This window comes from Amborella trichopoda, chromosome 5 (assembly GCF_054954075.1).
Source record: "Amborella trichopoda isolate Santa Cruz 75 chromosome 5, AtrichopodaSantaCruz75HAP2 v2.0, whole genome shotgun sequence".
NCBI classification, from domain to species: Eukaryota; Viridiplantae; Streptophyta; class Magnoliopsida; order Amborellales; family Amborellaceae; genus Amborella; species Amborella trichopoda.
Window position 1 is genome coordinate 14,885,399 of NC_142340.1, and position 72,089 is coordinate 14,957,487.

The window sequence follows — 72,089 nt, forward strand, 5'->3', positions numbered from 1 at the left end:
AGATTTGGCATCAACCATCCTATTGTTGATAGACTTCTTATTGTTGATATTCTTCTTATTATGGCATAATGATTTGACATCAACCATCATATCCTCTTAATTGATATGATGTGCCAATGTAAAACGCTGATAATATAAATAGATTTAACGATGCAAGAACTGGAATTGTCAAGAGGAACAAGGGACCCATCCACTTCGTTCGATCTAATGAAAAAGGTACGATAGTTTATTTACTATACTTCATCATTTACATTTATTTATTAGATAACTCTTATATTGTTTATAATTAATGTATGTCGTTTCTTATTGAACCTCATTTCAGATGAAAAACAATATCCGTAATGAATCAACTAAGACCCTAGGAAAATGGGAGCTAGATCCACTACAGGTACCTTTGGTCAAGAAGATCAAATTGAGCTGTTGATTAACATTGGGGTCTCCAATATCGATTGTAGTTTATTGAGGGCCTTCATGGGGAAATGGTGCAAGGTGACAAATACTGCACGTTTGACTGTTGGTGATATGACTCTAACCTTGTATGACATGTGGCACATATTGAGGATACCTGTGACAGGAGAGCTTGTAACCGGTATTAGACCTACATACTATAAGGCTTTCCTCATGGAGTATTTGGGAGCTTGCCCTAAAGGTGATAGCTTATTATGTCTGAAACATACTTGGTTGATGACAAACTTTGGTCAATTGCCTAAACAGCCTACCAAATTAAAACTCCTTCAACACACTCGAGCATATCTCTTATATTTAAGTCGGCACAACGATATTTGCCAACATATCCACGCTTACAAGTTACCTACAACTGTTCTGAGATCTCGATGAGGCTGAAAAATATGTATGGGGTGCAACAGCACTTGCTTTCCTCTAACGTTCATTGTCTAAGGTCGTGGACGGGGATACGCATTTTAGTGGGTCAGAAACACTATTACAGGTAATACTTCTACTTTTTTTTTACATATTTACATATTTGCAGTCTTTTTGGCTTGAAAAAAAAATACTTCCACTTTTTTTTTGTGCAGTGTTAGATCTATGAGCATTTCCCAGCTATAGGCACCAAACCTAAAACTATTACCATAAAAATGCCTAGAGCTTGCAAGTGGAAGAAACATCCACGTTGCAAAGACCTATTAACAGCATTTGAGGACATCTCAATTGATATGGTTAGCGTTATGTTTTTGTTGTAAGTAACATGGTTAGTGTTAAAACATCTCAATTGATAGTATTTAATGCAAAGACCCATTAACGGTGTTGTGTTATATTATTGTTGTAGGTGAATTGGCAACCATATGAGGAGTACACCCCACTAGATATGCTCAGTAAAGAGAATGCATTATACCGATTATATCTGATAAATTTTCACCCTACTAGTTGGGTTGATGAGTTGGCTAGCGAGATAAGCGACTGGCGGCAACGAGAATGCAATGTTGTCAAGGCAACCACAGATAAATGTGGTGGAATGTCTACAAAGGATTATATAGCCTGATACAACATATCCACTCATAGATATGGAAATACTTCCTTGTGCCCCCCCTCACAGTCGCAATCAAATGTGCTCCCCCTCACAGGCCATGATGACGAGAGGATATTGGTATATTATTTCATTAAAAAACGGGCGGTTCGTGCAGATCCCGCCGGTTTTGGGCTGGCAAATTTTTGGGGTGTTACATATGCCTGTTAGAACACCAAAACCAAGACTAAACGGAACAGTGAAGATCCCGATTCCGTTCTAACTAACCAGTTCCGGTTTGAACCGGCCGTTTTTTCCAACACTTAAATAGACACCTAGAGCTCTAGGATCATGAAACCGAGAGACCCAAAATTCAGCCTTTTACTATTAGATAGGAAACCTAGCAATCTCACTTTAACCATATCTACCGTTTGGTCACTTCTAATAACTTCTAAGGACAAAAAGGAGGATGAACAACGTAAACTTAGGCCACGGTCCTTTACGGTTGAAGCTTCAAGTTTCGAGTGTCTTGGGCCAACTAGCCCGATCAAGTAAGTCTCTCTGTCTTTCCCATTTCTTTTAATCATTTTCATTAGATCTTAGTTAATTGCTTTTCTTTTTTCTTTTTTCTTTTAGTATTTTAATGCAAGGATCATGCCGGCGTTGCCGATGATCTTAGGGAGGATCTCTTTATTTGGATAGATCAACTTCAATCATAATTCGATTAACCCCACAACTCTATCAATTTAATTAACTAGTTTGTAGTGTCAGATTGGGGGGACTTTTCACTTAAAAATCTCTAAGATTTACACTGTAAACAGTACCATGTACAGGCCACTAGGGGTAGCAATCGGGTCAAGTCAACCCGATCTGGATCTAGGCCCGGCTCCAAGTTTTGGACTCAATCTGGGTTGACCTGGACCTGACCCAAACATATGTATACACATGTACACACATATATCTATACGTAGATACATATTTACATACATACATCCATATATATAATATTTTTTCAAAATGTTTTTGTTAGGCTCTAGACTGTCCGAGTTTTGTACCCGATGGTCGAGTCCAAGTCCAAAACCCTAGACCTGAATTGGGCCTGGGTCTACTAGTCTATCCGACCTGAACCACTGCCACCCCTAAAAGACGACCCGACCCATTGCCACCCCTAGAAGCCTTCGATATTCCTTGACCAACCAAGGCTATTGGGATGTGTGCACCAAAACAAGTGGGAGTATTTTGAAAGGACATTTTTAAAGTTCGGGGATTTCTCATGGACCGTCAACTTTAAGTTCACCTAACGATTTTAACCGAGAAAACTTTATTAAAAATATTAGGGGTTGTATACTACAAGATCAATTACAAGGAGGTCACAAACTCTCCTAGCCATTAGATATCAAATTGAATGGCTTGCGGTGTACCACAAAGTTTGAGAATTTATCTTGAGCTTTAATCTAGTCAATTACACACAATAAACCAATTTAATATCTAACGGACAAGAGTGATTGTGACCTCATTCTTTAAAAAGTAAATAATCTATTTGTTTACTTTTCCAAAAAATTAGCCATTCTGTTTTATATTAAGTATATGCTTGGAAGAAATGGACCCTTTGCCTGGGTGGTGAGGGTGGTGGACCCACAGTGCGGTATCAAAAACTCGATTATTATTCGTTAACATGTCAAAAATTTAATAGCATATTTGTTTTGTAGGAAATTGATTTTGAGGAGAGACTTTTTATGGAAAACGGGTTAGGATCGTGATAGTAAGACCCCACACTTTAGTTACCAGGCTGTGATTTTCGTTCCCACCAATAATATCAATGCACTAATACCTTCAAATAAGTTGACTCTTAATCTACTTGAAAAAACGGGTAAGAGCCTGTCTTCCTCATTGAATTATCCAAAAAAACAAAAGAAAACGAGAGACTTTTTCATTGGTCCACAACCATTTTATCCATTAAAAAATTAATATCATATTTATTTGAAAGGGTATACAATTAGACAATTCGCATTTGATACAAGGAGATTACAAATCATTATTGACCGTTAAATGTAAACTCAGGTACATGGGATGTATCATTGATTGGCCAATGAGCCCAAAACAAAATTTCTCAAATATTCTAACAGACTTCAATCTGGAGGATTTCGGATAAGAATAATTGTAAACTCCTTGTATGAAAAAGAGAACAGCTTTATAAGATACAATCATTTGCTATGTTGGAACCAATGTTTCGAAAAACGGATTGATGATCTTCCATATTAGCGGATCGGCCAGATTCAACCTTAAAACATTTTTAAAAAATCACAAAATATCCTTTAAAATTTAGCTTTTTAGGTTTTTTTTTAAAAAAGGTTATTGTATTGATTATTTTACTTTAATACAATAACCTTTTTTTAGAAAGAATCCTAAAAATATGTATATAACGAAAATGTTTCTCAACCCTAAGTTTTTGTTGTCCATTACATTCATTTTATGGTCAAATAATGAATTTACCAGAGGAGCATCATCTTCTTCTTCTTCGGCAAATGCACTCTTAACAGGTAAGACCAAGTCTGTATCATCCCAGCTTTTGGCATCCCATTCGTCATTCTCTTCTTCTTCATCTACTTCCACTTCTTGTCCCTCTTCTTCCATGTTATTCTCTTCAACCACATGCTCAACTTCCATTTTCTCGCCATTATCCTCTGCCACTGAATCCAACTCAACCTTCTCTATTTCCTGAACATCTGGCTGATCATCTACTACTGTTGTCTCTCCTGTTTCCACAGGGACCTGAGTGCTGGGTCCAGGCTTCTTCTTCTTGGACTCATACTTTGGCCTTTTTGTCACACCAGCACTAGTATCAGTGGGCATCCCACTTTGAGAAAGGAACTGCTCTCTCATCAATGCCAATCGGCGTGCCTCCTCCTTCTGCTTACCAGTCAATAGCTTTCCTTCTTGCTTCTTCTTTTGAAGCTTCTCCTTTTCTTTTTCCTTCTTCCTCCGTTTTGCCTCTTCCTTCTGCCTCTCAAGCTCTTCAAGCCTGAGCCTCTCTTCCTCCTCTTTCCTTAACCTCTCTTCCTCCTCTTTCTTCTTCTTCTCCTCCACTTCTTTGAGCCTTGCCAATCTCTCTTGCATTTCTCTCACATGCTTTGGCACCTTCTTATCAGCAGCAGCCTTGCTCTTGGCCTCCTCCTCTTTCGCCTTCTCCTCAACAGCGGCAGCTTTCTTCTCCTTCTCTTTCTCTTTCTTCTTTTTCTTCTTCTTTGCAGCTGCTGATTCCACACCCTCAGCATCACCATCCCCTTCTGCCAATTTGGGCTCCTCTATGATAATGCTTGTCTCTACAGAAGCAACATCTTTTGTTTGAACACTCTCTTCAGCTGGAGCAGTAGATTTAGTAGGAGGTGGTGGGGGTGCTGGTGCTGGTGCTGGTGCTGGTGCTGGTGGGCCTGCACCTAGCTCTGCAAGTATTTTGTCAAGGTCATCCTCCTCTTGTGCAGTCCTTCCACTCTTGTTCTTCTTCTTCTTTTGCGGTTTCTTAGAACCAAGGGAGGTATCTAACGGAGTAACACCATCCCCATCTGGTGTATCTTCATTTTCTTGTTTATTTGCCTCAGTAATTGGCTCCAAAGCCTCGCTTGTTGCAGGCTCTTGATCTTCCTCTGTTAAAGCAGCAGCAAAAGAGGAGTTGCTCTTTTTGGACTTCGACTTCTTTTTACCAGAGAACACAGGCATATCAGCTGCATCGTCTTTATCCTCTTCTGCAGGCTTTTCCTGGTCCAATTCAGTTGATGGAGAATATGGGTCATCCTCAAGAAAAGAGAGGCATGCCTTGATTCCCTTCTTTGATTTCTTCTTCCCTGTAAATTGCACAACTTCTTCTTCTACATCATTTTCTGTCTTTTTGGAAAGCCCCACATCATCAGAAGGTTCAACTGATATATCCAAGCCTAGATCCAAGGTTCTCCCTTTAGATCCCTTCTTCTTCTTCTTTCCAGTAAACTGTATCTCTTCTGATTCATCCAAATCCAAGTTATCTGTTACCGTGGATTCTTGCTCATCATCCATTGAAGCCAAGAGAGAGAATGCATCAGTTAATCCTAGTTTTTTCCCTGATTTCTTCTTCGAGTTCTTTGGTTGCTCGAAAACTACATCAGTTGCAGTAGTATCATCATCTCTCTCCGCAAAATCATCGGCCTCGTATTGCTTGTTGGACTTCTTTCCCTTCTTCTTGCCACCTTCCAACTGTTTTAAAGTCTCTTGTGGTGGAGCTTCATTAACAATACCTTCAATATTGTACTCATCATCATCAACCTTAAGATCCCTCTTCCCTTTTTTGTCTCTCTTAGATGGCTTCGAGTTCTTCTTAGAATCCATGGATTCTTGACTCATCGTATCCATCTCCTCTGCAACTTTTGCATCACTCGAGTGCTTACCATTGCCTAAGCCTTGCTGTTGATCTATCTGATCCTCAACAGAAACAGCTCCAATGGAGTATTCGTCATCATCAATTAAGCGGCCCTTCTTCTTATTTTTCTTAGTAGCCATGGAGACCCCTTGAACAGAGGGAAGGGCGCACTCTTCATCAAGTACAGAAGGCTTCTTCTGACCCATCGAATCAAAAAGTACTTGGTTTCCTCTAACTACGTAAATCTAAGACACTATTCAACCTGAAATTACAAACCATAAAACAATGGAATTGATTCCAGAGAGAAATCAAAATCCAGGAAAAGCAAGAGGTGAAAAAACCAACAACTCAGAAAGAGAGGACGCCCAAAGACCAAACCCCTCCAAATGAAATAAACACACAACCCACATAGAGAAAGATTCAGAAAAAAATACATGTTAGCACTGTGATATGAATCTGCTAAAATTCATAGTAGAAGGTAAAACCAACGAACCAAATCACAATAGAAAAAGAAGAAAAGGAAAAATAAAACAGATTTCAGCAGACAAATAAAAGAGAAGGTCCAAATAGAAGAAAAAAATGACAGATTTCAGCAGAGAACTAGCAAAACGTTTACCTTCATGAAAGGTACCCTCAGAAACAAATAGAAACAATCAATCAAAGAGAAAACCGAAAAAGCTTTCAATCAGAAAACAAGCATAGACCCAATTACAATAAATAGTGGGTATCGCATAAACCAAAAGAAGAGTATCAATTAAACAAAAAAAGACAGCAATTTTCAATCAAAACACAACTACAGATCGAACTCACAACAAGAGAAAGCGAACATCAATCAACAAAAAAAAGCCAAATGTTTTCAACAAAATAAGTTACATACCAGAAAGAGCCAGGCTTTCAGACAGGAAAGAAGTTGGGCACTCAAACCTAACAGCAGAACTCTCTTGATAAACGAATCGAATAGAGAGAGAGAGACAGAGAGAGAGGAGGCAATGGGCAACAGTGAGCAGGTCTATGCGGTTACCTCCTTCAAGAGAGAGAAAGGAATAGGCGAAGAACCTAGAGAGAGAAACACTGCGAAGAACCTAGAGAGAGAAACACTGCGAAGAACTAGGGGGCGTATTTATAAGGAAGATAGGAAGGAGAGGTCTCTTTGTCCAGGTTTCCAATTAATCTATACGGTAGAGAGAGATTACGATGAAGATAATTAGATATTATAATTACTAATTTTTCAATTTTAAAAGTTTAAATAGAGTCGATGCCCTAAACAATCAAATTAGAACCCACTTGTAAAAATTTCACTAGAAGAAGTTGTTTTTGATGTTCAAATATCTTCAAAATTTCACTAGAAGAAGTTGTTTTTGATGTTCAAATATCTTCAAATTGATCATCTCGACGTCAAGTTCCATCCACGTAAAAAAGAATGAATTTTAAGTTTTAAAAATAATACCTATTATAAAACATTTTTTAACCATCAATTTTCAATTCAAGTTTTTATAAATGTACTTACCTACACTATTTTTTAAGCTTTAAATTTTATAATTAAAAATAAAAATATATTTTAATGCGATCACAAAGTCTTCCAATATGGAAACCACATTTCTCGACTCTACTTGAAGGTGTATTTTACTTGATTGTTTAGAACCTTGGCTCTTTCATTATACTATGTTTTTTTTTATTTTTTTTATATTATCCTCACTTATTGAAAATTAACAATTACTAATTTTTTGTTTTTTCTTCAAAGTGATTTTCATTTGGACATATTTTGAATATTTGAAATTATATAAAAATTTTAATCGGAGTGCAACTTTAGATACTAGAAATCTGAAGCCTAGACTTTTCGATTTTCAAAATCCAAAGTGATTTTGATTGTTTCTCTAGGGTCTATTAGGGTACATGGATTTTAAAGCATAGATTTTTAATATCTTGGATATTGTTAGGATACATGGATTTTAAAGCATAGATTTCTAATATCTTGGATATTGTTAGGGTACATGGATTTTAAAGCATGGATTTATAATATCTTGGTTATTGTCAAAATCGACTGATTGGATGGTTTAATGATTGGGATACTTAAAAGGAAAATTGTAAAACCCCCTCCAAAGTGACTTTTTACTCATTTTACCCCACCCAACTATTCTTAGCAACTACCCAAACAAAAGTTCATTTTTTTGGGATGAAAATATCCTTCCCTCACATAACAAATTTTTTTGGGACGAAAATGTCTTTCCCTCACATAACAAATTATTTGGTTGGAGAGGGTGGCGGTTGGGCTATTATTTTTGCCAAAATGGCAATAATAGCCCGAAATGGCGGGTCAAGAGTTTCATGATGCCATTTCATGGTAGCAGTTCGGTAATTATTTGTTGCTGGAATGGGCAGTTCGGTGTTTTTGAAATTGCGTTCTGGTATCTTAAAAGGGTAGTCCGGCATTTTGATATGGCGGTCCGGCATTTTGATGTGGCGGTCGGGCATTTGAAATTGCGTTCTGGCATTTTGAAAGGGTAGTCCGGCATTTTGATATAGCGGTCCGGCAGGCAGGCATTTTGATATGGTGGTCCGGCATTTTGAAGGGGCGTTTTGAAGTAGCAGCCCGACGTTTTGAAGTAGCGGTTCGGCGTTTTGAAGTGAGCAGTCCGTCATTGTACAAGTGCGGTCCCTCGTTTCCTTTTATTGAGATATGAAAATGATTTGTTACACAAGGGAAGGGTATTTTTGTAAAAAAAAATTAACTTTTTGTATAGGGGATATTTGCTAGGAAGCGATTTTTTGTGGGAAGTTGTTCGTAAAGTTGGGTGAGAGGTAAAGTGCGTACAAAGTCCATTTTGGGGGGATTTGCAATTTTCCCTACTTAAAGTAAGGAAAATCACAATAATATAAATAAGACTTACTTTTTCATGATTTCATTTCCACACCAAAACCTGTTTTTTTGCATTTCCAATGGCCATAGATTTCACTTATTGGCTCCCTTGGCCAAGGAACATTTAGTAGGTCTGAAAATTTTAGAGAGAAAAAATACTTAAATTTTTTTAAAGAGATAAACTATCTCAAAATTTTTATAAATAAAAACTATCTCAAATTTTAACTTTTACATAGAGAAAGTATGTTAAAATTTTAGAGAGAGAAAGTACCAATTTTTTAGAGAGATGGACTATCTCAAAATTTTAGAGAGAGGAATTATCTCAAATTTTAACTTTTAGAGAGAAATTATCTCAAATTTTAACTTTTAGAGAGAAATTATCTCAAATTTTAACTTTTAGAGAGAGAAAATATGTTAAAATTTTAGAGAGAGAAGGTATGTAAAAATTTTAGAGAGAGAAAATACCAAAATGTTTTAGAGAAATAAACTATCTCAAAATTTCAGATAGAGAAACTATCTCAAATTTTAAGTTTTAGAGAGAAACTATCATATTTTAAAGAGAGGAAGTACATGCAAATTTTTAGAGAGATAAACCATCTCAATTTTTACAGAGAAAAAGTATTTCAAAATTTTTAAAGATAGAAAAAATCTCATATTTTAATTTTTAGAGAGAGAAACTATATCAAATTTTGGAGAGTACCTAAAAAATTTTAGAAATAGAAACTATCTCAAAAAAATTAGAGAGATAAACAATATCAAATCTTAAGTTTTAGATAGAGAAAGTATTCTTAAAATTGTAGCGAGAGAAAGTATTTTTTGAAAGAAAGACCTACAAATTTTTTTTTTAATAATAATCACCCATTATAATTTTGACAACAAGATCACTAACATATGGTCTTATTACAAACAATAGAAATTCCAAAAATAAATAACACATCAATAAAATAAATCTCAACTACTTGATACCATTCATACAACCTAATACTGTGTTTGAGAATATAAAATAAAAGAACAAACAAATAATAGAAAAGATGCCAGAGATTACCTTAACTGGGCTTTTTACACCCAACATCGAGTCACCACATCCAATGGCGTGGGATCTACGGTCTAGTTTCAATCTCAAATCAGGATAACTGATTTCGACCAAACTAGGTAACCACCCCTAACTTTAAAATAATTAGGCTCAAACCCTAATTTTCCTAACCCTTAGATTAGATCATGAGAGAAAGAGAGTATTTATGTTGAGGCGTGTCCCCTAGGGTCTTTTTAGGAGAGAGAGAGAGAGTAGAGAGAGAAATCATAGAGTAGAGAGAGAGGGGTGTGGCCCCTAAGGAGGAGAGAGAGAACTTATGGGAGAGAGAGATGTGTAGAGATTGGGATCCTATGTATAGTGGACATTTAGGTTTAGGGTTTCTTAAGATATTCCCATAGTTTGCCTCTTTCATGGAATTGAATCTAGATCGTTGATCAAAGTAACTTGTGGGGTGAGAGATCTGAGCCATCCATTCCATAGATAGGCCATCAACATTATAAAATGTGCTTGAACCATTATCCCCCTTTCTTTAAACCATTTTCCTATGAATATATTTAAATAAAATAAATATTATGCATTCCATAAAATTGCATGATCCATGTCACATATTCCATAAAGATATATCAAATAAATAAATACTACCAAAAAAAATGAGGTCAATATTCCCCTATCAAGATTTGACCACATGCCACAAATCAAAGTTACTATATTTAACAAACTTGAACACAAAGTAACAAGAGAATCCAAAGGGTTGGGCGTGCCACCCATTTGTGGCACATGTGGGCCCCCACTCCTATGCCACATGGTGGGCCCATGTACAGTTTGAGCCCCTATAGAATTTTATAAAAAAATTTAAAATTAAATAAAACGAATTAATATATATTTGAATTTTTACAACTTTGTAAAATCAATAACTTTATTTTTATAAGTCCAAAAATCATAATTAAAATATTGAAAGATTCATAAAAATTCAAATAATGAAACTAAAATTATTTCAATAATAAAATGAACACAATTAAATTAATATGATGGGAAAATGATCCATATGGTTTTAAAAATTCAATCTGTAATAAAGGGGTACTTCACTTTCAACTGTCGACTACAGACCACACTAGCTTTATCGAACCAACACAGTGTTTCCCATGACCGACAGTCCAAGTAGGGGTTCATTAGCGGGTCACCAAAGTTAAGTCGATAAATCAAGGGGTCGCAATCTCAGTCAGTGGATTACAGGTCCTCCCCTAGAGACGAGTCAAGGTCACAGTGACCTGATGCGACCATAGCTCTATGACGCATAGGGGTATCCCTCGCACATGCATACGCTTCACCCAAAGGTGGATATCTGGTTTTCCTGAATGATCTATCAATATGCATACTGTGTGATGAAACATGGATGAGAGGTTTTGGCCACTGACTCAGTAGGCCACTGTCACACTCCAAGAATTTACAGTACTGTTATTCTTGAGATGTGACAGACAAAACATATATACATATATTGATAGGACAAATTTACAGTGGCGAGGTCTTACAAAGTAAATAAAGAAAGCTAGCACAACAACAGTATCTTCCACAGTTGATCTTGACTAGCACTCAAAATGAATCCGCAGTTATCTTGAAAAAATGTTTACCATAGTTTGATAAGTTTGGCTACTCAGTAAGTGATCATCATAATCCTAAAAATAATCATAATTGAAAGATATCAATATTTTTCAAAATGAGATCTATTAACAGAAATGCATCAACAATTTCACTTTCAATAAATGCATAATTAAGTATAATCCGAGTAATTGAAATGCTTATAACACTTTTAACGGCAGTACATAATTCAAAGGATTTCACAAAATACCCTACTGGCATCCCAAGTAGGTCACCTATATACCCCATCAGCGTCCTGATGGGTCCACTTAATCCCTATCGGCGTTTCAGATAGGTCCACTTAATCCCTGCAGGTCCACTTATACCTCACCGGCGTACCGGGTGAGTCCACTTAATCCCTACCGGCGTCCTAAATAGGTCCACTTATACCTCACCGGCGAACCGGATGAGTCCACTTGCATACTTAAACTATTTCTAAATCTCTTTAAACATTCGAAAGCAGCAACATCATGTACTCAACATATCACTGAAATCATTAATATGAATTTCACTTAAACCATTAATAACAGTCACTCTCTATAACATTTCAAAAATAATCAATCAAATATTTTGGGCTCAAATTTAGAAAGGTAGTAGTTTGTAAAGGCATTCTAGCATAATTGCCAATTTAATATGTATAGAAAAATTCTTATAAAAATTCAAGAATACGGAATTATCACAATTTATGGGATATCAATCCACAAATAAGCATTTCACAACAATACTATAATCAATTGCAAAAATGTCAATTTTTTTAAATAATAAGGCAGTCATTTGCACATGAATTTTGCAATGTCCAAATATTCAAAACAATAGAAAGAAATATCACAATTTTACTAAAAGCAGAAATATCACATTTATTTCTAACAATAAACAAGAAAAATAAATAAATTTATTTTTCTAATTTACAGCAATCAAAATTTCTAACATAGATAAAATATCACAATTTTTATTAGAAAGATTATTTTTCAAGATAATGAGGTCACATGCGCATAAAATTTATCGCGCCTAAAATTCATGATAATAAGCAGAAATAATTATTTCATTTCATTTTTAAAAAGAATGGATTATTTTTCGAGACAATGGGGTCAATTACACACAAAACTTATAAAATAAAGATCCTGGACGGAAATATCACTATTTATTAAAAACAGACTATTTTTCAGGAAGACGATGTCACTTACTCACAAATATTTGAGAGGGAGCTTCCGATAAAAATTCGGTTCGAGAGAGGAGTTCACTGTGTTTCGACCAGAGAGAGAGAGATCTCGAAATTTTTTTAGGGTGGGAGTGCTCACCTCCCCTATTTAAATTCTTATAACGTATTATTATATTATTTTATTACGCTCTACCTCATACCTGAGGTGTCGCGTTAAGAGTCTGCTTTTAACATACGAAAACCACGTCCACTAAAGGACGTGGCAAGCAGCAAGCAGCAAGCAGCAAGCAGCATCAGGCAAAAGCAAAAGTTTAAACCGAAGTAAAAACTTTTGAAAATAGTAATGGTCCCCAAGGACCATCATACTCAAACAGACCATCACCTATTTAAAAGCATCTTTTCTCCTTCTTTTTTTTTTGAAATTTTAAGATTGTTACATTCTTCCCCCCTTAAAGAAATTTAGTCCTCTAAATTTGTGTACCTGATTACTGAAAAAGATAGGGGTATTTTTCTCTGATTTCGTCTTCTCGTTCCTAAGTCAACTCTTCTCTTGAATGGTACTGCCATAATACACGGACCAAAGGTATCTCCTTGTTACTCAACACTTGCACCCTTCTATCCAGTATCAAAATTGGCTGCTCAATGAAGGATAGGTCCTTCTTGATCGGTAAAGGTTCATATTTTAAGATATGGGATGGGTCGGGCTGATATTTTCGTAGTGAAGATACATGAAAGACATTATGGACATTTGCCAATTCGGGTGGTAAGGCAAGTCTATAAGCCACACCTCCGATTCTTTCTAGGATTTCAAATGGTCCGATGTAACGTGGGCTCAACTTCCCTTTCTTGTCGAATCTCATAATGCCCTTTATTGGTGAGATTTTTAGGAAAACTCGATCACTTTCCTCAAATTCAAGATCTCTCCTTCGGTTATCGGCATAACTCTTTTACCGACACTGAGCTGTCCTGAGCCTTTCACGAATTAATGCTATTTTATCCGTGGTTATCTGGACAATTTCTGGCCCCAAAAGCTTTCTTTCACCAACCTCGTCCCAACATATGGGTGACCTGCATTTCCTTCCATACATGGCTTCATGTGGGGCCATCTGAATACTGGCATGGAAGCTATTATTATAAGCAAACTCAATCAGGGGTAAATGGTCATCCCAGCTTCCTGTAAGGTCAATAACACAGGCGCTCAGCATATCTTCTAAGGTTTGGATGGTCCTCTCCGATTGTCCATCAGTTTGGGGGTGAAAGGCAGTACTAAAGGTGAGTCTCGTATCCATGGCTGACTGTAGTCTAGCCCAAAATTTAGAAGTAAATCGAGTATCCCTGTCTGATACAATACTGATAGGAACTCCATGCAATCGCACTATTTCCTTAATGTACAACTGAGCCAATCGATCCAAAGTGTACGTCGTGCGAATCGGTAGAAAGTGGGCAGCTTTGGTCAACCGGTCCACAATGACCCAAATGCTATCATGTCCTGAATTTGTTCTAGGCAAGCCAGAGACAAAATCCATAGAGATGTGCTCCCACTTCCATTCTGGCACGGGTAAAGGCTGCAACAACCCAGCGGGCCTTTGATGTTCAGCTTTTACTTGCTGGCATGTTAGGCATTTAGACACAAATAGTGCTACCTCTTTTTTCATATTATTCCACCAAAAGGTTTTCTTCAAGTCCTGATACATTTTAATACTTCCGGGATGTATCGTATAACGAGAATGATGTGCTTCTTCTAAGATAGCTTTCTTTACACTCTTATCATTCGGGACACAAACCCGACCTTTGAATCTTAGCAAATCCTCACTACATATAGAGAATTCATCTCTCTTTTTTTGCTTCACCTCTCTATAATTGTTATAAGCTGAGGGTCTTTCTTTTGTGCCAATCGAATCTGTTGGATTAATTGGGGTTTCGCCTTAATATTGGCAATCATACTTACCACACCATTAATGGACGGAGTTGGATGCCAATCCACTATTTCCTCTAACAATCGCATTTCTTGGATCATTAGATGAGCTAAGACTCCCGTAGATTTTCTACTTAGAGCGTCGGCCACAACGTTAGCTTTTCCTGAATGATAATGGATTGTACAATCATAATCTTTTAAGAAATCCATTCATCTTATCTGCCGCATATTTAAATCCTTCTGAGAGAAAAGGTATTTCAAACTCTTAGGATCCGTGTATATTACGAATTGCTCACCATATAGATAATGCCTCTATATTTTCAAAGCGAATACTATTGCAGCTAGCTCCAAATCATGAATTGGATATTTTTTCTCATATTCTTTCAACTGTTTGGATGCATATGCCACTACTTTCCCATATTGCATTAATACACAGCCCAAACCTTTATGTGAAGCATCACTATAAATCACAAATCCCCCACTCCCCTCAGAAATAGTTAAAATAGGTGTTGAAGTTAATCGAACTTTTAGTTCTTGAAAACTCTCCTCACATTCACTTGTCCACTCAAATTTGACATTTTTCTGTGTCAATCGAGTCAATGGGATTGCGATTCGAGAAAATCCTTCTACAAATTTTCTGTAATATCCTGCCAATCCCAAAAAGCTTCGAACTTCAGTCACATTACTTGGTTGTTTCCAATTAACAACGGCTTCAACCTTTGAAGGATCAACTGATAGACCTTCCTTTGATATGACATGTCCTAAAAATGTCACTTGTTCAAGCCAAAATTCACATTTACTAAGTTTAGCATACAATTTCTTTTCTCTTAATATTTGCAATACCATTCTTACATGCTGCTCATGTTCCTTCTGATTCTTGGAATAAATTAAAATATCATCGATGAATACCACAATAAATTTATCCAAAAAGGGCTTAAAGATCCGATTCATCAAATCCATAAATGCTGCTGGTGCATTGGTTAATCCAAAAGGTATGACTAGAAATTCATAATGGCCATACCTTGTTCTGAAAGCTGTCTTGAGTACATCTTCACTTTTAATCTTAAGCTGATGGTATCCAGATCTAAGATCAATTTTTGAAAACACTTGTGATCCTTGTAATTGATCAAATAAATCATCAATTCTAGGTAATGGATACTTATTTTTCACTGTCACTTGGTTCAACTGTCTATAATCAATACACAATCTCATAGTCCCATCTCTTTTTTTGACAAATAGTACTGGAGCACCTCAAGGTGACACACTGGGCCTGATAAAACCTTTATTTAATAATTCTTCCGATTGTTGTTTCAGTTCTTTAAGTTCTGCAGGAGCCATTCTGTAAGGTGCCTTAGAAATTGGTGCTACCCCTGGCAATAATTCAATGGAGAATTCAATTTCCCTGTCAGGCGGTAATCTTGGCAATTCTTCAGGAAAAACGTCGGGAAATTCTCGGATAACCGGAGTGGAATCCAAATGAATTTCTTCGTTCCTATCTTATTTGATATAGGCAAGAAAGCCTTGACACCCTTTTCGAAGGAGGCGATTAGCTCAAATACAAGAGATTAAATATGATGGGGAGTCTTCTTTGACACCATTGAAGTAAAATACTGGTTGATTCGGAATACTAAAGGTAACAATTTTCTTATAACAATCAATACTTGCATGGTATGCAGAAAGCCAATCCATGCCTAAGATTACATCAAAATCTTGAATTTCCAGGAGTATTAAATCAACCAACAGTTCCTTTTCTTCTATCTTTATTACACATGATTTGTACATTATATTAGTGTTAATTGAATCTCCCATCGGTGTGGCTACCTCTAGAATGTATTCCAATTGTTCTGGTTCTACCTTTAAGTGGCATGCAAAGTGTTGTGACACAAATGAATGAGTAGATCCAGGATCAATCAAAACATGAGCTACTTTTTGGAAGATAGTAAGAGTACCTTGGATCACTGATTTTGAGGCCTGAGCGTCTTGCACGGTAATCGCAAATACTCTTCCCTTCATCTGAGGCTTTGGAGCTATCTCTCCCTGCTTTGGAAGCTGTTGTGTCTGTAAGCTAGGACATTGTTTAATCTGGTGTCCCAATTTTCCACATTTAAAACAGGCTCCGGTATTCCTATAACAAGGGCTTGATCCATGGATTTTCCCACATTTTCTACATGGTTCTATTGGGTTTTGAAATGGCGAGGGCCTTGGCTTCTTGTTTGGCCTTTCAAACTGTTGTCGATTAGATGATGTAGGTCTAACATGACTGTTCTGATTTTTAGTCTTTTGGTAATCTTCAAAATCTTTTTCGACAATTTGGGCACGATCCACTATTTCAGCATAAGTTCTTAATTTCAAGACTGATATTCTGCTTCTAATAGCTGGCTTGAGACCCCTTTCAAATTTCTTCACCTTTCTTGCCTCATTGTTAATCATATGTGGTGCAAACCTGGCCAATTCAGTAAACTTGACCTCGTACTGTGCTACTGTCCTATTTCCTTGGATTAATTCTAGAAATTCCATTTCTTTTTGGTTTCGAATAAAATCTGGGAAATATTTTTCATTAAATGTCTCTAGAAATACTTCCCAAGTCAATGTTTTATTTTCTTTGACCAATACTCCTTTTGCCATTCGCCACCAGTGTTGTGCCTCACCTTCTAACATAAAAACTGCCAAGGCCACCTTCCTATCATCAGGACATTCCATAACCTCGAATATTTTTTTCAATTGTATAATCCATCCCTCGGCTTCCAGTGGGTTTACAACACCCTTAAAGAATGTGGGTTTAATTTCTTAAATTGTTCGATATTGCTCCCACCATTTCTTGTAACTGACTGCCTGGGTGGATTGTTGTTTTCCATCTGATGTTGCATTAGAGCAACCATATTTTCCGAGGCTTTGTGAAAATATGGATCTTGACTTTATCCCGGTCCGTACACACAATAAATGTAATTTTAAATACATTCTTTTTAAATTTCCTAAGGATCTTAAACCTATTGCTCTGATACCATAATTGTCACACTCCAAGAATTTACAGTACTGTTATGCTTGAGATGTGACAGACAAAACATATATACATCTATTGATCGAACAAATTTACAGTGGCGAGATCTTACAAAGTAAATAATGAAAGCTAGCACAACAACAGTATCTTCCAAGGTTGATCTTGACTAGCACTCAAAATGAATCCGCAGTTATCCTGAAAAAATGTTTACCATAGTTTGATGAGTTTGGCTACTCAGTAAGTGATCATCATAATCCTAAAAATAATCATGATTGAAAGATATCAATATTTTTCAAAATGAGATCTATTAACAGAAATGCATCAACAGTTTCACTTTCAATAAATGCATAATTAAGTATAATCCGAGTAATTGAAATGCTTATAACACTTTTAACGGCAGTACATAATTCAAAGGATTTCACAAAATACCCTACTGGCGTCCCAAGTAGGTCACCTATGTACCCCATCAGCGTCCTGATGGGTCCACTTAATCCCTATCGGCGTCCCAAATAGGTCTACTTAATCCCTGCAGGTCCACTTATACCTCACCGGCGTACCGGATGAGTCCACTTAATCCCTACCGGCGTCCCAGATAGGTCCACTTATACCTCATCGGCGAACCGGATGAGTCCACTTGCATACTTAAATTATTTCTAAATCTCTTTAAACATTCGAAAGCAACAATATCATGTACTCAACATATCACTGAAATCATTAATATGAATTTCACTTAAACCATTAATAACAGTCACTCTCTATAACATTTCAAAAATAATCAATCAAATATTTTGGGCTCAAATTTAGAAAGGTAGCAGTTTGTAAAGGCATTCTAGCATAATTGCCAATTTAATATGTATAGAAAAATTCTTATAAAAATTCAAAAATACGGAATTATCACAATTTATGGGATATCAATCCACAAATAAGCATTTCACAACAATACTATAATCAATTGCAAAAATGTCAATTTTTTTAAATAATAAGGCAGTCATTTGCACATAAATTTTACAATGTCCAAATATTCAGAACAATAGAAAGAAATATCACAATTTTACTAAAAGCAGAAATATCACATTTATTTCTAACAATAAACAAGAAAAATAAATAAATTTATTTTTCTAATTTACAGCATTCAAAATTTCTAACATAGATAAAATATCACAATTTTTATTAGAAAGATTATTTTTCAAGATAATGAGGTCACATGCGCATAAAATTTATCGCGCCTAAAATTCATGATAATAAGCAGAAATAATTATTTCATTTCATTTTTAAAAAGAATGGATTATTTTTCGAGACAATGGGGTCAATTACACACAAAACTTATAAAATAAAGATCCTGGACGGAAATATCACTATTTATTAAAAACAGACTATTTTTTAGGAAGACGATGTCACTTACTCACAAATATTTGAGAGGGAGCTTCCGATAAAAATTCGGTTCGAGAGAGGAGTTCACTGTGTTTCGACCAGAGAGAGAGAGATCTCGAAATTTTTTTAGGGCGGGAGTGCTCACCTGCCCTATTTAAATTCTTATAATGTATTATTATATTATTTTATTACGCTCTACCTCATACCTGAGGTGTCGCGTTAAGAGTCTGCTTTTAACATACGAAAACCACGTCCACTAAAGGACGTGGCGAGCAGCAAGCAGCAAGCAGCATAAGGCAAAAGCAGGTGAAAGCAAAAGTTTAAACCGAAGTAAAAAGTTTTAAAAATAGTGATGGTCCCCAAGGACCATCATACTCAAACAGACCATCACCTATTTAAAAGCATATTTTCTCCTTTTTTTTTCTTTGAAATTTTAGGATTGTTACAGCCACCATCACACACAACGGTCACGAAGTCCCTTGGCTCTCTCCTCTAAGCCTAAGCTCCGACCTCATCAAGGGTTAACTTAAAACCCTCCTCGATTAATTCTTTATGCCCAGGTACCTTGGGTTTTCCAACTGACTGGCCAAGATCGATAAGCACAGTCTGGTATAAAGCAAACATTATTCGTTTAGTATAGTCCTCGAGGGACCATACTCACACTGAATTTATGTTTTACTATAATAAAAGGATTTCAATATGCACTCATAAGGCCTTTAAAGGCCACATAAACCTAACATTCTTAAACTTTTAAAGAGAAACTATCATAAATTTTAGAAAGAGAAACATCCACAAAAAAATTTAGAGATAGAAATATCTCTTTTTTTAGAGAGAGAAACTGTCATAGAAGATCTATGCCCCCTACCATTCAGCCGCCCAATTTTGATCAATAGAGCCACTCACCGTTTGCTCTTAGATCTGACGTATCAAAGTATTTTATTTTTAGTTTTTTTATACAAATTGTATGAATATGAAATTTGATACGTGCCATTTTCTCATTGGGGTGCACTTATAAAAATAAATTTTCGATAAAATATGATGGCCAAAATACCATTTGAAACTTTCAAGGGTATTTCGGTCATTTTATTTTACTATTACTACTATTGTTATCATCATGTAATTATTATTATTATTTACGATGAAAACGAATTACAAAAAAAAAAAAATACCTCCAAAATGTTCAAATCTATATTTTCGATATCGAATATTCTTGTCATGGATTCCTCAAATCTCTTGTTTGAATAAACTATATAAAATTCATGGATTATTTACAATCATTTTCATGTCCATTGCTCGGTCCAAATTTGATACAGTTTTTCTTTCTAAATTTTTAATACTCTCTTTAAAACTCAAAATTTGGGATAGTTTATCATTAAAATAGTTTCTCTCTCTCTAAAACTTGATATGGTTTGTCTCTCTAATATTTTAATAGATTTTCTCTCCAAAACTTAAAATTTGAAATTGTTTCTCCAAAATTTTTGAGATAGTTTCTCCATCTAAAATTTTCAAATGCTTTTTCTCTAAAGTTTAATATAATTTCTCACTCCAAAATTTTAATATACTCTCTTTCTCTAAAACTTAAAATTTGAGATAGTTTTCCTCGCTCACATTTTTTGATACAGTTTTTCTCTCTAAAAATTTTAGGTATTTTCTTTCTCTTAAATATGATATAGTTTTTATCTCTAAAATTTTAAGGTACTTTCACTCTCTAAAACTTAAAATTTGAGATAATTTCTCTCTAAAAGTTGTGAGAATAGTTTCTCTCTCTAAAATTTGATATAGTTACTATGTCTTAAGTTTTAAGATGCTTTCTATCTCTAAAATTAAAAATTTGAGATAGTTTCTCTCTCTAAAATTTTGAGATAGTTTCTCTATTTAAAATTTGATATAGATTCCCTCTCTAAAATTTGAATATACTCTCTCTCTCAAAACTTGACATTTGAGACAGTTTCTCTCTCTAACTTTTTTGATATAGTTTCTCTATCTAAAATCTTCATGTACTATCTCTATATAAAATTTGATATAGTATCTCTCTAAAATTTTAATATAGTTTCTCTCTCTAAAATATAAAATTTACAATAGTTTATCCCTATAAATTTGTTGAAATACTTTATCTTTTTAAAAGAATTTAGATAGTTTCTCTCTCTAAAATTTGATATAATTTGTATATCTAAATTCAAATATATTTTCTCACTCAAAAATTTGATACAATTTTCATCTCTAAAATTTAAATATACATTCTCTCTCTAAAACTTAAAATTTGAGATGGGACCTCTCTCTAAAGAATTTGAGATATTTCTCTCTAAAAAATTTCACCATTTTTTTCTAAATTTATTATAGTTTATCTCTCAGAAATTTTAAGAATACTTTCTCCCTCCAAAACTTTAGATTTCAGATACTTTATCTCTCTAAATTTTTTGAGATAGTTTCTATCTCTAAAAATTTTTAGATACTTTCTGTAAATTTATCTCTCTAAAAACTTTTAGGTAGTTTCTCTCCAAAATTTGATGTAGTTTTTTTCTTTAAAATTGTAACATATTTTCTCTCTCTAAAATTTAAGATTTGATATAGTTTCTCTCTCTAAAAAAATTGAGATAGTTTCTATCTCTAAAAAATTTCAAGTCATCTCTCTAAAATTGGATATAGTTTCTTAAAACTTTAAATTTGATATAGTCTCTCTCTCTCTCTCTCTCTCTCAAAATTTCACATAGTTTTCCTCTCAAAATTTTTTTATGTATTTTCTCTCTCTAAAATTTGATATAATTTCCCTCTCTAGAACTTAAAATTTGAGATAGTTTCTCTCTTATCTTTAAAAAAAAATTTAGATACTCTCTCTCTAAATTTTTATACGTACCAAATGTGCCCAATGTTTCTGGTTGAGGGGACGGTGAGTGGAATCCATGGGCCTTGTAAATTCAAAAAAACAAATTTTGTTGTGGAAATGAAATTATATAAAAAGTTAGGGTGATTTTCTATGATTTAATTTCTATAAAATTTTAATATCCTAGCCACAGAATCCATGCGCCAAAATCCATGGGCCTAAACGGCTCTAAAATAGCGAGATGGCTTTTAGTTTCATAATGGATGATCAATGCCCCACCGGACCGGCTTGGAATAATTGAATTGGAGTCATATGGCTTTGAGGTCCATATAAAAAGTCACCCAGCGAGCTTATGCATCTCAAACCCTAGCTGGTCTGGCTCTCTCTCTCTCTCTTCTTAGCGAAATAAATTCAACATTATATAACGAGACCTCGTACGTGGGTCACAAAACCTCAAACTATATGTAAACAAGTTTTTCTGGAGGGAAATTAAAATAAATATATTTTTTTCAATATTTTAAAAATATCCCTAAAATTTCAAATTTTATGTAGATGTCCGATTCTTTAGTCGTTGTTGGGTTTTTTTTTTTTTTGCAAATAGCCATTTTTTATGCATCTCAGTTTCGAATTGTGTTGATGCATTTCGGTTTCGAATTGTGGTGAAGTTGGTTTTTTTTACAAAAAATATACTCTGCTGTCGTGAGAGTATGTTACGCCTTTAAGAAAGTTTGGTAGTAAAGAGTACCGATCAAATTTATTCTTTATGTTTGATACTATCAACACCGTATTATTGTCTCTCTTATGTTCAGTACTAGTAGTGCCATACAATTTTTTTTTATTTATATATAACCGAAGCAGAGTACCAAACATAACATTTAAGAGAATAAATTTATTTGGTAATCTTAATATCTAACTTTATTTCGAGCATTCATATGTTCAATACTCACCGAATGGTGTTTTTTCGCAAAACCCAACTTCAACATATTCCAGAACTACGAGTACTGAAATAATGGACATTTTGGGGAAAAATAGACAGGAAAAATAGGTACATCAACGTATGATTTAAAGTTTTCGGGATATTTTTTTAATATCCCTAAAAGCGGGTTATAATAAATCTGAGGGTCCCTTTAGAGACCTAGAGATATCTGTAACGGAGGTGATTCTCCAATGGGATTGCCTATTTCCACTATTTGAATGCGAAAAAAGGAGGCCAAAACAAGGAAATCGATCTTCTAGAGAATCAGATGGATTGCACTCTCCATGAAACGGTTTCATATGGACCTGAAAATAGATGCTTTATTAGGAGTGATCTAGTGACAAACAGGTGAGGGCAACAGTCCGATTGAACCGGCCAGGTTGGACCAGCTATACGGTGAACTAGTCACATAATTAGAAACTAGAAAAAAATAAAAAAATACATATAAAATAGAAAAAGAATGTCAAATCTAGAAAAATACAGGAAACTAAGAGAATTTTAAGAAATATACTAGGAAAAAAATAATATCTATCAAGTATAAATGTTTTTCATACTCCATTGTTTATTGAAGTTGAAGTGTTAAAAATTAAATAAATATAAAAACCCCAAAAGAACTATTATTTGTTTTTAAAAAATGCATAAAAGCTTCCTAAAGAGCAATACCATACACCATGGGTAAATTACAACAATAAACTTAAGATAAAACAACGATTAACAGGGACAAATGAAGTAATGTATTGCAAGAATTTGGGAAAAAAAATCATATATAGTAGATTTTATCTAATCAAGCACGGATGTTTGTCGTTAAAGAGGAATCAAATGAAGTCAAAAGAAGTTTTTCGGAAAGTATCAATAAGCTAGACCCATACTACGAGTTGTCTCATGCCATAAATAAACACATACACTCAAAAAATCCGTTGGACAGGCGTATTCACATCTCTTACAATTTGTACTGTCCTCTATTCAACAAATATACATGGATTTGCTTCCAACGGGACCAATCTCCCCATTGCATATTGATACTTATCGAGTATAGAATAAATTTACTTTTCTTTGTTCCTATGAGCAGAGTCGTTCGATTATTACCAAGGCCACGAAGTTCACTCTTGTCCAAGACAATCCACTTAAAAGTGAAAATGGTCAGGTCCACGGCATAGTCTTTTCCAATGTGATAAAGTTACATAGTGTCTGTTTTGATGAAGGGGTATTTCCATGGGTTTGCCTTAGTATCGTGTTCATACCGGTCTTGAATGATCCCGGTCGGTTGCTTTCTGTCTATATAAAACCCCTAAAAATCTGAAATTTTATATAAAAAAACAACAAAACAAGAAAATGGTGTAATAGACTTGCGGATTACCGAATACAAAAAATTGCCAAAACTTCTCCGTATAAAGAAGCCCGGTTGTTAAAGCCCCAAATCCTACGTATAATAATCAAAAGGCCAAAATGTCCTTATAAAAATAAAACACAAAAAAAGACACTAAAAAAGGTGGAAAAAGTGAACTAATTTTTTTTTTAAACAAAGCAAAACAAAAAAATGAAGGAAATGTGATTGTTTCAACATCGTCTAACCGGTTGGTTCAACTATGAACCAGTGCACCAACCTGCAACTCACTCTCTCCGGTATTAATGGATTCGGAAGGAGGAAAGGTTTCTATGCTTCCCCTACAGCATAGAAGTTCTATCTTCCGCCTACCATCCAGCCGTCTAATTTTGATCAAGAGAACCACTCACCATTTGATCTTAGATTTGACGTCTCAAAGTATTTTATTTTCAGTTTTTTTTATACAAATTGTATGAATATGAAATTTGGTAGGTGCCATGTTCTCATTGGGACGCACCTATAAAAAGCATTAACAATAATTTTTCGATAAAATATAATGATCAAAATACCCTTTAAAACTTTCAAAAGTATTTTGGTTATTTTATTTTATTGATTATTATTTTTAGCTAGTGTGAATTTAATAGAGAAATGGACATCCAAAATTTGGTTTCGAAATAGTTTATAAAAAAAATTAAAAACAAAATAGTGTAGAGACGTGACATTGTGATTGGGACAATCTTAACCCTCCATTTAAAATGGACGGTTGGATAAAGAGAAGGATAAAACTTCTATGCTCTAGGCGAAGCATAGAAAACTCGCCCTCCAAAAGGAATGTTGCTACACGAAAGGGATATGAATTTTCATAAGCTATCCAAACAACATCTTCCAGCATAAGCGAATTCATGGATATGCCTATTCCAGGAGAGTCATCCCCTTAGGACAAGCATCTCTAGGTATCCGAGCCCGGATATAGTAGGGAAACACAACCTATTGCCGTGGTCATTTCTCATAGGAAAAAGTTTATATAAGGGCAAGGACTGAAATAATCAAATTAAGACACACCTCAAAAATTTCACTAGAAAAACAAATTGGTATCTCAACCTCAAGACATGAGAAAAATGAATTTCAAAGCTTGAAAATAATGTACCTTATAATGCATTTTAGGTCCGTCAATTTTCAATATCATCAAATGTTTATAGATTTGTTCAATCTACACTATTTTTGAAGCTTTAAATTTTATAATTACAGATGAAAATAATGTTCAAGCCACCACAACAATTACTGGTATTGAAACATCTTTCAACACTATACAAACCACACCCTTTCTCATAGGGTCTACTTAGAAACGTTTTTCTAATTTAAAATTTTGATATTTACTTCATAATTAAAGTCCAAGTTTTTGAACACGAAGCCTAGATATAACTCTCCAAATAACTTAGACAAATTCCTTGTTTCCATCATAGGCCCTTAGAGGTTCCATGGCTCCTAAGGCTACATGTTTTTCCCAAGCGCAAGGTTGCTTCTTGGGCTTACAAAAAAAAATGTTCGGGCCTGATCCTCAGCTCCAACAATAAATCAGGCAGGGCTTGGCTGGAGTATGGCACTTGCTAGGCTCATGCCTTAGGCTACTAGGCTACATAACCTTGCCACCACATTTTGAATCTTTACTATATTGAAATGTATAATGATTAGGCCATTTATTTTTTATACAAGGTTATAATCATTATTGATCATTGGATATTGGATGTGATATCACTTCTTAATGATAAATTTCTCCAAATGTGTAACACACTTCAATCTATTGGATTTCACAGGTAGCTATAAATAATTACCCTTCTTCTATCAAGAATAAATCGTTTCATGAATAATATATTCTCCTATGCAAATTTAGGAGCTCAAAATCATTAACTTTTTCTCCGTTTTTAAATTACATAGATGATTTCTCAAATTGCGGATTAAGTGGGGCTTTCTCTTGAGGGACCAAGTGCAAAGCTTGCTCCAGCGGGAGCATGCACCCCATTGAAGCTCTGTATGTTTTCTCATTCCGACAAACCTCCCACTCTCTCTCTCTCTCCTCTCTCTCTCTCATGTACCTGCGTCTCAGGTGGACAGGAGAATGGTATACATTTGGCTGGACATACACCCTGAAAATGCAAATCTACAGATAACAAGTGGTCAATTTTGCTCTCAGCAGATAACAAGTGGTCAATTTATCTCTAACAAGTATAGATAACAGGATGCTGATGAACTTGCATTAGTTTCGCCCGCTCTAGGATACCATTGATTATCGTTGGGCTACAAATCACTGTTCTCCACTTCCTAAGATGAGGTCTTCTAACTCATCCATTATGACAGAGTAACAGAACAAGAATTGTTCCTGCAAAACCATTACTCAATTACATAGTATCATCTACAAAATGAAGCAAAATCCATAATCATATCCTTGATCAAAATATCATTTCATTAATATGAAATTGATTCGTTGCTGAGGAGACCCCTTAAAATACAAATAATAAGGGGTGTGGTTTGCATAAGGTTGCAAACTTAAACAATAAAAGTAAAATGCAAATTTGGTGTCAAAAATTCTTAGGGTGGCCCAAAAATCTATTTTCATCTCTAATTATAAAATTTTAAATTAAAAAAATGGTTCAAATCAAACAGATCTATAAAAGCATGACAATTTTGAAAATGGACGGTCCAGATAATGTATTGCAAGATGTACTATTTTTGGGACTTAAAAGCTTCTTTTTTTTTTTTTCATATCCATGTATATTGATGTCAAGATGATCGATTAGATGATTTTTCAACATCAAAACATCCTTTTCACAGGGAGTTTTGTGATGCAACTTAATTCTACAATTTAAGGCGTCAACCTTAAACTTTTTCCAATAACGAGATAAAGCAGTAATTTGGTCACTTGATTTAGTTAACTAATCTTACTCGTGTCTGAACCATCCCAATACGCTCATCTCGGAAGTTGCTAATGGTTACATGAAGATCCACAGCCGACATATCCCCAACAAGAATTCTCTGGATTGTGTGATATATTGTACAAAAGGCACCAGTTCTTCCAATTCCAGCACTATCAAGATATGAAATCTCAGATGAGAATACACTTTTATATAATCTAGAGGCTAATTTAAAGTAAAATATGTGGTTTAACCTGCAGTGAACAATAAAGGGGCCCAATTGTGGAGCTATGTGATAAAGCCTCTTCAAAATTTCACGAACAGACGTGGTATCTTCTGCCACCCCATGGTCGGGCCACTCTGCATACTGAATGTGTAAAACTTGGTGCGAGATTTCATCCAACTGCTATGGAAAAGAACCATGACCACAAGTAAACATCAATAGCATCAGTACCTGTCGTGAGATATGCTCATGGGCTTGGACACTTTCGAATTTGAGTGAAGGGTAGGAGGCAATAATATTTTTTCCTTTTTTTTTAATTTGGGTTGGGGGCGGGGGGGGGGGGGAGGAGCAGAGAAAAAGGTTCCCGCTCATGGGCTTCGACACTTTCGAATTTGAGTGGTAGGAGGCAATAATATTTTTTTCCTTTTTTTTTAATTTGGGTTGGGAGCGGGGGGGGGGGGGGGGGGGGGGGGGGAGGAGCAGAGAAAAAGGTTCCAGGCACTAATGGTTGGGAGAGAATGATAGCACTACTTGGTGGGAGAGAAGGAGAGATTATTTGCTAACTTGAGGCCACACAGTCTATTTCAATTTATCGACATAATGTAACTGGCATAATGATCATAGTTACTCAGCTGATTCCAAATAGGGGCACAGATTTTCTTTCAACAGGGATGGCATACATTGCACCATAATACAGAAACAGGATAAACAAAATAAACATATTCGACAACCCAATGAAATAAATGCATTAAATTCAATTCGCTCCTTCAAATCCCAAGTAATCACTCCAGGCAACATGGTCACAAAAAAGTGAAGAAGGGATATGAGCTATGTTACATGGATTCTTCTGTTTGGGTGCTGTGCTGTGTCTGACTGTAATGACACATAACAGTAGAGATTCCTCTGGATTCTTCCTCACGATTAACCACTGATTACATCATTTTAGAGACCTGATATTTTCTGTTTGGAGTAGACACCTTTGAAGTTTGAAAAAAGAATATCCATCGAACTTGGAAAATATATACGGATTCAGCCATTTCAGGTAAGAAAAAGTTTATATAAGGGTGAGGCCCTAAACAATTAAATTAAGGCACACATAAAAAATTGACTAGAATAGGTTGTTTCAATGCCCCCCAAAAATTCTCAAATTTAATCATTTTGACCTCGAGATGTATGGAACATTCGAAAAATGAATTTTAAATCTTAGAATTAGTGCATCTTGTGATGCATTTTTTGGACGGTCAATTTTCAAGATTTTCAAGTGTTAATAGAACTGCTTGATCTAGAATATTTTTAAAGCTTTAAATTTTATAACTAGAAATGAAAATAGATTTTCAAGCCATCCCAAAGATTTCTACTACTGAAACAACAGCTTCCGCCACTATTTGAAGGTACGCCTTACTTTGAGTGTTTAGGGCCTCAGCCTTACGCCCAGAGGAATTCCTCCCAGCTGACTTCCCTGTACTCAAAGAGAATTGTCTAAGCGCTCTCTCCCAAAGCACTCGCAAAGTGCATAAGCACGGAGCGAGGCCTAATGACACTCGTTGGAATAGATGATGGTCTTCCTCTGATGTCTCCAAGAGGCCATAATAGAATAGATAGGCAAAGCAGCCAATAGCAGGTAGCTCTGTTCTCGCCTGTCGCCTTATACAAATCGCACCCTTTCAGGTATAATTGATTGTTTGTTGCTATTCATCACAAAATGAAATATTAGTAAAACATAGTTGAAGTTGGTTGTCTCATCATACCATAGCCATGCGGCCAAATTCTCTTTTTTATGGTATGAGGGATCAAATACACCATCCCCATTTCACACACTGACACACATTCTTGTGTCCATGCAACGTAGAGTTAAGAGCTGTGTATTCAAAAAAGGACTATTAACTCTGGAATATTTTTCAAAGGCCCAAATGCTTTCTAAGATATTTGGAGAACTAATAGCCAGCTTTACTCGAAAAAGAAAATCCTAAATGTAAAAAATATCGCTTAAGCAATCACATTCCCCCCAGGAAACTGAACTATCCTTGCCTACAAAATGACGTCAAGTGCATCACTGTCAACCCTTAAGCATAGGGGTTATGGCAGGCATTTGTGGATCAAAGGCAATGCGTCATTTGCTTCTAGGATCAGCATGTCTTTTCCTCTACATTTTCGTAATCATGATTGTACTCATGTAGTACATGGATTAGGAGAACAGTTTACTTGTGTCATTTATGCTCTGTTCCTATTTGGGACAAGTGGAGTCCTAATAAAGATAGGCACTCCTGCAAATTTGTGTATCAGCCTACCAGGACTCGAGTAAGGTTTGGAGATAGTAGCCAAATTGCAGAAATTGATGATCAGTTGAAGTAATATGAATGCCGCTTGATGAATGGTGCGAACATATGTTCCACAGTGACTAACATCAGTTAGTTAACTGGTTCTGTCTCAGTGCTTTAATTATAAAAAGAAGGAATCTAAAAGGCCAATAGGAGAATTGATATGAGGGAGATGGTTTTCCGCTCTGCAATGCCTCATCGCCCCCATAACCCCTCACAGCTGCAAGCTCCCTGCCACCCCCATCACCCCTCACCCTCAACCCACCCCCCTCATTCGAGTTTCCCCCGAGGGAAACACTCTACCTCATCTTTCCCTTCTCTCTATGAATCTTACACCAAGCTCATCCCCACCCAAAAACCTTCCTCTCGCCCCCAACCTCTCAGTTCCTCTTCTTCTCTTCCCCATTCCCAGCCACCTGTTTCTCGCAGCCCGCCCTCCATTCGCCGCTTCCACTCCAACCCCAACTCAATGCCTCCTATGCTTACATCTTGCAGGCTCCGCAATCCTTTTCGCCTCCTACCCCTGATAAATCCCAGCCACAGGTGCCTCCTCCATATCCCTGCCCACCCCTCTCTGCTCCTTTTTCCATCCCCGTTGGAGGCAGTCATGCCTCTCACCTGGAGAAAGCTTTGAGGTTCTTGCTTATTGGTTGGTTCCAGCCTGCACACAACGATGCCAAAGGAGTTCAGAGGTGGGCAGCTGAGACTTGGGATGTCTCAGCTCTCTCTTGCAGGAAGCTCTCTTCAGGGGATTTCCTCTTCTCCTTCCCCATAGAGGAAAAGATGCTCGAAGTCTTGAGGAGCCAGAAAGAGTCTTTTCATGGTGCTGCCCTTTCCCTCACAAGCTGCAACAAGATGATGGGAGCAGCGGTCCCACAAAAGATCTGGCTGTTAGCCTCTTCCCTTCCTCTTCATGTGTGGAACATAGATACTTTCTAACGCATTGGAGAAGCCTGCGGAAAGTTCATTGCAGTGGATTGGAAGTCTGCTGGGTCTCTCCCTCTCGGCTCCATTCAGTTGCTGGTGGACGCTCTAATTCCTGCCCACATCCCCCAAGCTCTTTGGTTGGAAATTGATGGGTTCTTCTTCCAAATCCCAATCTCTTGATCCTGTGCATTGCCTCCTTCTCATCGCCATGTTCATGATCTCTATCGCTTTGCGTCTAGAGCATGTCCTTCCGTGACCAGGACCCCCCCCCCTCCCGTGAGCCTGAATGGACCTTAGTGAAGAGAAAGCATCCACCCCGTCGCCCCCATCATTGAAGGGTCCCCCAGGTTCCCAGCCAAAAAACTTTCCCTCAACATTCTTTCGTGGCCCTGCAGGTCCGTCTACCCAGTCCAGTTGTGCAGAGGCTTGGGAGTACCATCCATCCGTCAATCTCCCAGGAAGCAACATCGATGGCTTCGCAGTCTGCCATGCCAGCTGCTTTTCCTAATGGGTCGACACGTAGCCCCTACGTACCTGACAGCCCTACCTGCCCACCACTCTTTCCGCACCTTCTTGCCTCCATCCTGTCGTTCCCCTTGGGACAAATGTCGATCCCTCGACTGACCACCTCTTCAACCAATCCCTCGCCGTTACCTTCAAACCCTCTGTCTGCCCCGCCCGTTTCCCTTAATCCCCTTTTGGTCCCTGCTCCCCTCCTTTTCTCTCCCACCGGCATTTCGCCAAGTGGCGAGCTTCTTGACCTACACTTGGCTACAGTCTTTTCCTCCCAAATCGAAACCTTTGGTGCGGCCCCCTCTTCCTGTTCGTGTAGCTCTTCTCCGGCTCTCGTCTACTTCCCTACTTCCCATTCCTTGTCCCTTCCCTCCCCTCCTTTGGCAGATCCCGCTGTCTAGAACTCATCCTCTCCTCACATTCCCTCCCCCCTTCCATTTTGCTCATGCCCATTTCTCTCCCCACTACTCCCTTTCGCCAGTCCCCCCCATTTTGTTGCTTCACCACCTTTACCCCCAACCTTCCTCTCCCTTTCTTCTAGAAGCAGCTCGTCTCAAGCTCTAAGGTGCAATTTTTCACCCAATGCCCTTCCCATTTCATCCTTCTCATCTCCTTCTTCTGGATCAGCTATCCCTGGCAAGGAGTTCTCGTATTTTGCAGCCTCAGTTGATTCTGTATTTCTCGACGGCTTGAACCGAGTCCAAGGCAACCCTCACAAGGTCTTAAGGTGATGGGCTTCAGATTTAATGGCCCAAGGGACGTACTGGAAGACTTCGTCAATTGGGAATCCAAATCTCGCAGCAAGAAAGGAAAAAGAGAGCTGGCCAATCTTCTTTCTTTTGAAGTCAATTACAGTTTTGGTACGTCCCCAATTCCCTCTCTCTCTTCTGCATTAGCCTTAGCTTCTTCAGCTAGTTCTGCAACTAAGCTCCGTTCTCAGCATACTGTTAATCCCCCTGGTGACCAATGAAGATTATTATGTGGAATATACGAGGCCTGGGCCAGCTGGAACACAACAATCACATATTTAGGTGGGGGAGAAGAGATAGTGCATTGGACTCCTAAGTGCAATAGTGCATCGAGTCCAAATCCTGCACTCGCTAACACTGCCTTGACCATTTGTTTGCGAGGAGAAATCATGTTTTCCTAACTATTGGAGAGACATCCCCGACCTACTTGATTTCTCATGTAGTCATAGCCAGTGTTATCCGATTCACTTTGGAGCCTTCTTTGGTTTGGTTGAAAAAACGAAGCAATTTAGTTCTTTGGTTGATTTGAAGGAAGACTTCAGAATTTCTTTTAAAATTTAATATAAATAAAGTATATATTGATATGTAAAATATATTAAAATAATAAATTTCAAAAATAAAAATTTGAAAATAAAAAAATAATTAAAAAAAAAACACAATTTAATGCTCACCTAAAGCATGCCAAAGCTTTGGTTGAAGAGGCTGAATCAGACCAAAACAGCCTGAAGTAAGCCGAAGCGAATGCACCACAGCTTCGCTTCACTTCGGTTTAGGCTGTATATACGAAGACTCTAGCCTCTTCAGCCGAAGTGAAGCCAAGTGAATCTGATAACATTGGTCTTAGCAGAGCATTGTGAACTGCGTAGAGAAGCTCGAAGAGCATTTCTTTTGTGGCACCCGTCAGCCTCTAGGTATTGTGTGCATCTCTTCGAATTCTGAATACCAAGTTGGCGGTTGTTGCACATATGGGGTACACTGTAAACATTGTTAGCCATTTATCGTTTTGGCATCCAAGTAACTCATATACCAACAGGATAATCGATGAATTGAAATTTGAGGCAAATAAGATTAACTTTAACCATATCAATTTTGGAGCTCTGAAAATTTAAGGGCTTTCGTACACAAAGAATCAACTTAAAGAACTATATGAAGTTTCAATATGCAAAGTATCCATGACAGAACGAATATAGCAACAAAAGGGGAAGAATAGAACAAGAAATCAACAAAAGAGGGGGTTTTCACCATGACAGGGATGAGGAAAGGAGATTAAACCCATTGATAATTAAACTCATGGGGCCCAATATTTGTAGTGGAAGGAGACTCCAAAAACGTCATTTCCTAGGCTGCAGGCACTACAACTACTCCTTGGTACCTTTCCATGATTTTTGATGAAATTGATTTCATATGCAGGGATATGAACGTCTTATGGTGGCATACTTGGTGGACATTGAACGAGTTCGCAGACCTTCTCGCTAAAGACGGAGCACGGGCCCGTCCCGAAGACCACGACTGGTCCATCTCCTTTTTTGCTTTGGACCACAGAGGGAGTCTAGGGCGGTAATTAGTCACATCTACTTTTCCTGTAACCGGGCACTCTTATAAGCCCCATTTTTTGTAATACACATGTACATATTCTGTAATCAGGAAGGTCCAAGGTCATTTTTTGTATAAGGCCGCTGGACCAATTTTTTGACCAAGAGACCCGTCTCGTGGGTACTCAGTCCCATCTTCCCCCCCTCCTCTTTGTACTCTATCTCCTTACAGCAATACAATGTTAACTTTTCTCAATAAAAAAGAAAGAAACGGGAAACTAGATGGCAATTTTGAGAAAAAATAAGGGTGATATTCTTGAGGTTTATAAACGCTTACAGAGCAAGAGACGTTCTGTCCTAGATTTATACTCACATGTCATCCAGTTAAACCCTAAGGGCATCTTAGTCAAGTAATTCGTCTATGAATCTCACAAACGAGCCTTTCAATGATAAACTGGGTGAATGCTTAATCTTAAAAGGGTTTCTCTCATTCTCTTCTCCATGCAACACCAATGAATGCATGCTGATTTGTCTAGCATCGTATTGAGACAGCAAATGATGCAGATCTGGTCGTAATTCTTTCCCTTTCATGAAGGTATCTCTTCACTTAGAGGTCTGTTTACTCAAGTTTTTGTTTCATTCCTTTTATATTGGACATCGACCATTTAAGGTAGCATTACAGAACAGCTTCCCTATTTTGACAGTTTTTTTAACAGAAGGAAACGTAAGTTGCTAGGACGTATGACCTGTTCTTGGGCTTTCTGCTTCACCTACTCTATCCTCTAGGGGTTACTTGTTTGACTACTGAAAGGTTCACTCATGCGTTGCAACTTTTGAATCAAAGGTGGAGCTAGTTTTGTTCTTTGTGGTTTCTTATCACTCAGCTTTTGCAGCTTTCCTATATAGTTGGTAATTTTGGTTTACAGGGCATATTATTTCATCATCTTTCTAGAGAGGCCAAAATGAATGCTGATGCACTCACCTATGGTGGAGTGGCACAAGATGTGTTTTGAATAGAGCCTGACAATTCCAGCATTCAAGACGCCACTTTGTCATCTCATTAAGGCCACAGCATTCCCTTTCTTTATTCAATTTACTTATTTTATAACAAAATTAACCGTTGCTGATTAAAAAAAAAGCATGCCTTCCCCAATTAGCCATGATTTAGTTTCAACAGGTTGGTTCAGAATAGAGTCTTTTCAACAGGCTGGCTGAGAATAGACCCTTTCTTCAGGAAATTTATCAGGTATGCCACCAACAGAAGTGCAGTTGTTGCCTCCTATACCCACCCCCAAAAGAGGCCTATATCAGTTCTATACTCGGGATGGATTAACGATAATCATGTATAGCTTTTCAACTTGATGCTGATGTTTTCTTGAAGTTCTAAGGTACCCAAACAGGTTCGTTCACCAATATTTTGATGTCTCCATTGATGTATGAGGGCCAACTCATGTCCTATCCATGACTAGTTCGATATACGAAGTCACTTTGATTGGCAACTGCTCTATATCTCTACATAAGTATTTGTTCATTTGAGTCAGATGTTCCAAATGTTCTTAGAACCTTAATAAATGAAACACACTTAGAATGCTCTGACTATGGGGGAGAATATATGATTACTGAGATTCTAAGCTTTTCTTAACAAGTGAAGGAATTATTCAAGTCCTCGCACTCAAGGATCTGAAGCTTAAGGCACATCAATAGAGCTCTTGCCAACAAAATGAAGAATTGCAAAAGCCAATGGGAGCTGAGTACAGTAACAGAATCCAGCCTCCGGCATCAGAACCTCAACCATGACCTCTGTCCAAGACTCTGATGGGAGCACCCATTGAAGTAAGTGCCAAAGTCCATAATCCAGAGGCAGCCCATGCTGGACATGGTGTACAGGAGGAAATCGGTGAAGAATCAGCAACTTCCAATCTCTCAGAAGTTAGTAATACTAAAAATCCAAAGCTCAGATCTCGTGACACCCTAAGTGATTACTGATACTCAAAAATCATTTCAAGCAGTAATCCTTCGAAACATGCACCCATTACTCCCTAGCAAGATATCCAACTAAACCGACACCAAGAAAAGTTGACAAATTACCTTCTCTTGCCTCGTGAAGTTTCAACAACTAAACCCCTTGTCTTAATGTTTTGAGAAATGTCTAATTCATTACAAAAACCTTGCGAGAGTCGTGATGTATAATTATAGTGAAAGGCAACCCACATTTCGGGTGCTCAGAGTGACATGGTCTGTGTACAGAAAAGGGACAGTGAGAGAAGGAGAAGAAAAGAGAGGGCAGAACTCCTCAGCAGCCCATCCCTCAAAAATTGTCCATGGCTGCTAAGGTTGTGTTTCCTGATCATAATTTTCATTTGACGAGAGCTGTCTATAGTCCATAAATGAGGGCTTTCCCATGGTTTCTAACTACCATCCAAGCATTATCAAGTATTTCTAAAGAGCAATTCAGCAAATCATATTTGGATTTCCGGAAACCTCAGCTCTTCTATGATTACAATCCCTAATAAGCAAAGAAAAACATAAACAGGATTTTTTTTTTGGGGAAGACAAGATTTAAACATTATGACATATTCACAAAAATAACATCTTATCACACATTTCACATTTCACAAGTTTATATCCTGATGACTAAATTAAATATTTATAACATCTCACCTCTTTGTGCTTGACTTCCATGCAGCGCAATACTAAAGAGTTATCACTAGTCTTCATGCACTTAGTAGTAACACAAACTTTTCCAAATTCTCTAGATCCCTTGTCTGCTTGAAAATAATCACCACACTTCACCATCTGAAAACCAATTTGATTTGTAAGAGCACAATTGGCAACCCAAGGAGGGAGAGAAAATTGTAGGAATTCATGACTGGGCGCTATTTCCAGAGTTTCAATACCAAAATATCAAAGAGATAAATCAAGTTTATACATGTGGTCTAAATTGTATGAAAAAGAAAAAAGTGCTTGCTCTTGTGGCTGGTATGCATCCATAGGAAATAAATGGTCAAAATTAAAGAAGGGCAGTCATGAAAACAGGAAGCACATATATGTTCAAGGTAACATATGTCAGCTGGAAGGCCACAAGTTTCTCACATGAATGTGTTCAATGATATAGATTCCAAAATGCAGAAAAGTAACTTTACATTCAGAACTAATGCTTGCAGCAAACCGGCAGCAATTGACAAAAAGGTCAATAAAATCAATAGGCACATTTTAAAAGAGACCTCTTGCAAATAGTATTGAAACAAGATTTGATGACTAGATGACATGAATCAACAGAATGAGTAAAGATCGAGACAAGAAAGCAAAGAAATAAATATATTTCATTGTATATAATATGTGGCTGACAATAAGATTTCTCATAAACTATATTAAAAAAATACACATAAATGAACCTAAAATATGGTGAGGAAACACATACTACAAGAGACAATGGTGATGGAAGTTTAACTAACAGAACATAGAAATGAACTTTTAATTGACAAAATACATGTCAATACAGACTTCAATAAAATTCCACATGTGATTTACAACTTATTACACGATGAGAAGTCCATTCACCAATAACAATCATCACAAAAGAAGGTTGAATATATAGAAAGTATTTGAAAAAAAAAATACAATAGCATGTACTTTGTATTTTTTAGTATGTTTACTACTCCTGTGCACAAGAAAGCAGACAGAAGACCACACAGTTGACTAAAAAAGTATCAGTTAGAATCTAATAAAGTTGCCCTTCCCCTAACGCAAAAGAGAAAGGCTGAATAACCTTCTAATAATTTCTAGAATGCATGGGATTTGACATCCATTGCTTTGTGACAGAGAAAAAGTATATACTGTGCACACACTGTGGTTTAGGCATGATTAAGGAAACCCCTTTCCATTACATGCCCACACAAATAAGTGATACAGAAAAGGATGCCCAGAGAGAAGTTTGAATTTAAAAGAAACAGCAAATACACCAACTTAAAATTACATAATTAACTACAAACATAGCATATAATCTCTGGAGAAGAAAGGAATCCAATGGCAGAAGCACTCCAAACAGCTCATTTTTAGAATGCAACGATCTGGTCGTTGGACATTTGCAAACACATTCAGAACTATCATTCCCATAATTATCAAATGAAGCAACAATCAGATGATCATCTCTGAAAGACGCAGTCTAGCTTCTCATTGCATTTCAATTTACTATATGGAAATTACCTTGAATCTGACACAATGAAGTACCTTGTAATTATCAATCAACCGAGTGAGCATTACAATTACAGGGCAATGGAATTGGATTACCATCTCCCAAAAGTCCTCAAAAGTTTCTGGTAGAGGTCCCTGGGTGGCTATAAACTGTGGCAGTCTTTCACAGGAAGTATTCTACACAAAAAGTTCTATAGTAGTCAAAAGACACCATACGAGTAAATGGTTACATGCAAGATACACTGAAAGCAATTTTAATAATATGTGTGCATCACTAACTGAACAATATTGATACCGTAACAAAACTAGCATTGATATAACCACTTCCAGAAGACTTGTTATTCCGATTTTGATTGAGAACAACCCTTGAATCATCGACTGGAAAAGGATAGCAAGCAAACTTCAGCTGTTTAAATTACCACATTTTAGACTTGAAAAATAGATCAGATACTAAACAATATCTAGAACTTAAGGAACTGAATAAACTGAAGAAAATAGTCAAGGATGCATTATAAAATAACACATGGTAAGACATCTCCATAGCGGTTTTTGTTGGCATTAGCTTCTTGGAGAGCCACTTGGCACCTTCGTAACATATCACTCTTTCTTAACCTGTTTGCCTGTCAAGTAAGAAGCAGCATCGATAACTACACAAGTTTGGAACTATGACTATTTCAAAAGCATTGAGACAACAAATCCAATCCAGTAAAAGAAAAAATGGCCATCAGGCTACATAGCATCTGAGACAAATAAGAATACATAGCATTTGAGACAAATAAGAACGAAAAGTTTGGTATAAAAGCTTTTATACAAGTAAACCGGCAAAATTCATTTTTCCTTTTCGAAAATCATGATCTCCTTGCAAAAAAAAAAAAGGCAAAATATTTACAACTCATTAAATCGCTTGTCAGTTAGTTGTGTAAAAGCATTAATGTTGGTTTATTTGTTGACGTTAAGTAGTTACTATATGGGGAACAAGTACTCAAGTGCACGACATCATAAATTAACTGACTGATCTCAGCTGGCATTTTAACAATTTTTCTACCAAAAGAACTGCTTCTATCATTTTGGAAGCTTCATTTTTTAATAATTTGGAAGTCGTAAGTATTTAAGAGAAGAAGGGCGCCTTGTACATGCACTCAAGAAACCTAATAGGGAAAGTTGAGATTTCAAGGTGCTAGGGAGTTGAGCTTCTGAAAGAGATAGCTTCCAAGCTATGCTCCATCTTTTCTATGAACCAGTTCTTCAATTAGAGGAGGTTAAAAAGAAATCTTGAGATTTTTTAAAAGATGTCACCAAAGAGAGCCTCTCCTCCTCCATGTCATGCCAATGAAGCATCGATAACTACACTAGTTTGGAACTATGACTATTTCAAAAGGATTGAGACAACAAATCCAATCCAGTACAAGAAAAAATGCCCATCAGACTACATAGCATCTGAGACAAATAAGAATGGCAAGTTTGGTATAACAGCTTTTATACAAGTAAACCGGCAAAATTCATTTTTCTTTTCCGAAAATCATGATCTCCTTGCAAAAAAAAAAGGCAAAATATTTACAACTCATTAAATCGCTAGTCAGTTAGTTGTGTAAAAGCATTAATGTTGGTTTATTTGTTGACGTTAAGTAGTTATTATATGGGGAACAAGTACTCAAGTGCATGGCATCATAAATTAACTGACTGATCTCAGCTGGCATTTTATACAATTTTTCTACCAAAAGAACTGCTTCTATCATTTTGGAAGCTTCATTTTTTAATAATTTGGAAGTCGTAAGTATTTAAGAGAAGGAGGCCGCCTTTTACATGCACTCAAGCAACCTAATAGAGAAAGTTGAGATTTCAAGGAGCTAGGGAGTTGAGCTTCTGAAAGAGATAGCTTCCAAGCTATGCTTCATCTTTTCTGTGAACCACTTCTTCAAGTACAGGAGGTTAAAAAGAAATCTTGAGATTTTTGAAAAGATGTCACCAAAGAGAGCCTCTCCTCCTCCATGTCACGCCAATGAAGAGCCAAGATCTCAGCTCAGGTTTTGCTCCATGTGGAAAGCATGGTGGTTGCTATTTACGTAGAACTCAAGCATAATTAAGCACCATATGCACTGTTCAAATATCATGTAAGATCTTTTACTTTAATATGTTTTCCACTGTTTGAAAACCTTTTAGGCACAGCACCTTTTGGTAACTAAGGCAGTTTCTCGGATGTCTGGCTGGGCACCTCAAGTTTAGGAATCCAAAAACACAATGAAGAGGTGGTGGTGATGAATTCAGTTAAAATTGAATTGTATAATGAACTTAATGTATGTGTTGCAGTTTCTAAAAGTGCATTCATGAATCAGTAAACTAATAAAGGCATACTAGTATGCCCCACAATTCAAAATTAATTTTAAAGAACGGTTGCAATTTTAGAAGGATAAAGAAAATTTTGGCTGCTAATATGATTCACATAGTGCACTTGATGTATGTATAGAAGTTCTAATAACGTATTCATGAAACAGGAAACTAAAAAAGCCATCAATGTCCTACAATTCAAAATTCAATATCAAACGCCTGTTCATTTAAGTTTATCTAAGTAGACCATCTTATATAAAATTAACATATTCTGCATAATATTATTTTCTTAGCTATTTGGTATGTACCAATGATTTAAAAAGAGGATCGGTGACCCGGATTGGGCACCTCAAAAACCGATCCGGATCGGCGAATCGGCTGAATCGGTCGGATTAAAGCTTAAAAAAAATCCGAAAAAATTATTAAAATTCATTATAAATATTGTTTTTGAGGAATCCAATAAGAAATGAGGGTACTACATTATTAACTTTCAGTTTTTTCACCAATTTGTGAATATTGAGATGCTCTTTTCCCTGTATAAACTTAAGTATTAAGTTTGCATCACATAAAAAAAAAACCATAGCATTATCATGGATAAAATATATAATTATATATGGACTATAATAAAGAATAGACTAAATCAATGAAAGAATGGCCATTAAAATCTCGTTTTGGCGAAAAACCCTAATCCGCTAAAAAAACCCAAATTATTACAACCTAACTAACTATAATCCAAAATTATTACAACCTAACTAATTATAATATTATATACTGAAATTATAATTATTAGTTTACATTTTATAATTATTTTATTAGATAAATAATAACAAATTAAAAATATTTTATAATATTATCTAATTTAAAATGTATTATTGACAACTTAAGAAAAATAGTACATTACATGATTTATAATGTAAAAATTAATAAATAAAATAAAAGACTTGGTTATCAATGTAAAAATTAATAAAATGCGTACAAATTTTGGAAAAAACACTTTAATTTATTATATGCCCAAAGGAGAACAAAATTAGCTCAAGAAGGGATAACTATTATATGGCCCAAGAGCGGATTCGAACTTGAGATGTCAAAACAAATAACATTAGTGATAACCATCATGCCTCCTTAACATATGTGTTTAAAATTGCCTATTAATAGCATATATTTACATTATGTTTTCATTTAATGATGTTTGGAAATTATCTTACATCGAAGGATGAGTATTCAAATATGCTATATAAATAACTATGTAATTGGAAGATTAATGCAAGTGTGAAAACACTAGGGCATCAGTGCAAATGCACACGTGCATGTGCGTGTCGCACGCGTGGCACATGTGGGAGTGGTGTGCGTCGCACGTGTGATGTGTACGTGTATGTGCGTGTCGCACGTGTGTCACATGTGGGAGTGGTGTGTGTTGCACATGTGGCACATGTGGAACTGGTGTGTGTTGCACGTGTGACATGTACACACGTACACACGTGTGGGAGTGGACGCGTCACACATGTGGGAGTGGTGCGTGTAGCACGTGCGATGCACACACGTGCGTGCACGTGCGTGTGGCACGTGTGGAAGTGTGTACGGCTCGTGTCACACGTACACACGTGTGTGAGTGGTGTGTGTGGCGCGCGAGACGCGTACACACGTGTGAAGGCTAGAATCGAGAAGGAACCAGCTAGAACCGGGTGGGAACCGGCTAGAACCGGGTGGGAACCGGCTAGAACCGAGAGGGAACCACTAGAACCGGGAGGGAACAGACGGTTTTGCTCTGGAACCGGGCGGTTCCCGGTTTTGTGCTGGAACCGGCACGGCCTGTGCCGATTCCCGAGTCGAACCGGGCGAGTCTGGTTCGACTCGGCGATTTTTAAATCATTGGTATGTACCTTATATTATGTATGATATTATGTACTTATTGTTTGGGTAGACAGATTTTCAATCTCTCTCTGCCTTAAACAAATAGCACCAGACATGATAAAGTTACAGTGAGTGAAGTACAAACAACTTTTCAAAAAGACAAATTTATATGGGGAATTGCATACAAGTTTATCTCAGATGATTTTATGTTGGTCATTCCTAAAAAAGAGATGACTAGTTATCAAGATTAGTTTTATTGAATTTGTGAATTATCAGTTTTAACAAGTACATCCAAATATACGCTAAAAGCAGGTAGCAATTTCGGTGATGAGCTACCAAATAAGGCTCCAATGATTTAACCTCTCTCTCTCTCTCTCTCTCTCACACACACACACACACACATATGGCATAGGGTGCCTAAGCACCCACCTAGGCTAGCTAAGTAGGTACCTATAGGCCATGTCTAGGGAGGGCACTGAGGGCCACACCGCATTGCCTAGGTGCCCTATTTTTTAAAGCACTGATTAATCTTGCACTCCTACAAGTAGTATTTTGCTTTTCTGGGGCCCCTGGTTCTACTCCTGGAAAAGGATACATAATGCCTATCCCATCTTGAGGTGGTCACTGGTGGAGCTACTCTGTGTATTTTTTGGAAAAGGCGATGTAGTCAAGTCATAGTCATGTATAACTCGCCTTCTAGCATTATTTAAAAACATGCACAATGAGAAGTCTATAGCCTGAAAGTCCTATAAACAATGTAAAAATTGGAGGGTCATGATAAGAACTGAACTTGGAAATAGCGAAAGTCCCTACAGTGAACCGAATGAGACAACGATTTGCTATAGTGAGAACCGCCTGATTCTGAACAAGCCCGGCAATTCCACCTCTTCACAACCATCCGGGATCGGACTCTAATAGGCCCAAGCCAACTCAGGCAATTCCGAGTCAATTCGTTAGATTTTAACCACTTATGCAAACCACGACCATGGAAATAGAAAACAAAAAACGTCTATAAGTGATCGCTAGCTAGAAAATTGTCAAAAGAAAAAAAAAAACACAAAATCAAAGACATCAAATTCAAAATTCAAAAACTTTTGAAACTTCCCCCTAGGATCCGTCCATTTTCAGTTGGGTAGAAATCCCCTTTCAAAGCAATCAAGATCCCCTTCAGTCAGGGACCGAGATCCTTATATAATAGGGGTTGAGCTTCCTTGATGGTGGGAGCAAGCTCCAATAAAGCTCCAGTTCTGGGTAGGAGGATGATTCCGAGGGGGATCCCCACCCCCAATTAAGCTTCCAGCATCTATGAGTCAATTAGGTCTCCAATCTCAAGATAAGAAGTCAAACAAAATAATGGTACATGCTGAGCTTTTACGCTAGATCTACAAGGCATTCTTGATATGAAGTTCTTGGACTCGTCAGCATCCAACCCCAAGGTAGCAGTAGAGGGCTATTTTTTTTTAAAATTTTTTTTATTCTTTTGATAGTTTAGTTGACACCAAATAGTCGGGAAAAGGTTCTAATGATGATGATGATTCTTTTGATAGTTTCCTTATTAAGAGGTTTGGAATGGAGACTCAATCCATCATAAGCCCAAAGCATACCGTTTATACATTTCAGTTTGTCATTATCATTATTCTATTTACTCGAGACATATACTTTACCATGATTCTTTGGTTTTTGTAATGTTTATGACCAATGGGTTTCTCTATTTGGGGGTGGATTTTACCAAATTGCAAATTCCAGGCATGATGCAATGTGAGAATGTAACCCATCTCAGGATAGCATAAGAATATCAGATATGTAGGTGCATGTGTCTTCAGTTAATAAGCAACGATATTCAAAAGAGAGGTATTTAGGAAAGCATGCATGCTAATTGATTTTGAAAGAATAAAAGAAGAAGATAGGATCAATTAGGGGTTGTGTTTTCTATGTTTTCTTTTATGCCTTGATTGATGGTTACAAAAAAGGGTCATGGGTAGATAAGAGAAGAGACTGATCTTGAGTCTACAAAGGAAGTAGCCCCCTCAAGTGGTCATCTAGTGAGTTCTTTCTCAATTTTCAAACCCATTCTTGCTTTTCAGTGAATTATTAATCATCTCCTAATTATTTCTCTACATCTTTGTTTCATAGTTGTCAGGTGCAGGAGCGTTTCCGGAGCGGGAACTGGCTCGGGTCCGCAGAACCGTGGATTGTTGGAAGCTCCTTGTGGTTGGGGTCGTTGTCTGTACGATCCTATGTCAAGGCAGTATGATCCTTGTCACAAGGAAGCACGATTCCATCACTGAATGATGCATGGGTTAACAGTACCATTGGGCACAAACACGAATCAGTGCATATGAATCAATGTCGAATAGAGAAAACATCATATGCACTGCATCAGACACTTGAGAACCGCAGTTCAAACCTGTTGGGAACGAGGATCACAATGTAAGGTCCGCATTCCATCCAAGATCCCTAGCTGGAACCGAGGGATTGAGGTTCCGGAGCGGGTCCATGACCATTCCTACAAGATTCCAGCAACTATGCTTTGTCTAGCTTTAATAAGTTCATTCCATATTGTTCCAAAGCTCTTTCTTGAGAGCGATTCTGCCTTATGTATGCTGTAAGCTTCCCTTGTTTCATCCTAGCACATCAGAAAATCAAGACTCAAACCCAAGGTGGACTGAAACTTTTCCCTTCTCCGACCTCCTACTTCGCCATTGCTTTTAATCGTTTCAATCTTGAGTGAGAGAGAAAAAGAGGGAAAAAAAGGAGAAGAGATCCAAGAAAATAAGAGAGAGAGAAAGTGGCTCCCACGAACAAAGACTTAGAATCATAGTTAAACCAAGTTAAAGATGGTGCCGAAAGCTACCAAGTTAAAGATGATGCCGAAGAGCTTTCTCACACACCCTCAAGGACATATAAGCATTAGTTACTGCTTTGGACCCCAATTTGATAATATTCCTTTTCCTTGATACTATGGCTTTTCCTTGAACCAATGTTAAAGAACGCAGAGGCGGCCACCTAGGCAGTTTGGGCTCTGGGCCACCTAGGTGGGCGCTCAAACACAGAGGCAGCCTGCCTTTTGGGGAAGTGCATATCCTTGCGGATTTTTGGCCCCCCCCATACCTCCCCCCATTTCATTGCATATAAAAATGATTTTTTTTAAAATTTAATACGTAAGTTTTGTATTTAATATATTGTTCAGAAGTCAGAAGTACAGATCAAACATAAACATTTGCGACTTTAGACTGTAAATTAAATAGTTAAAACTCAAAAGTCAAACTTGAAGAAAACATTTACAAGAAGTGAAAATTGTAAATACATACACAAAAGCAAGATTAGTCATCCAAGTAAACTCATGTTTTAAAACTCGTAAAAAAAGGCAAGAAGTGAAAATTGTAAATATATACACAACAGCAATATTAGTCATCCAAGTAAAACTCATGTTTTAAACTTAAAAAAAAAGGTCAAAAGAAATATTTATTCGATTTGGGGGCAATGAACTTTTTTATTGAATTGCTTTCCCAAAGACCCAAACTACATATTAAAATGGGAAAATAATAATGCAAATAGTTAATAACATATCAAATATATATTATAAAATATCACAAAAAAAATACAAATAGCAAAGAATAACATTATAAGACATTGTGAAAAAACAAATACTAACCTAATAAAAACTAAAAGCTGGGATGAGCCGTCGTCTCCATCTTTCTCGTCCCCTAAGCTGGGATCAGATCTATGCCCTCTACCCCAAAATCCACCCTCCGCCTTCTAGTATTCATCCTTCTCCTCTTGTTGTCCCTCGTTCCTCTTCTGGGGGAGCTGTTAAGCTTCCAGCGCTGACTAAGCAACCTCTCAAGGCTACCTTTTCCCAGGTGGTTGCCTCTGAATAAACGACCGCCAGGGAGGAGTCCCACTATCCCGGTTCCTTCTCCCTTTCTCCCATATATAATCTCAACCCCACCAGAGGAGTCTAAGCAGCTTAAACAAAATCTCTCAACATGCTTGGTAGCAAGGTTTCAACCCAAACGCGATGACATCAGGGGAATTGAGAGATGGGCTAAGCGCATTTGGGGGGGAACCTAACCTCACTTGTAGACATATCTCTGGTGGAGACTTCCTCTTCTCCTTCCCGTCCCCACTTTATGAATCGCGTGTCTTACAGGAGCCTCCACCCTCTGCCTTCAAAGGAGCTTCCTGCTCCCTTCATGACTGGTCCTCGGCTCAAGGGTCCTTTTGGATGCAGAGAATCTGGCTCACCCTTGACCATGTTCTTTTCCATGCGTGGTTCCCTTCCACCTTCAGGAGAGTGGCAGAAGTTTGCGGTAACCTTGTCTCGATCCATTGGAAATCTCTAAAGACCCTTCCTCTCGGCTCCATGCGACTTCTCCTGAAGGTGCTGGACACCAGCCGTATCCCATCTAGTGTCTGGCTGGAAGTCGACAACCTTTTCTACCAGGTAACCCTTTCGTGGTCGAAGCCTTCACCTCCTTCTCTACACTTCTTCAACAATGCGGACTCCTCTCAGCCTATAGTGTCCTCTTCCCAGTCTTGGACCATTGTGTCACGCAAACACCACCATCCTAGGAGGTGCCGCCGGCAGCCCCCCACTGCTCCATCGAACCTTAACACGGCTTCCAAACCACCAACGTCCGCCATCTGGTAGCCTCGGCTTGACATCCCAGATAGGCCAGGTAATAGAAAGGACATCGTTAAGTCGATTCAGCAAGCTGAAGGTGCCATCCATCAGCAGAGATCTAGACCTAAAGTAGGCGGGCCAGTCATCCAGCCTGCGCCCCCCCTCTAATCGAGCGCCAACCCCCCCGTGTTGACTCGACAAAGAACCACTTGAGGACAACCAGCCCATTTGGTCGGGTCACTTCGACAGACCCGTCGGCTGACATGTCACTCTGTGCGTCGCCCTCTCTAGGCCACACATCGCTTCGCTCAGCTTTCCGTGCGCCGTCCTCTCTTGGCCACACGCCGCCTCCCTAAACGCCCCGTGCGCCGCCCTCTCCTGGCCACCCGTCGCCCCCCTCTTTAATGCCCCTGCCTCCACTGCTTCCTTCCCCCTCTCCCACTCCATCTCAGTCGTCGCCCTCACCTACCCTTCCCCACCTGTCGCCTCCTGAGGTGCCTCCACTTCTTTCTCTACCACCCGGCGATGATATGCCTCATCATATCCCCACCTGGCGATGTTATCTCTCTACCACCCGGCAATGATACATCTCGAGATCCTACCCAACCCAATCTCTCTACCCTTTCCCCTTTGCCGCGTTATGTTCTCTCTCTCACGATGGGTGCTTCTCCTGCTCCCTACCCCACGACACCCTCCCAACCCCTTCTGCACCCCCTACTCCCCCCACCCCTACCCCCATCCTCTCTCTTACTCTTCTACCTCTTCAAACTGCTGCCGAGGCTGCAACAGAACCCCAACCCTTCGCTCTTTGCTCCCTTCCCCATTCAATGGATAGACCTCAGCTTCCTTATGGTATAATAGTCGTGTATTCCATGGACGCATCCCCCCACCGACCCAGAACTCATCTCCTCTCTTCTTGCCCCTCAGCTCTCCTACACTCCCCATCTCGTCCATATTTGCAGAATCTTGACCCTCCACTTTAACTATGCCCTTCACTATCCTCGGCCTTACACTGCTTTCGTCCCTCCCCAGTCACACCACATCCTTATATACTTCCCCTTTTTGGTCCACCATGAATCCTATTACCCTCCTAACCTGTATGCTTCCCAACACCCAGCTGTTTTCAACCTTGCCTCTTCCCCGGCCTCTCCAATCCTGGCCTAGGACTTGTTGTATCCCTCCCTTCTTCACTTGACTGAGCCATTCCTTTTTGGCTTGCCCTCCACCCTTTCGCCTTTGCCCCCACGCACTGAGCTAGCCTTGGAGTCGCTCGAGGTTTCTGGTACGCCCATCTCTCCCCCTTTGGTGAGGGACAATGTTGAGGGGGTCGACAGGGATGGGAACAACCAAGCCATGGAGTCGTCTGAGGACCCTGGTACGCCCATCTCCCCCCCATCGGTGAGGGATAAGACCGAGGGGCTCGACAAGCATGGAAGTGACAAAGATTTGGCGAGAATGAAAGAAATTTACCATGTTATGGGCTTCCAATATGAAGGCCCTGAAGGACCGGTGCACCGATTCCTCCTTGCAGACGTGCAGAGCTGTCTAAAGGTGAGTATTAAAGGACAAAGAGAGCTTCTCAATCTTTTCTCATCTATCGCTTATGATGACTCCCCTTTAGTCGACCTCCAATCCTCCACCCCCTCTCCCTTGCTGAGGAGGTCTACTAGATTAGCTTCTTCCACAGCTTCTATTCCCAAACTATGAAGATTCTCTCTTGGAACATTAGAGATTTGGGACACTTGTCCAAAAGGGAGCAGTCAAGGACTTGACCTCGAAACACCTTCCGACTATTCTGACTCTCACTGAAACCAAACTACCTGAGCCCACTCTCTTACAAATTCGTCAGGTCTGGGGTAGAAGGCCTTGCCAATGGGTCGCTCTACCTGCCGATGGGGCTTTAGGGGGAATTTGGGTGATCTGGAACCTGTCAGACCATCACCTCCTCTCATCCCATTTAGGGGAATTCTCTGTCACCCTACTACTTTCACGCATTTCCGACAGCTTATGTTGGAAATTTTCAGCCATCTATGGCCCCTGCTCAGCTACTCTTTGCCCTCGTCTCTGGACAGAACTGGACCGGGTGGCTACTTTACCAAATCCCATTTGGTATTTGGGTGGAGACTTCAACATCACAAGATGATCTCATGAGAGAAATTCAAACTCTATCATTTCTCAAGGGATGAATGACTCTTAGATATCCTTTTACAAGGAAGCCGCTTTACCTGGTCCAACCACTCCCCTCAACCATCCCTTTCTAAACTTGATAGGTTCCTCCTATCTTTGAACTAGGAGGATATTTTCTCGGGCTCTCATGCCAGAGCTTTGCCAGAACCCACCTGTGATCACTGTCCTATTCTTCTAGACACCCAAGCTATCAATAGAGGACTGACACCCTTCCGCTTTGAACTGGCCTGGCTTGAAGAAAAGTCTCTTCGCACCCTCATTCCTATCTGATGGAACTCCTTCTCAGGCCAAGTTTCAGGAAGAGCAGGCTATAGGCTCCAAACTAAATTTCAGCTTCTCAAAGCCTCCCTAAAGACCTGGAGCAAGTCCTTCCCCAGGAATTACTCTCAAATCAAGAATTCATTCCTCAACTCCATTCAAGACCTTGACCGTATTGAGGAGTCTAGACCTTTGATTGATTCAGAATTCAACCTGCGGACCCAAACAAAGCTTGATTACTTCTCCACCCTTAAAAAAGAACTGTACTGGTTTCAGAGATCACGGGTAAATTGGCTAAAAGCAGGCGACCATAGTATACGATTCTTTCACTGGATACCAAATTGTCGGAGGAGAGACAATACCATTTCAACTATCAAGTCAAATAATTGCTATCTGGAACAGCTAGGAGAAATTGAATTGGCTATTCTTAACTACTTCCAAGCCCTCTACACTGCCTCGTTGGGCCTCAGACCACTAATGGTTGACCTGGATTTTATATCTCTTACAGAAGCCCAGGCCCTTTGGCTTGAGTGACCTTTCCTGGAAGAAGAAATCAAAAAAGCCTTAGGAGTCTTAGCCAAAGACAAAGCCCCCCGATCCAAATGGGTTCCCCATAGCTCCCTTCAAAATTTTCTAGGAAACTTTTCGCCCAGACTTTATGAGCTTCTTCGAAGAATTCTTTCACAGGGGAATCCAAAACAAAGCTATCAATGCTACCTTCATTGCCTTGGTCCCCAAGGTTGAAGGGGCTGAGGAGCTAAAGAACTTTTGCCCTATTAGCCTACTCAATTCCTCCTACAAAATCCTGGCCAAGGTGCTGGCCTCTAGATTACAACAAGTCCTTCCCCGTCTCATCTCACAGTCTCAATCGGTCTTCATCAAAGATAGACAAATCATAGACGGAGCATTAACAGCACACGAGTGTATTCATTCTAGGCATTTGTCTAAAAGCCGGGTCTCATCTTTAAGATTGACTGGGAGAAGCCCTATGACTATGTCGATTGGTCCATTATGGACGAGTCAATGGCAAGAATGGGGTTCCGAGATCGCTGGAGAAATTGGATGTCTCATCCCCACTTCTCGATCGTCATAAACGGAGCCCCACAAGGTTTCTTCCCCTCCTCGAGGGGGTTACGTCAAGGGGACCCCCTCTCACCCTTTCTTTTTGCTATAACAGTAGAAGTCTTCAGTTGTTCTATCTCCCGTCTTTACGAGGCAGGCCTTCTTTCGGGCTTCAAAAAGTCTCATCGAGGCCCTACAGTGTCTCATCTGCAACATGCAGACGACACACTGGTATTCCTAGACGCCTCTCCACTAGAGATTGAAAACTTGAGGCTATACCTCAAATGCTTCCAAGTGGCCACAGGTTTCAAAGTCAACATGGAAAAATAAAAAAAATGACGGGAGTTGAAATCTCCAACGCAGATATCAAGGAGCTTATTCCAAATTGGGAATGCAAAGTTGAGGATCTTCTTACAACCTACCTTGACCTGCTTCTAGGTTTTGGAAAACAGAAAAAGAGACACTGGTCACATGTGATAGACAGGGTTGATAGGCGTTTGGCGGGATGGAAAGGGAGATACCTTTCTCAGGCTGGACGAACCACTTTGAACAAAGCAACTCTGGTCAATGCCCTGGTCTACCTCATGTCTCTGTTCCAAATGCCAACGTCAGTGGCAAATCGGCTTGATCAACTTATGAGGAATTTTCTATGGTCAGGCCAGGCAGAAAGAACTAAATATTACGTAATCCGGTGGGAAAAAGTATGTTTACCCAAACAGCAGGGGCGGGGATCAGGATCCTAATAAAACATAACCTGGCCCTTTTAGGCAAATGGTGGTGGCGTATGGCAACTCAGCCTAATTCCCTTTCGGCGCAGGTCCTACATCGTAAATAAACGATCTCCAAAGGCACTTGGGTGCCAGAGAAGAGATCTTTTAGCAAGGCCTCAAAAGCGTGGAGGTCCTTCACCTCAACTCTCTCACTGTTCAGAAATTTCTTCAGATTTCATCCAAGAGAGGGAACAAGAGTACACTGCTGGTTAGATCTCTGGCTCAGACACACTCCCTTAAGGGATCTCTTCGCCTCCCTTGACTCCATTGTCTCTAACAACGATTCCACTACCGCGAAGGAAATGGTAGTAGTGGGAGATAGAAGAGTGTGGAGCCCCTCCTTCAGAAGAAACCTCTCTGATGAGGAAACTAACGAATTTATCTCTCTTTCAACAATATTACATAATTTCTTCATTTCAACACAAGGGAGGGATTTGTTGGTATGGTCTCTTGCACCCTCTGGTATTTTCTCGATGGCTTCATTCTACAAAAGACTTATCCAACCTCCCACTTTCCCTCTTAACCCCACTTCTGTACTATCCAAGGTTTGGTCCACAATAGCACCTCCTAAAGTGCAAATTTTCAATAAGATAGTGGAGTCTCAAAGGGCTCTTACAGTGGATCAGCTTCAAAAGAAAGGGATCCCTATTCCCAATAGATGTGTCATGTATCTGTGCGAGGAAGAATCAAATCCTCACCTCTTCATCCATTGTAACATGGCTCATGATCTCTGGGGGTCAAATGTTGCAGTTGTTTGGGGTCCAATGGGTAACGCCTCTGACAGTCAAGGACATCTTATCTTCGGACCCTACATCACACTAGCATAAGACTGGACAAATACTTTGGAAGGCTGCAGTGGCGGCCGTCGTTTGGGTTATCGGGAAAGAGAAAAACTCCAGGATATTCCATGGCACTACTGCCAAAGGTCCAACACTTTTCCACAAGGTTACATCCCTTGTAATTTTTTTGGGCATCCAACCAGCGGATCTTTTCGGGGTTCTCAGCAAATACCTTCCTAAGCCAGTGGGAAAACATCCTGCATCACCATCCACGAAAGGTGCAAAAATCTCACAACTAGCAACCACCCCCACAAGGAGTATAAAGCTTAACTTCGACGGTTGCTCTCTGGGGAACTCATGTCATGCAGGTGCGGGAGGTGTCTTTAGAGACCACCATCACACAATTTTACTTACTTTTTCCAAGTATCTTGGTTTTCAAGATTCTCAGTATGTCGAAGCAATGGCCCTCCTCTTGGGCATCAAAAGCTTCAATCACTCTTGGGGGCGATACCTTAGAGTAGAGGGAGACACGAGTAATATTATATCATGGGCAACTGGGAGATCCACTCCTCCATAGTATCTCGCTTCGATTTTTTATGAGATCGCATACACTTGCTAGGATATGGTCGTCTTTTGGATGCATACCTCGAGGACGTCAAACGAGTTAGCCGATCTCCTGGCAAAGGCCAGGGCGAGGGCCCAAGTTGAAGATCAAACCCGGCCCATCTCCTTTTTTGCTTTGGACCACAGAGGGTACACGCAACAGTAGATCTCTTTGTAAAGGGGCAAACCTGTAAGCCCATTTTTTGTATAGGGGTGAGTGACATTTTTTACTGAGAGCCCCATCTAGGGGGGACTCTCGGATTTAAACCACTTTGTACTCCAACTTTATAGCAATGCAAATGTTAACGTTTATCAAACAAAAAAAAAAACCTAATAAAAACTATTGAAATATAATAACCTTCTTGAAGTGGAATCGATAATGGGCCAAACCCAAAAGTTTTGGTTCTCAAATCTCCTATTTTACAACTAAAAGCCTCAAAAAGATTGGGATGAATTATAATTACCCGAATCGCCCACTGAGGCCACGATTCCGGTTCAGAATCTCAATTTCGTGTTTCCTAGGATGAAACTTGATTCTGGAAGAAAGGAATCACGTTTTCAAGTTTCTAGAAACACGATTCAATTTAGCATATGAATCCTGAAAGCCTGGAATCGAGATTCTATATCGCATAATTTGTGCACAACAATGCGATTCTAAGTGTGCGAGATGTTAATTCCAATTATTTAGGAATTGTGAATCCATGTTGTTTGGAAGCAAGTTCCACATCATTAAAAAGCAGGGTTCGCAAATGCACTTAAAAATGTTCCGATCAACATCGAATCAAGTTTAAATTTGGGGAAGATTTGAAAATTTTATTTTCTTTTCTCGTCTAATTTCTATCCTTGTACTCGAATTCCATAATACGTTTTAACAACTCTTACCAAGTATAAACATTATTAAAAAAAATTGTTATTTCAAATTTAATAGTTTTTTTGTAAATGTTGTGGTTCCTGATGTAATATTATTTGATATATGATGGGTACTAAGATACCCTATGATGTTTTAGTTTGAATTAATCTTTAAATATAAGAAATTGAATTAAAATTGAATAACTCAATTTTCAAAACTACATTTAATAAAGAAGGAGAATTTCTATTTCATTTACTTATTTTACAATTCTAGGGAAGGAGATAGAGGGAGCTCACCCTTGTTCTCATTAGTTGTATGCCATAGACCATGTCCAGGGCTCTTGTTAAGCCCATTGTATGGGATTGTGACAAAGATATCATAAAAACGTTGACATTGGTAATTGGACTAAATATATGTAAACCAAAATTCAATCTTGTAAATAATGATAAAATTTAAAGATTTTTTTACAATTCTCTCATATACTGGAGGGGATTGGTGTAACGATTATTGAATGAGAAGAATATCGATTCTTGAATGGTGAGAATCTTGATTGCAAGTCGATGGGACAACAATTCCAAAAATTTGGGAATCACAATTCCAATCTCATCGGATCGCAATTCCAAAAGCCACTGAACGATGTGGGGTCATGTGCGATTCCAGAATGGTATGAAACTCGATTCCAACATGATGGGACACTGATTCCTACAAATAGGAAACACTATTCCTATTTTATTGGATTGCAATTCCGATATAGTGCGAATCACGATTCGATGACTTGAATTGTACGGACAACGATTCCAAGATTAAGAATCATCTGATACACGCAATTCTGCGATTCTGATTCCTAAAATGATTCGAAATCACAAGCACTTACAACAACTATAGGTTGCCCTTAATTTCGTGACCATTTGAGGAGGTCGAAAAAAAATTGATCTGTTTACAAATCTTCAAAATCTTGTTTCTTCAAGTTTTTTCTCACTCTAAACTTCACTAACTGTGTTTTTGGGAGCATGAATGGCCCCCAAAACCCTTTTCTCTCCCTTTTAAGGGAGTAAAATGACGATTTTAGACATTGCCCTAGTTTTTATTTTCGGCCATTGGGCGAGGCAGCACCTAGGCACCAACCTTTTATGCCGCCTAGGCGGGTGCCTTATGACAATGTTGAAGTTATGATGGCTAATAGAAAGAAGCTAGCTTGTAGAATTAGGTGTAAAAATGAATATGTACCATGTGGGATTATCATTGTGACCTTATTTTGCATGGTTTGCCTTTGAGAGGGAATGACATGGTTTTAGGAGCTCAATAACTTAGAACATTGGGATTGATTTTTATGGGATTTTTTGTTTATGGATGCAGCTCACAGTCTGCAAACATCAATAAAAGTGAAGCGGCTGCAGGACAGCCCAGTGAAGATCATTTGATTTGCATCACATGGTACGGATCACTAGGAATAGTGCCGCAAATTTTCTCCTTAACAACGGCGTGGAAAATCCAGAAAATCATGTGGCCTCGTCGTTTTTAGAACAATATGACTAATGTGTTTGAGTAAGGGATAACCACCTCACCATTACCTCATGACCATGACATTCCACATACCATAGGAAGTCGGCCACCAAATATTAGAGCTTATCATTACATGCATGTGCAAAATACAGAAATAGAGAAGCATGCTCAAGAAATGAAGGAAGCAGATATTATTCTAGGCTCCGAGTATCAATCCTTACTCCAGGCCTAACCCTGTAACACATAAATAAGGATGATTCACAGAGAATGTGAAGATTACAGGGCCTCCAATAATACTCCAGTTAAGAACAAATTCCATGTACTTTAATCAATGAGCTGCTTTACGAGTTGCAAGGGGCAATATATTCCTCTAAACTTGATCTAGGATTGGGATATCACAACATTCAAGTAAAGGAAGAATATGTTCCAAACCATGAGGGCCACTATAAGTTTTTTATGATGCCCTTTGGCCTCACCAATGTACCATCAACCTTTCAAAGCTGGATGAATGAGGCATTTCAAACCTAACTTAGACAAGTTATTCTAGTGCTTTTCGATGATAGCTTAATTTATAGCCAGACTTGGGGAAACCATTTGGACCACTTCACCAATGCATTGCGGATACTATGCAAACATTGCCTTATTTAAAACATACTAAGTGTTCATTTGGAAGGCAAGAAGCAAAATACTTTGGTCATATTATTGGGGGTAGAAGGTGTCAACGCTGACCCTTAAACTATGAAAGGCATAGTAAATTAGCCTACTCCTAAAACATTAAAAACCCCAAGTGGGTCAAACCAACTAGTTATTATAAAAAATTTGCGAGGGATTATGACAAAATCAGCTGACTTCTCACTACCTTGCTAAAAAGGAATTCCTCCCCTTGGGATTCTAAAGCCATGATTGCTTTTGATGCCATGAAGAACACAGTGAGATTTACACATGTGCTAGACCTACTTGATTTCTCTAAGAATGTCATTATAAAGACTAATGTCTAAGGGACCGGAATAGGTGTTGTGCATATGCAGGAAGCGTGACCCATAGCATCTCTCTAGTGAAAATTTGGCATTGACATGTGAGAAGGAAATGTTAACAATTATTGGCGCAATAAGTAAATGGAGGTTGTACTTGGTGGAACGACTTTATTATCTGCAAGAATCATCATATTCTCAAATACTATGTTAAGCAGAGAGTTTCAACCCTTGGTCACCAAACTCATGGGTTATGACTACAATTTGTCTAATCAAAAGGGTAAGGAGGATGTAGTTGCATATGCCCTTTCCCGTCTCCATGAGGAACCCCCTACCTTCAATGGTATATATCTACCTCAGCCTAAGTGGATGAATATCATCAGACATCAAACAATGGTATCGGAAGGATGAATCTACAAAAGAGGATCTTATAAAAGAAATTCAGGAGGATCATATGGTGAAGCCAAACACAATCTGCAAGGAGGGTTTTGCGATGCAAAGGTCGTACAGTATTGGCACCGACTTCATCTTGGAAATATTAGATCATCATCATCAGAGCCTTGTTCCAATCATTTGGGGTAGGTTACACGAATCCTGGTCCGTCATTCTGGTCTATCAAGGGCCATACGCTCACTGAGGCCCTAAGTCCCCATATCTATGCCCTAACATAAGCAGATAGTGTAAATTCATGATTCATAGAAAGTTTTGATAAAGTTTTACATTGACTGCCAGCCCAACACAACCCACCTCCTTTACCAGGGCGTGGGACGGGTTAAGGGAAAGTTTAAGGTCCTCACCCTTCTTCGACCAATCTTGGAAACATTAGATACTAAAAGATTTATGAGACATCGATCACTTTGCAGTCATCTTTCCTCATAACACGAAAGCGATTGGCCAGGTCATTTTATTAGAAGGGGATGAAGCATGCTACTAAATAGTTTCTTGTGGAGTGCGAAATTTGCCAAAGACATGAGAAGAAAAAAACATGTTATTTAGGATTCTTGCTGCCCCTCCTTGTACCTAATCAACCATAGTTGATAGACTGACATTTAAATGGACTTCATTAAGGGGTACCAACTCTTATGAAAAGTTTGTTACATTAGTGGTGGCTGACTGGTTGAAAGAACACTCACTTTTGTACTATGTCTTACTCATTTAATGTTGTTGTGGTTGCTCAAGTTTTAATATATTTAAGCTACATGGAATGCCAAGCTCTACCACGAGTGATCGTGATTCTATCTTCACAAGTAATTTTTGTGGGAGCTATTGAAGTTGCAGGGTACCCAGTTGACAATGAGTTCAGCCTACCAACCCTAAATAGACAGACAAATTCAAATGGTCAACAAATGTTTAGAGACTTAATAATGGTGTTTTGCATCAATCCAATTAAATATTGGGTTCACTAGCTTTCATTGCCTAATTGGTGGCAGTGGCACAATACCACCCACAACATTTCCATCGAAAATGACACTATACGAAGCTCTTTACGGGCAACCACATCCATCTATCACTACTTACAGCCTTGGGGCTGCAAATATTTTATCCATAAATTAAAGACTACAAAGCCAAAAGTATATCTTAAAATTTTGAGGGAAAATCTAAATTTTCTACAGCAATGTAAGAAACCTTAGGCAAATCGAAAGCTCAGTAAAAGAGCGTTTTGGTGATATGGCTCTCCCACAACTACAATCTTATTGCAAAACCTTTCTGGTGGTTCATGGGCCCAAGAAACTTGAGCCTATATTTTATGGCCATAAAGGTTATTGAACGCATTGGACATGTTGCTTTACAAGTTAGAGCTACCAAAATCATCACAGGTCCACCCTATATTTCATGCATTGAGCTTAAAGAAAATAGTGGGGGTCAAAAAGCACAGTCCAAAATGAGCTTCCTCAAAACTCAAAAGGGAGTATAGGAGTTGGAATTTGAAGCCATCTTAAATCGTTGTATGCAAAATTTGAAATCGTGCCATTATTGAGGTGTTGGTCCTCTGGAAGGTTATGGAACCTGAGGATGTTACATGAGCACGATCCCACAGATTCACCATGCACTTTGCTCATTTTCAACCTTGCAGACAAGGATTTTCAAGGGAAGGTGGCACCTAACCATGTCAAATTTGAACGGGGTTGAGGCATGTAGAAAGATATTCAATTAGATGAAGGCATTTACAAAAGAATGTGCGCTAATTCAAGAATACAAGCAGAAGGTATGATTAATTATAGAAAGGCGTCTTCGGCAGTTGATAGAGCAGAGAAAAATTTGATCTTGAGTCTTAAAATGAGTTATGCCCCTCAAAGTAGTCATTTATCTAGTGAGTTCTTTCTTCATTTTCTAGCTTTTCATTACTTATTAATCATTTCCAACTTATTTCTCTTTATATTTGTAATCCTTAATTGGGGTCCTTCCAGGTAGATCCACATTAGAATTCATGCAATTGTAGCATCTAAACCATGCTAAAACAAAAAATGCTGTACATCAACAGTAACAATCATTATCACAAAAAGACAATAAGACAAGCCAATCCCTGATATTTGACTAGTTGTTTGGGGAATGTCAGTTTTAAGGGAGGAGCTGACCAATTTTGGGCGAAGTTCCCTAGATGCTAAAGGGTTTATTGTATTTTCTGTAATTTAAAGCTCATTTCTTGGAACACTAAAGAAGCAAGAGACCATATGGAGATCTAAACAGCAAGCTGTAATCCACAACAGCAGAATGGATGATTTGGCCATAAGCCTTGATGAATGAGATCAGATTCTTTTACCATTTGGTCTGCTATACTCTTTGGAATGTGAACAAGAGCGTGATTTTCCTTTTGAAATTCCAGAATTCCTTTCGACGTCACAAAGCACATTGAAGTCATTCACCTGCTATATGAACGATTTGTCTCGTAAAAATTCACAGTTTTTAAGTGGTCACTGGTTTACATGAAAGGGCAATCCAAAACGAGATTAAATCCGCTCATGTAACCTGTTCAAATCAATTTGCAGGCATTAAAACCAAACCTCAGTCTATAAATCTTCACTCCAATCCACAAAATGCAGATTATCTTCATTCAATAAAACTCAACACAAAATACAGCAAAAAGGAGTGTGGAAAACGGTCCAAACCATCAACAAGAAACAATGCCTAAATTCAAAACCAAGGAGCACCCCTAAACCAACAACTAATTAAGTAAGAAGATCCTTGCCTTCTTTTTTTTTTTAGGTTATGTAAAATAAGAATCTGACCTGTAAGGCATCGAACTCCTGGTTTAGCTTGAAAGGGGTTTGTATCTTCTTCTTGAGCAAGGCGAGGCCTTCGGAGCAATGGCGAAGCTGATCAGGCAAGAGAGTGAGGGAGGGGGGGTCGGCATATGCCATGAACAGTGGGGAATCAGGTCCCAGAGGAGGAGGTGGAGGCGCAAGGGCTGGCCGTTTCTTATTATGAACAGAAGTCGCCATGCACGACCTGCGAGAACCTGTCGAGTTACCCGTCCTTGTGGAGAGAGAAAGGACCAAAGAACTAGGGCAACCTGAAAGGAGAGCAAAGAGTGAGGTGGTTATTAGAGAGAGAAGAATCCGGGAGGTGGATTTTAGAGAGAGAAAGAGTTTTTAGAGAGACAGAGGAGCGACGCTCCGGTAAAATGGGAGAGCTTACCGCGCAGAAGCAGGCGACAGTGACCTTCACGCGCCCACAGAGATGAGAAGTTTTCCTACTATGCTCTATGTGACCTTTGGGAGATAATGATCATAAATGTCATTTACAGTCCAAAATATGGATGACGGCGATGACTGAGAGTGACCCTCCAACTGGGAACCTGTAACGGCCGGTGACTGAATCACCTCTCTCCATCACCGTTGAATCTACGATTGCACTTTGAAATTAAAAGCTGCTTGCCCACCAGCGATCGCATGGATGATATTACTATCTTATTTAGCCGTTTTTCCGAAAATTTTATATGATAAAATCTGGTTGGTTTATCATAAATGAGGATTTAATTATCTTTAGGGTGGTGTGATTTCTTGAAGGTTGCAACCTTGAACAAACCAATTAAGGAGCACCTTCAAATTTTATCATAACATATAATTTTGGTGTAAAAAATTATTAGGATTATCTGAAAATCTATTTTCATATCTAATTATAAAATTTTAAGCTAAAAAAATGTTCAAAATCAAGTAGATCTATAAACATATGAAAATCTTGAAAATGGACGGTCTAGATAATGTATTGTAAGATGCATTATTTTCGAGACTCAAAATCTTTTTTTTTTTTTGTAATATTCACACAGATATGTCGAGATGACCAACGTTAAAACAACATACTCCGATGGATTTTTGAGGTGCATCCGTATTTCTACATTTTAAAGTCGCAACCTTATGTAAACTTTTTCCATATCTTTATGCCAGACCTTGTAGATAAAATCTTGGGTTTATCTTAAGGAAAAAGTTTATACAAAGTTGCAACCTTAAAATGTAGAATTACATATACACCTCAAAAATCCATTGCAAAGGTTGTTTTAATGTTAAAAACCCTCTAATTGATCATCTCGACATCGACATGTATAAATATGGAAAGAAAACGATTTTGAAACTCATAAATAATGCATCTTGCAATATATTGTCTAGACTGTCCATTTTCAGGAGTTGCATATGTTTATAGATCTACTTGATTTTAACAAATTTTGTAGTTAAAAATTTTATAATTTGATATGAAAATAGATTTTAAGATAATCTTAAGAATTTTTTACACCAAAATTATACGTTATGATAAGATTTGGAGGTGCGCCTTAATTGAATTGTTTAAGGTTGCAATCTTATATAAACCACATCCTTATCTTAATACTTAGTTTTGTTGATTCTAGCCTATATAAAACTTGGTTTTGAGCACAACGCTCTTTGGCAGGCTGCTTGAAGAACTCAGTATATATATAAATGCTGGTACTTTACCTTGTTTGGCACCATGAAGATGAAAACTGGGTTTTTTATTGTTTTATGTTAAAGTAATTTAGCCGTTGATTTTATAAGTTGATGATTCTGTAATTTAGCCATTAATACATAGCCAATTAACAATGACAGCCTTCATGGCCCTCTTCCAAACAGAACCCCAACTGTCACAACCCCACCCCCGACCCCCCTACCGTACATGACGGAGGGTGACCAAGTGTGGGTTCGTGATCCCAAAGTAGCGTTTGTTAATTAGGCCGGAGTGAACATAATGCCATTATTTCGGTAATCAAAGCAAACCATAGAAAGATAAATATACTAGTAATTCTAAATACATGGGCAATTTATTAATTTAAAGCTCCATACAGTAACAAAAGGGCTTTACATAACATTCTTTAAAAAATATTACATTTGAGTCTAGGGCATCAGGGCCCAAAATTTACAAGTTCATGCAATAAACAAAATCCAGGGCTAGACTTCCCAACCACATACAAGATCTAGATCCTGCTACCGATAAGTCTGGCTTCAATTTCCTTCAAGAGTCCCCGCCGGTCCAACTCTTGACCTGTTGTTATCAGTCTACAAGGAAGGAAGGGAGAAATGGGTTAAGTTATACAATCTAGTAAGTAGGTTTAAACGCTATGCATCAATAATGAGCCTACTCATGAATCATAAACAATTTATTTAACTATACGGAATTTCAGTGCAGCAGTCATGAAAATAAGCGATCAGGTCAATGCATCAATTATACGCATTTTATCCATATAGCAGTTATCATTCAATCGATTCAATCATCGATATTCACAATTACTATTCAATCATTACTCACTCACCCTCTAGTTCACATACTCCCGCAATAGAGGCCCTATCCATCAGGTTAAGCCAATCCCATTACTTAAGGCCTCTACCACTCCCAAGAGGGAGGGCAATGACAAGTGGGAAAATCCACTTCGTAATGCCCTTATACTCACACACACGGTCCCCCAGTACGTATTGGAGATTCAATAGGCACTTACTTTGCAATGCGTCAGTCACTAGTCTCATCTTAGTAAATCTGGGGGGGTGTGACCCTCGCATTTCACTTTTCCCCTTAACTGCATCCTATCATTCAGCAAGTTAGGGGGTATAGCCGGCATCACTTTCCTCAGTATAGCAGTCCTCACTACCGATGGATGCCCCATCCCGTAGCGAGCAGTATCAGTAAAACATTGGCTGTTATCACAGTATTATCATATAGCAGTGTCCACTACCAATGGGCGTCCCATTGCGTAGTGGTCATCATTGTGGCTTCATATCGTGCTCAAGCATTTAATCTCTTTCGTGCTAAATCAGTGCATTATAACAGATGAATCAAATTTCATCATGCAAGAACGGAGTCTTATGCAGAATCATCCAGCATTCACAAAACATTATAGAAGTTATCATGAAACATCCATTGCATGAGCTGTCACATAGCATTTACGCTTAGAAGTCATCGGTAGCAATTCGACACTTATCATGTAGCATTCATCATAGAGAAATCACATTAGCTTTGCACTTATCCATTCATCACATAACACACAGTTGCGTAACACCATCCATATAACACTACAGCATTCGCAAGAAAAACCTCACATAATGCTCGCATTTATCAGTTATTAAAGCTGTTACATAGCTACTTGAATAGGTTAATGAGTAATCCCGAGAAAGGTGGCAGAAAACGAGCATAACACAAAATTTGTGAGGTGAAACAGTGACATCCCCCTCTTATTGGGGTGTAATTCCCCAATCTAGGGAGAATTTCGAAACACTTTAAACATGCAACTTCAAGTTCATGCCCGGGGCTTTAAAAGGACGGTGATTTGAATGAATTTGAACGACTTCTAATAGGTCAAAAGCTCGGTTCAAAGCGATTGAAAGTTTATGTGAATTTCTTGCAACAGTGGGTAGTGACGTACCCACACATTTCGGGGCTTAGCTCTCAATTTACGGGAAATCTCAAAATCATCAAAGCATGTAACTTTAGGTTTATCCACTGATCTTCCAAATGGTGGCATTTTGAAGACGTTTGGACACTGTTTGATAGGCCAAAAGTACGGCACAAAAAGAGTCACAGTTGCTGGAATTTACCGCAGCTGTGGGCAGTGACATGACTCAATATTTTGGAGTATAGCCTTTGATCCTTACAAAATTTTAATGTAGTATAAAAAATAAACTTAAAATAGACACATATCTTTCATTCAAGATCGATTTGGACCCATTTGGGTGCCGTTTGATCATTGAAAAGTCCAAGGAAAGGGCAAAGACCCTCACAATTGTTGGAAAATCCCACTATCCCACGTTTTAACATGCTATCCAAATGATACACACCATCTCACAAGCCAAAAAATATATACATAAAAAAATAAAACCCATCACATGCCTTATTCATGTCGGGCAAACTAAGCATGCTTTACAAGGAAACTACTTTATAAAATTATGAAGTTCATTATTTAATGCTCAATCACTCATTCAAGCCCTTTTTATTCATTTATTCTCAAACACTTAATTCTATCATCTTGCTCTTCGTAGCAACTTAAATTTAGGTCCTATGAAGTGAAATGATGCACAACACTAAACCCACTTGCCTGGTGTTCATAGTGTCTTCAATCTCCCATTCACAGGCCACCCCAAGCTCTAAGCAATGGCTTCTCCAAGGCAGCAGTTAACTTCCACTGGTTCTAGAGAGAGAAAATGTAAGGGAAAAGTGAGGGGAACGGTGGAAAAGGGGAGGGGAGAGGGCTTAAGTACTTAGGGTAGGTAAAGGTCACAGTAGCTGACGTGTACGGCTCTGACAAGTGCGGCGCTGGCAGCGGTCACATCTTCCCTCTTCACCTTCGAAGTTAGCTCTTCTAAGCCTTCACACGCAGTGATACCCCAGTTCTCGCGCGGTGATGCTCCAAAGGACGCTACACTCGCGGCGATGCCTTTTGCACACGGCGTTGCTCTTCCTTGTCTCTCTTCACAGCCGACGTTAGGCCTCTTCTACAGACGGCGATGCTCATCCCTATCTTCACGTGCGGCGCTGACTTTTCACATGCGGTGCTTATTCTCTCTCTTTATCTCTCTCTCTCTCTCTCTCTCTCTCTTCTTCATTTCCCAGTCGGCGCTGGGTCACAGATGGCGCTAGGCCTCTGTTTCACCCTTCATCGCCATGCGCATTTCTGGACTGGGAGAAAATTGTGATCCTTACATCATCCCCCCCCTTAGAAAGGATTTCGTCCTCAAAATCATATCATTTTCAATTAAAAAGGTGGGGGTGCTTCTCCCTGATCTCCTCCTCCCGTTCCCACATTAATTCTTCTCTTGAATGGTATTGCCATGATACTCTGACCAGGGGGATTTCTTTATTGCGCAAAACCTGTACTCTCTTGTCTAATATCCCAATTGGTCGTTCAACATAGGTCAAGTCTTCCTTGATGGGGATTGGTTCGTACTCCAAAACTTGGGACAGGTCAGGCTGATATTTGTTTAGCAACGATGTATGAAAAACATTGTGAATGTTGGCCAATTTAGGTGGCACGGCAAGCCGGTATGCCATGTTCCCAACTCTTTCAAGGATTTCAAAAGGTCAAATATACTACGGGCTGAACTTTCCTTTTTTGCCAAATCTTGTAATGCCCTTGGTTGGCGAAACCTTCAGGAAGACTCGATCACCCACTTCAAATTCGAGGTCTCTCTTGCGATTATCAGTATAACTCTTTTGCCGACTTTGGGCTGTCTTGAGCCGCTCTCGAATTAAGGAAATCTTCTCAGAAGTCATTTGAACGATTTTGGGCCTTAATAGTCTTCTTTCGCCCACCTCATCCCAACAAATGGGCGACCTACACTTTCTTCCATATAGGTCATAAGGTGCGATCTGAATACTGGCTTGGAAGCTGTTGTTGAAGGCAAATTCTATCAGAGGTAGATGGTCTTCCCAGCTTCCCTTAAAGTCAGTGACACACTCCCTTAACATGTCCTCCAAGGCTTGAATGGTTCTCTCTGACTGTCCATCTGTCTGAGGGTGAAAGGCGGTGCGAAAGGTGGTTCCTAAAGCTGACTGTAAACTTGCCCAAAACCTAGAGGTGAACCTGGTGTCCCTATCGGACTTGATGTTGATGGGGACACAGTGCAATCTCACAATCTCTCTAATATATAACTAGGGCAGCATATCTAGGGTATAGGTCGTGCGGACTGGTAAGAAATGAGCAGCTTTAGTTAATCGGTCCACAACGACCCAAATACTATCATGCCCTGCAGTTGACCTTGGCAATCCAGAAACAAAATCTATCGTAATGTGTTTCCATTTCACTCCGGTATGGGCAAGGGCTGCAACAGTCCAACGGGTTTCTAATGTTCCGCCTTCACTTGCTGACACGTCAAGCACTTAGCGACAAATTGTGCTATATCCCTCTTCATATTTTTTCACCAGAAGGTCTTTTTCAAATCTTGGTACATTTTTTTACTCCCAGGGCGTACCGTATAGCGGGAGTGGTGTGCTTCCTCTAGGACAACCCTTTTTATATTCTCGTCGTTAGGAACACATACTCAGTCTTTAAACCTTAACAAGTCATCACCGCTCATAGAGAAATCATCTTTTCCATCCATCTTCAGTTCTTCTAGAATCTTTACAAGCTGAGGATCGCCCTTTTGAGCCACTCAGATTCGTTGAAATAATTGAGGCTCCATCTTCAGACACGAAAGCGTTCCTCCCCCCTCACTGAGGGGTTAGGTTGGGTGCCACTCCACCACATCTTCTAATAGCTTCATCTCTTGAACCATCAAATATGCCACTGAGACTACAGCTTTCCGGCTTAGGGCGTCGGCTAATAGCTTCATCTCTCGAACCATCAGATGTGCCACTGAACCACCGGCTTAGGGTTGGGTGCCACTCCACCACATCTTCTAATAGCTTCATCTCTCGAACCATCAGATGTGCGACTGAGACTACAACTTTCCGGCTTAGGGCGTCGGCTACCACATTAATCTTGCCTGGATGGTAATCGATTGTACAGTTGTAATCATTCAACATATCCATCCATCTTCTTTGCCTCATATTCAACTCCTTTTGGGAAAATAGATACTTGAGGCTCTTATGATCTGTAAGCACTTTAAATTGGGCCCCATAGAGGTAGTGTCTCCAAATTTTGAACACAAATACTAGTGCCGCAAGCTTCAAGTCATGAGTTGGACAATTTTGCTCATATGACTTCAGCTGTCTGGAGGCATAAGCAATGACCTTCCTTTTTGCATGAGTACACACGCGAGCCTTTTATAAGAAGCAACAGTGTAAATCACAAAATCCTCATTTCCATCAGGCAAGGTCAGTATTGGGGCCGTGGTTAATCTTTTCTTAAGTTCCTGGAAGGTTCTCTCATTGTCCTCTGACCACCCAAATCTTATATTATTTTGGGTTAGCCGAGTAAGGGGAAGCACTATCTTTGAGAATCCCTATATAAAGTGCCTGTAGTATCCTGCTAACCCCAGAAAACTACAAATTTCGGTCACATTTGTTTATCTTTCCCATTTAAGTATGACTTCAATTTTAGAGGGGTCGACCGTGATCCCATACGTAGAGATAATGTGCCCAAGGAAGGCCACACTGGGGAGCCAAAACTCACTCTTGCTGAACTTAGCATACAAACTCTCCGACTTCAAAGTTTGTAAAGTAATTCTTAGATGTTGTTCATGCAGTTCCCGATTCTCTAAATACACCAAGTTATCATCAAATAAAGACCACTACAAAGTCATCTAGGAAGGGTTTAAACACCCTATTCATCAAATTCATGAACATAGTGGGGGCATTTGTTAACCCAAACGGCATCACAAGAAACTTGTAGTGACCATATCTAGTTCTGAAAGCGGTCTTCGAGATGTCTCCCTCCTTGACTCGGAACTGGTGATAACGCGACCGAAGATCAATTTTCGAAAAAACTTGGGTCCCTTGGACCTGGTTAAAAAGATCATTAATTCTAGGCAGGGGATACTTATTCTTCATTGTTACTTGATTCAGCTGCCTATAGTCAATACACAGCCTCAGGGACTCATCTTTCTTTTTCACAAACAGGACCGGTGCACCCCAGGATGACATGCTGGGTTAGATGAATCCCTTATCCAACAATTCTTACAACTGTTCTTTCAATTCCTTCAACTCTGATGGAGCCATTCTATATGAGGCTTTGGAGATGGGAATAGTACCAGAGACTACATCTACCTCAAATTCAATCTCCCTCTGTGAAGGTAGGGACGATAACTGTTCTGAAAATACCTCTGAGTACTCTCTTACAACCGGTATCTCTTTTAGCTAGGCCTGAACACCTCGAACTATTGCATAGGCTAGATAACCTCCACACTTCTTAGCCAGGAGGTGAAAAGCCCAAAGAGCAGAAATAAAGTGCAGAGGGGAAGTATCCTTAGTGGCCTCAAAGCGTAACTCTGCTTGGTCAGGACGTTTAAAGGTTACCATCTTTTCATGGCAATTGACGGTGGCATGGTGGGTATAGATCCAATCCATGCCAAAATAACGTCAAAATCTTGAATATCTAGATGAATCAAGTCTACTGACAGGTCACCCATCAATTGTAATCTTACACTATTTGTATACTCTATCAGTTTCCATAGAATCTCCCACAGGTGTGCATATTACTAAGATATAATTGAGATATGCAGGTGTAACATTCAAATGACAAGCAAACGGGGTGCAACAAATGAATGAGAGGAATCAGGGTCAACTAAGGCTTTGGCTCTAACATCACAGATAGAGAACGTACCTCTGATCACCGAGGTGGATGCCTTGGCTTCTTTCCAAACCTCCCTGACGACACAACCTTCATCTTTCCTTCCTCAATTTATGATCCTCGCAGTCCCTTTCAATCTTTAGGGTGAGGTCTACCAATGGGGCGTAAGCCTTCAGGTTGGCCGACAGGACCCTTCCTCTGATACCCAACCGAAGGCCCCTCTCAAATTTGGCTGCCTTTCGTGCCTCAGTGTTAATAGTGTGGGGCGCGTACCTAGAGAGCTCTGCAAATCTGGTGGCGCACTGCTCCACTTCTTTTCTCTCCTTGACGGAGTCTGGAAAATACTTCTCATCGAAGGCTATCAGGAAGTTTTCCCATGTGGTCTCGGTTCCTGACTCTCTCCAAGATTGCTTCACCGAGTTTTACGAATATTCCGCCACTCCTTCCAGCATGAAGGCTCCTAATCTGACTTTCTGCTCATCCGAGCAGTGCAACACTTCCAAGATCTTCTCTATCTGCGTCTTTCACCTCTCAACTTTTTCTATTCCTCCTTGCTCCAAAAAGGTTGAGGGTGCTAGCCTTCTAAACCTCTGTATAAGGCTACTGTAATTCTGCTCCAGGGTAGGGGTAGACTTAGCTGGCATTGACTCTTTCATCATCGGGGTCATTGCCCCCAGAGTCCAATAAAACTCACCGAGCATCTCAGTGTTCTCATTACTGGAGCTCGCATTGTTGGCACGAGCCCTCGGCATATTCAACCGAGCACAAAAGCACCCAATCACTAATCTTCCCGAAAACTATTCCAAGGCCAAGAATCATATTCGGGCTGCTCTGATATCATATCTGTCACAACTCGCCCTCGACCCCCATACCGTACGTGATGGCGCGTGATCGAGTGCGGGTTCGTGATCCCAAAGTAGCATTTGTTAGTTAGGTCGGGGTGAACATAACACCATTATTTCGGTATCAAAGCAAACCATGGAAAGATAAATATGCCAGTAATTCTAAATACAGGGGCAATTTATTAATTTAAAGCTCCATACAGTAACAAAAGGGCTTTACATAACATTCTTCAAAAAATATTACATTTAAGTCTAGGGCATCAGGGCCCAAAATTTACAAGTTCATGCAATAAACAAAATCTAGGGCTAGACTTCCCAACCACATACAAGATCTAGATCCTGCTACCGATAAGTCTGGCTTCAATTTCCTTCAAGAGTCCCCGCCGGTCCAACTCTTGACCTGTTGTTATCAGTCTACAAGGAAGGAAGGGAGAAATGGGATAAGTTATACAATCTAGTAAGTAGGTTTAAACGCTATGCATCAATAATGAGCCTACTCATGAATCATAAACAATTTATTTAACTATACGAAATTTCAGTGCAACAGTCATGAAAATCAGCGATCAGGTCAATGCATCAATTATACGCATTCTATCCATATAGTAGTTATCATTCAGTCGATTCAATCATCCGTATTCACAATTATTATTCAATCATTACCCACTCACTCTGTAGTTCACCTACTCCTGCAATAGAGGCCCTATCCATCGGGCTAAGCCAATCCCATTGCTTAAGACCTCTACCATATCCAAGGAGGGAGGGCAATGACAAGTGGAGAAATCCACTTCGTAATGCCCTCATATTCACACACACGGCCCCCAGTGCGCATTGAGGGTTCGATAGGCACTTACTTTGTAAGGTGTCAGTCACTAATCTCATCTTAGTAAATCTTTGCGGGTGCAACCCTCCCATTTCACTTTTCGCCCTAGCTGCATCCTATCAGTCAACAAGTTAGGGGGTATAGCCGGCATCACTTTCCTCAGTATAGCAGTCCTCACTACCGATGGGTGCCCCATCGCGTAGCGAGCAGTATCAATAAAACATTGGCCAGTATCATAGTATTATCATAGAGCAGTGTCCACTACCATTGGGCGTTCTATTGCATAGTGGTCATCATTGTGGCCTCATATTGTGCTCAAGCATCTAATCTCATTCGTGCTAAATCAGTGCATTATAACAGATGAATCAAATTTCATCATGCAAGAATGGAGTCTTAATTAGAATCGTCCAGCATTCACAAAACATTATAGCAGTTATCATGAAACATCCATTGCATGAGTTGTCACATAGCATTTACGCTTAGAAGTCATCGGTAGCAATTCGACACTTATCATGTAGCATTCATCATAGAGAAATCACATTAGCTTTGCACTTATCCATTTATCACATAGCACATAGTTGTGTAGCACCATCCATATAACACTATAGCATTCACATGAAAAACCTCACATAATGCTCGCATTTATCACTTATTAATGAGTAATCCCGAGAAAGGTTGCAGAAAATGAGCATAACACAAATTTTGTGAGGGGCAACAGTGACATATCCCTCTTCTTGGGACGTAATTCCCCAAGAATTTCAAAACACTTTAAACATGCAACTTCAAGTTCATGCCCGGGGGTTTAACATGGTAGTGATTTGAAGGAATTTGAACGACTTCTAATAGGTTAAAAGCTCGATTCAAAACGATTGAAAGTCGCTGGAATTTCTTGCAACAATGGGTAGTGACGTACCCACGCATTTCAGGGCATAACTCTCAATTTACAAAAAATATCAAAATCATCAAAACATGCAACTTTAAGTTTATACATTGATCTTCCAAATGGTGGCATTTTGAAGACGTTTGGACACCGTTTGATAGGCCAAAAGTGCGACACAAAAAAGTCACAGTTGCTGGAATTTACTGCAACTATGGGCAGTGATGGCCCAATATTTTTGGGCATATCCTTTGATCCATACAAATGTTAACATAGTATAAAAAAATAAACTTAAAATCGACACACGTATCTTTCATTCAAGACCGATTTGGCCCATTTGGGCACCGTTTGGTCAACGAAAAGTCCAAGGCAAAGGCCCTCACAATTGTTGGAAAATCCCTCTATCCCACATTTTAACATGCTGTCCAAATGATACATACCATTTCACAAGCCAAAAAAAAATAAAACCCATCACAAGCCCTATTCATGTGAGGCAATCTAAGCAAGCTTTACAAGGTAACTACTCTCTAAAGTTATCAAGTTCATTATTCAATGTTCAATCACTCATTCAAGCCCTTTTTATTCATTTATTCTAAAACACCTCATTCTATCATCTTGCTCTTCATAGCAACTTAAATTTAGGTCCTATGAAGTGAAATGATGCACAATATTAAACCTACTTACCTGGTGTTCACAATGTCTTCAATCTCCCACTCGCAGGCCACCCCAAGGTCTAAGCAATGGCTTCTCCAAGGAAGCAGTTAACTCCCACTGGTTCTAGAGAGAGAAAGTACAAGGGAAATGTGAGGGGAACGGTGGAAAAAGGGGAGGGGAGAGGCCTTAAGTACCTAGGGTAGGTAAATGTCATAGTAGCTGACGTGTACGGCTCCGACAGGTGCGACGCTGGTAGTGGTCACATCTTCCCTCTTCACCTTCGGAGTTAGCTCTTCTTAGCCTTCACACGGGACAATACCCCAGTTCACGCGCGACGATGCTCCAGAGGCGCTACACTCGCGACGATGCCTTTTGCACGCGGTGTTGTTCTTCCTTCTCTTTCTTCACAGTCAGCGTTAGGCCTCTTCCACAGATGGCGATGCTCATCCCTATCTTCACGTGCGGCGCTGACTTTTCACACGCGGCGTTGATTCTCTCTCTCTCTCTCTCTCTCTTCTTCATTTCACAACTGACACTGAGTCACAGACAACGCTAGGCCTCTGTTTCACCTTTCATCGCCGTGCGCATCTCGGAACTGGGAGAAAATTGTGGTCCTTACACCAACCGTCCATACCCATGTTAGTATTTTGTTCCTCGACATTAATATTAATGTATGTATATGTTGGGCGAGTATCCTTGTGATAGTTATGGAAGTGTTCATGTGCTTAAATGTTGGACACAAACAATGGACAACCCCAGAGAAACCATCCACTTGACGTTTGCACTCCTTGCAAGTTTTATATATCCCTGGAACATGCCTTACAAACACTACATAATAATGTTGTCACCGCATAGTCTCTGGCAATTTTAACCAAAAACTTAAGAGAATATAAAGACAAAAATAATATGCCAAATAAATCACATGTTACATGGGGATAATGAATGTCATATATGGCATCAATGTTCAATCCATTGCTTTAAAAAAACTAGAAAGGATCCCTCCTTGTGGATCTCTCTCTCTCTCTCTCTCTCTCTCTCATATTTTTTAATGGCCTTGACCTCTAAAAACCTAAAAAAGTAACCCCCCATTCTCTATGGAAAGCAAGAAACATCAAATATAGTGTGTACAAGGAAAAATACAAAATCAAAGGAAAACTAGAGTTTAGTGCAAATTTATGATAGCCTGCAGCTGTACAAGCAAAAAAATAGTATATTCGAGACAATTTTTGTTAAGAGAGACATTGTTGAACAACTCCTTCCAAAACACTATGGCATCTCTCCATAAGTTTCAAATCAATTAGTCCAAGCTCAAAATCTATGCCATTTGAAATTTCAGGCACATGCTTATGCTCTCGAATATTTTGGTGTTATGATTCCTCAAATATATGCAATGTAATGATAGCAAGGTATTTAAATGTAACTCTAGAAATCAGGTTGTTATGCAACTGAATTTTGATGTTAAAGAATAACTAGGTGATGTAGAGAGAGGTGAAAATTCAGCAGCGTATCGGTGAATATCGTATGCAACAAAATATGCCCCTACATTCCAGTATTTGATAGTATAACAACCCAACAATGGGCAGCCAAGGCAAGGCAAGAACTACGCGCAGCAACTCATCAGTTAAAACATGAGCAACTCATCAGTTAGATTGTCACAATTCATATATGGTTCGAGATGACACGCAGGTCAGGTTTTGGGCTTCCTATGTATATCCCATATTGTGTGCATAAGGAGCCTAAATCATGAGCAACTCATCAGTTAAATTGTCACAATGTTAACTTGGGAAAATGGAATGTTAAATTGTAGGTTAACTTGGGAAGATGGAAAGCATTTCACATTGAATGGCTAGTCCCAAGCACTCCATAGAAACATTATCTTAGCAATGAAAGCCTATGAAAACACGCATTAACGAACTCAAGGATCAAGAACTACGCGCAGCAGACAAGCAAACCATGCTTCTTTTCAAAAACTGCCCTCTGATTTCTTTCCCAGTTTCATTTGTTCTCTCAGTAAGCCAAGGAGCATGAGGTCCATCCTTTGGCTCGAAGTAATTTTTTTGTTAGATGTGGGTTAGCTACGACTGACATCCATCCTTGATTAATAATTACAAACCCCATCTGTATGAATTTCTACTGCACTACTTA

At 38.9% G+C, this 72,089-nt stretch overlaps 2 protein-coding genes and 1 long non-coding RNA gene across 17 annotated transcripts in view; all 3 read right to left on the minus strand.

Moving 5' to 3' along the window:
- Positions 1-3,409: 3,409 nt before the first annotated feature.
- LOC18437102 (uncharacterized) lies at positions 3,410-6,955 on the minus strand. Its single transcript, XM_006847319.4, has 2 exons — positions 6,730-6,955; positions 3,410-6,114 (listed from the first exon to the last, which is right to left on the minus strand). The coding sequence occupies exon 2, from the start codon at positions 6,056-6,058 to the stop codon at positions 3,827-3,829; it is 2,232 nt and encodes a 743-aa protein (XP_006847382.2). The 5' UTR covers positions 6,059-6,114; positions 6,730-6,955; the 3' UTR covers positions 3,410-3,826.
- Positions 6,956-25,756: 18,801 nt separating this feature from the next.
- On the minus strand, positions 25,757-58,804 carry LOC18424828 (protein-tyrosine-phosphatase PTP1). 14 transcript variants are annotated; one of them, XM_088867561.1, is made up of 10 exons: positions 58,729-58,804; positions 58,320-58,603; positions 57,854-57,956; positions 37,830-37,926; positions 37,602-37,684; positions 37,343-37,483; positions 35,774-35,908; positions 27,105-27,253; positions 26,882-27,023; positions 25,757-26,318 (listed from the first exon to the last, which is right to left on the minus strand). In XM_088867561.1, exons 3-10 carry the CDS (start codon positions 57,950-57,952, stop codon positions 26,244-26,246), a joined length of 921 nt encoding a protein of 306 aa, XP_088723687.1. In that variant the 5' UTR covers positions 57,953-57,956; positions 58,320-58,603; positions 58,729-58,804; the 3' UTR covers positions 25,757-26,243. The 14 variants fall into 14 exon arrangements, 12 of the variants coding, with proteins under 12 accessions (XP_088723687.1, XP_088723684.1, XP_088723682.1 ...); XM_088867558.1 differs by having other exon boundaries at positions 27,105-27,256; XM_088867556.1 differs by having other exon boundaries at positions 37,319-37,483.
- Positions 58,805-67,753: 8,949 nt separating this feature from the next.
- Positions 67,754-72,089, minus strand: part of LOC148781978 (uncharacterized) — a 6,861-nt gene continuing 2,525 nt past the window's right edge. Inside the window, exons 3-4 of one of the 2 annotated variants that reach the window (XR_016056051.1) lie at positions 69,975-70,772; positions 67,754-68,007 (exon numbers count right to left, since the gene is read on the minus strand). This is a non-coding gene — a long non-coding RNA (uncharacterized LOC148781978). The remainder of the gene's footprint in view (positions 68,008-69,974; positions 70,773-72,089) is intronic. The other variant, XR_016056052.1, reaches the window with a different exon arrangement.

Excerpts from the sequence above, each read along its gene's own strand:
- LOC18424828 (XM_020661770.2), bottom strand. The coding sequence starts at position 58,532 with ATGGCGACTTCTGTTCATAATAAGAAACGGCCAGCCCTTGCGCCTCCA. Across the intron at positions 37,927-58,319 it reads AGGAGTTCGATGCCTTACAG|GCAAACAGGTTAAGAAAGAG; the intron begins GTCAGATTCTTA and ends CTTACTTGACAG. Across the intron at positions 27,257-35,773 it reads TGGAAGTCAAGCACAAAGAG|CAGTTGGATGAAATCTCGCA; the intron begins GTGAGATGTTAT and ends TCTTTTCCATAG.
- LOC18437102 (XM_006847319.4), bottom strand. The coding sequence starts at position 6,058 with ATGGGTCAGAAGAAGCCTTCTGTACTTGATGAAGAGTGCGCCCTTCCC.